Source organism: Notolepis coatsorum (assembly GCF_963971535.1).
Source record: "Notolepis coatsorum genome assembly, chromosome: 1".
NCBI lineage: Eukaryota > Metazoa > Chordata > Actinopteri > Aulopiformes > Paralepididae > Notolepis > Notolepis coatsorum.
The window spans coordinates 307465401-307537489 of record NC_140165.1 but is presented as its reverse complement, the minus strand read 5'-3'; positions in this window follow the sequence as shown (position 1 = coordinate 307537489).

Here is a 72089-nt window from a genome sequence, read left to right as displayed (position 1 = left end):
TGGGAAATTACCTGTGTGTCGGTTTGCATCACCCCGGACCAGCTTGAGGAGTCATTTTAATCAGCCACAAATTGCAGTGCACGGCGAAGCGTACATAAACCCTGGGAAACCGTTAAACCGGGGCGCTATGGGGCAGATATACCGACGGGAAGATGTCATCATCCCAGACCAGCCAATTTACTGTTTACCCCGGTGAGGCTGGCTGGGCGAGTAGAGGCAGGCAGGCAGGCGGGTGTTTTCCCGACGACACCTGGGCCAGAGGCTATGAAATGGAGATTCACCAGGTGTAGCGTGGCACATTAATTAATTTCCAGGTCTAATGAATATGGGTCTAGCCGTCCCATATGTATCCCAGCAGATGGCAAGGCTGTGTTACCTTCAAAACATCACAAATATGACTTGTTCATAATAGCAATTACACGCAAGGCCCTGTGCACCAGAGGTATCTAAGCAATAATAAACACTCTAATCATGTCAAATGTTGGAACTAAATGACTGGGCTGTGCATGAATAAAGCTTTTTTTTTACCCAATACATCAAAAACACATAATTAATTTTAGGGCTCAGTTTACTGAACTAGTTTAATTTCATTGCAAAGCTTTATTTAACCTGTTCCACACGATGTGGAAATCCGCATAAAATATATACCTAGGTAAATGGAATATTTCTCCACTTCTACAAGGGCTATTTGCATATTCTTGGTATCCAATAAGTATCCAAAGGAATTACTTATTCCTTCGTCAGTGTTATAGCTTGCAAAAGCAAGCTATAACACTGACGAAATAATAAGTAATTCCAAAACATGTTTGTTTCTGGCTGCCATTAAATACTTGAACCTGAGAGTGCTGGTCCAGCTTCACTGCTTCTTTTTTATATATTACTTCTAATCTAGAGACAATTACTAAAAAACAAGGAGCTAAACCAAACACTATTTTAACTGATAAGTGTCTCCGCTGCTGGATAACCAATACCTGGTGCCAGAGGTCACTAGTACATGGCACACCGTAGGAGGACGGTCTTTACCACCGCCTCATGCAGCTTCTTAGGGTTAGCTTGCCTAGTGCAGCTTTCAATACACAGTAGCAGGAGTTGGTTGGGCTTGACGTGCCGAGACAGCTTGTACACAACCCTCAGCCTGTCTGGCCTCACGTGGTATGAGGCTGCAATCCATCACCTGGAAGACAATAGGCGTGGGAAGAGGACTAACGAACCAACTCCAAAACCCTTCTCCAAAACCCTCCCCCAGAGATGGGGGTTGGGCTTGGGGCCAGCGACCCCATCCCGTAAAAAAAAACCTATCTACAAAAACGTTGACGAAACTTAAGAAATCCTTAAGTCTTGTGAAGGAAGCCTCTTCAGCGCCCCAAGCTAAAGAGACTATGACGGCGTGCATGGAAAACCGCAAGGAGACTGTACGCTCTGACCTCAAGGGGTCCCACCACCATAGCGACATGGAACGTGAGGACCATGTATGCTGGAGGAAAGGCAGCAGTGATTGCGGAGGAGATGAAGAGGTACGGGATATCTCTCCTTGGTTTGGGGGAAACCAGGTGGCTCCAGTCAGGGCAGGTCAAGCTGGCGAGTGGAGAGACCATACTCTACTGAGGACATCCAGATGACTCTGCACCACACACAGAGGGAGTAGCGTTCATGCTGTCCAAAGAAGCACAGAGGGCCCTTATCAGCTGGGAACCCATCAACTCACGGATCATCACAGCCAAATTCCAAACCACACACAAGAAAATAAACCTCCAAGTGGTACAATGCTACACCCCCACCAATGACACTGATGATGAAACCAAGGATCAATTCTACAACCATCTATACACCATTCTCCAGGCCAGGAAAGGAAAGGACATCATGATCTTGATGGGAGACATGAATGCTAAGATAGGGGGAAATAACAACGGCTTTGAACCAGTAATGGGTAGAGAAGGACTAGGCACCATGAATGCAAATGGGGAGAGGTTCGCAGCAGCCTGTGCAGACAACAACTTGGTCATCGGTGGGTCAGTATTCCAACACAAGAACATCCATAAAGCCACCTGGGTGTCTCCTGACCACACCACAGAAAACCAGATTGACCACATCTGCATAAGCCAAAAGTGTAGGCACTCTTTACTGGATGTCAGAGTCAGAAGAGGAGCAGACGCAGGATCTGACCACCACCTCCTTACAGCAAAGATCCAGCTGAAGTAAAAAATGCATGAAGCACAGGGAAGGAAGGGTCAAATTCAACATACAGCTTTTTCAGGATATAGGTACATCAGAACTCTACAAAGTGGCACTACACAACCGGTATCAATCGTTAGAAATAGAAACTGTAAATGAAGTGGAGGAGATATGGAAGGGTCTGAAAACCACGTGGAAAGACGCATGTGAGAAAGTGGTAGGGAGAAGGAAGACAGCCAACAAACCCTGGCTATCCAGGGATACAGACAGAAAAGTGATCGAGAGGAGGAAGAAAAAAGAGACAGTAAATAGAAGTAAAACCAGAGCCACCAAGGCGGTAGCACAGAAAGAATATGCAGCAGCAAACAAGAAAGTGAAAAGAAGTGTAAGGAGAGACAAGAAGAAATACATTGAATATTTAGCACAACAGGCAGAGGAAGCAGCGGGAAAGAACAACCTGAAGGACCTATACCTAACTACCAAAAAGCTCACAGGCAAATTCAGACACACACAGGCACACATCAAAAACCCACAGGGCGTACTCCTCACAACCAAGGAAGAACAGTTGAACAGATGGACTGAACACTTCAGAGATCTGCTCAACAGGCAGCCTCCTCAACTGGAAGCAGATATCCCACCAGCCCCAAATCTGTTGGAGATAAACTGCAACCCCCCCACCAAGACAGAAATCAGAAAAGCCATTAAGGCCTTAAGAGGAGGGAAAGCAGAGGGACCAGACGGGATCCCAGCAGAAGCTCTTAAGGCTGACATTGAAACTTCCACCAGCATGCTCCACCACATCATGCAAACCATCTGGGAGAAAGAAAATGTCCCATCTGACTGGAAAGATGGCCACATCGTGAAAATCCCCAAGAAAGGAGACATCAGGGAATGTAAAAATTACAGAGGAATAATGCTCCTTTCAACACCGGGGAAGGTGCTCAACACATCCTGCTGGAAAGGCTCCAGAAGTGGGTTGATGAGAAACTGAGGGAAAACCAGGCTGGCTTCAGGAACAACCGATCCTGTGGAGACCAAATCGCCACCCTTAGGATTATCATTGAACAGTCTATTGAATGGAACACTTCTGTCTATGTGAATTTCATAGATTTTGAGAAAGCCTTTGACAGCGTGGATAGGGAAATGCTGTGGAAACTGATGGCCCACTATGGGATCCCAGCAAAGATCATCAACATCGTAAGGAAAACCTACCAAGGGATGAGATGTCAAGTCCTCCATGAAGGATGTATATCGGAAGCTTTCGAGGTCCTGACTGGTGTGCGGCAGGGGTGCCTGCTCTCACCCTTTCTTTTCCTCCTCTGCATAGACTGGGTGATGAAAGAAACAACCAGCAACAGAAAAACCGGCATACAATGGAGCTTGACAGAGCAGCTGGAAGATCTGGATTTCGCTGATGACCTGGCACTACTGGCTCACACACATCAACAGATGCAGGAAAAATCGGGAAAACAGGAAGAAACTGCTGCTCTGCTCGGGCTCAAAATAAACTCATCCAAAACCAAAGTAATGCGTATCAACAGCAAGAACAACACACCCATAACCATGGAACAAAACCCATTAGAGGATGTAAACAGCTTCACTTACCTTGGAACCATAATTTCTGTGGAAGGGGGTACGGAAGACGATGTCCAAGCCAGGATTGGAAAGGCAAGGACATCATTCAACATGCTAAACATTATCTGGAAGGCAAAAAACCTGTCACTCAAGACCAAGCTTCAGATCTTCAACTCAAACGTAAAGACCACTCTACTATATGGCTCAGAATCCTGGAAAACCACCACCACTATACTCAACAAGCTACAGACCTTCACCAACCGGTGCCTCAGACGCCTCCTGGGAATATACTGGCCCAACACCATCTCTAACGCCAACCTGTCGGAACTCACCAAACAGGACACAATAGAAATCCAAATCCGGAGGAGGAAGTGGATAGGTCACACACTCAGAAGAAAGAAATCAATCACAAAGCGGGCACTGACATGGAACCCACAGGGCAGGAGGAAGAGAGGCAGACCGAAAACCACCTGGAGAAGAACCACAGAACAGGAGATGAAGAAAGAAGGGCTGTCCTGGCAAGATCTGGAGCGGAGGGCACAAGACCGAAGAGGATGGAGGAGCTTCGTCGATGGCCTATGTTCCTTTGGGAATTTAAAGGCCTAAGTAAGTAAGTAAGTAAGTGATAGGTCTATCTAAAGTGGTCGTCTTCGTCTTGACACGGACCCGGCGCACAAGCCCGTGCTGGTCAGCAACCGCCTCGATGACCCTGGCCAGGACCCAGTTGCGGGGTGCAGAGTCGTCGATGATCAGGACGACGTCGCCCTCAGCGAAGTTGCGTGACACACGTGTCCACTTCTGTCTCTCTTGGAGCTGAGGTAGATATTCCTGTGTCCATCGTTTCCAGAATATGTCTGCCATATACTGGACTTGTTTCCATCTCCTGCGGGAGTAGAGCTCTTCTTTCACGAAGAGGCCTGGAGGCAGGGAAGGCTTTGACTGGAGGAGCAAGAGGTGGTTGGGGGTAAGCGCTTCCAGGTCATCCAGATCACTAGAAGCCTTGGTTATCGGTTGACTGTTAATGATGGCTTCTGCCTCACACAAGACGGTGCCTTCTTCATCCAGACGCTGGTGCTGAGAATCTTCCTGACCGACCTGATCATCCGCTCCCAGACTCCGCCATGGTGAGAACCGGTAGGGGGGTTGAAAATCCATTGGATTCCCCTCTGTCGTAGAGTGTTCTCGATCTTGGAGCTATTCCATTGTTCCATAGCTCTTTTTAGCTCGCGCTCCGCTCCAACGAAGTTAGTCCCGTTGTCTGAACGGAGGATTTTCACCTGGCCTCTTCTCGCGAGGAAGCGACGGAGAGCGCCAATGAATGAGTCATGAGGACAGCCGAAACACGTCCAATCTTTCGCCGTCGACTAAAGACTCACTTCTTCAACCATTATCTGAATTAAAATAAAAAAAAAAAAAAAGAAAAAAAAAAATCTAACCCTAACTAACCATACTGTCATGCACTTGTCCTAATAAACTAACCTACACTGTAGCACTCAACACTTTGATGAACATTGTTACTCAGCTGATAGAGTTGTGCTCTTCCTGATGGCTTGTCGTACAGAACTTGTAAGTCGCTTTGGATAAAAGCGTCAGCTAAATGACTAAATGTAAATGTAATGTAATGAGTCGGTGTCCAATGACGATGCCACCTCAATGTGGACAGCACGGATAGCCAGACAGGTGAAGATGCAACCCCACCTCTTCACAACGCTTCTGCCGCATTTGACTTCGAACGGACCGAAGTAGTCTACCCCAGTGTTGGTGAAAGGGGGATCATCTGGAAGAACCCTGTCCTGGGGTAAATCCGTCATCTGTTGTTGTCCAGCAGCACCGTGTGTGTGTCGACAGGTTACACACTTGGAGAGGACTCTTCGTATGGCTGCGTGAGCTCCAGGGATCCAAAACTTGATTCGCAGCTTGGACAATACGTGGTTACGACCGCTGTGACCCACATTCTGGTGGATGTCTCGGAGTATAAGCTCCGTCACATGGAGATCCTTAGGTAGGATGGCTGGGTGTTTAGCCTATTCAGGAATCGCCGATTTGTCAAGTCTTCCACCTACTCTGAGGATTCCATCTTGCAGTACTGGCTTGAGCTTAGCGATATGACTGCTCATCTTGACGTAGTCACCTTTCCGAAGGGCGGCGATTTCTTCTGAATATTTCTGTCGCTGACTGTAACGAATGATCTCGAGCTCTGCTTCCTTTATATTCTCCACAGTGAGGTTGGTCTTCTCCAGGCTTGCCTTAAAGATCTCCATCTGTGTCTGTACCTCAGACTGTGTGAGCGAAGCATTCATCTCCTTCCTCTTGCGACACATCATCAGCAGAGTGCTTCTAAGCTTCAGCATCCAACCGGCTGCCTTCTTGAGACGGTTCCAACTGGAGTAATATTCCAGGAACTGCTGAATTGTGTCGAACTGCTCTACAGCTGCAGTAGCACTGACCACAGCGTTCTTTGACTGTGGGTCCTCCGTGGTTAGGTCCCCATGGTGTTCTGGGTTCTGAGGCCATTCCTCTTCGGGCTTGGTGAGGAATTCCGGCCCCTGTATCCAAGTCTCATTGTGCAGGAATGATTCCACATTGAGTCCTCTCGACGCGTGGTCAGCAGGATTTGTTGCAGTATTTACATACCGCCACTGTCCTACTTCTGACAGCTTCAAGATGGTCTCCACTCGATTTGCTACGAAGGTGCGAAACCTACTGGTTCTGTTTGCGATGTATTTGAGCACAGTGGTGCTGTCGGACCAGAACACAGATTTGTTTAGGTGGAGCCCCTGCTCGGATCTCAAGGTCATGTCCATGCACACTGCCATGGTAGCGGCTGCTAGCTCCATGCGCGGGATAGTGAGGGGCTTGAGCGGGGCCACTCTTGCTTTCGCCATGACGAAGGCAACATGAAGCTTGTTGTCATCACTCTTCTGTAGCAGATAGCTCACCATTCCGTAGCCTTCTTGGCTAGCATCTGCGAAGTGATGCAGCTGGTTGAATGTTGCCTCGCCGAAGCCCTTGGGCTTGAAACTCTGAGGCACTCCGAAATCCTCCAACAGATGAAGGTCCTCCATCCAGCTGGACCATTGTAGAGCGAGGTGCTCTGGGATGTCGTCATCCCATCCTAGTTTTAATCTGCAGAGCTCTTGGAGGATCCTCTTCACTGTCAAGACCACTGGAGCTAGGATCGTAGATTGAGCCAACTATAGAGAGGATGCCTCTTCTTGTGGGTGGTCTTTCTTGTAGGACAATCTTGAACTTGAAGTTGTCGCTCTCAGTACACCACCGGACTCCCAAAGCTTGCTCGACTGGGAGCATGTCCAGATCCAGATCTAACTCCCTCAGAGGTTCGGCCCTTTCCTCAGCAGGGATAGCGGACAGCACGGCTCAGCTGTTGCTCACCCACTTAGTAAGCCGGAATCCTCCTGAGGCAAGGATAGCACTTAATTTGCTGCACAGGGACACAGCCTCCTCTTCTGAACGAACTGACTTGAGGCAGTCATCAACGTAGAAGTTGTGCAGCACTCTATTAGGTCTTGGCTAATTACCGGAAGGCAACCAGAGAAACCGGAGAAGGTCAGCATCCTCGACCGGCACCCTGACTTGGTGGAACATGGCCTCCACATCTGCCATGACAGCCACCTCCTCTTGCCTGAATCTAGTGACGACACCCAGGAGAGTACTTGTTAGAACCGGCCCCTGTAGCAGCTGGTTGTTCAAGGTGGTGCCTTGGAATGATGCCCCACAGTCGAAAAACCATGCAGATCTTCGTCTTCTTTGCATGGTACACGCCATGGTGTGGCAAGTACCAAACTTTTCCATCGTGCCGGCTGAGCTCCTCACTGGGAACTTTGACTGTGTAGCCCTTTGCGATCCAGTCGTCGACGAACACTGAGTAATCAGCGTGGAACTGGGGATTTTTCGTGAACCACTTCTTTAAGTTGAGAGCTCGCTGTTCAACTACTCTTCTGTTGTTCAGCATCTTGAAGACTGCATTCCTCAGTGGTAGGGTGATGCTGTAGTGTCCCTCTGTAAGTTTCACGGACTGCAAGACCAGTTCCAGAAACTGGGTGTCGTCCCTCGACTTCTCAAGCCGGTCGTCTTGACACTCTGGGAAGTCGTTCTTGAATGGTTGACTCCAAAGTTCATATAGCGTGGCCACGGATGTGCGGTTGGACGTGACTTGTATGAGTCCACTGGTAGTTTCATGGCCATTTTCTCCTCTGAGGGGGCCATTGACGATCCAGCCCAGTCGCGTTTTCACCGCATACAGCCCTTCTTCCATGCTGGGTACCACCTGCCATGGTTCCATTGCCTTGGGTACGTCAGTCCCGATGAGAAGGCCTATCTCCACCTGGATCTTCGGTATTTGCACTTCATTGAGATGGGGCCACTTATCGACTTCCTCTTGCAGTGGGATGTTCTGTTTACGAGCAGGTATTGACTTCTGAGAGAAGGTGTTGGGTAGCTCTAGAAAGTTGTCACTATCCAAGCTACAGACTTCTAAACCAGACACCATCTGGCTGCTCACGACCTGCTCGCCTCCCATGGTCTTTAGCAGGATACTTGTCTTCCTGCCGGTGACGTTAAGCGCTGCCATTAACTTCTCTGTGCAGAAAGTGATGTTGCTGCCTGGGTCGAGGAACGTGTAGGTAGCCACCATCTTGTTGCCTTTCTTGGCTTTGATGTGGACCGGAACGATAGCCAAGATGCTTTCGACGTTGCCGGCCCCAGTAGCTCTGCAGGTCCTCGTTTCTGCATTGATGCATCCACTGGCCATAGAACTGGCTTCGCCTTCTTCTTCCCCGCCCCTGTGCTTATTTTCTTTGGGCGCATCATCCGATGTCTCCTTCTTGTGCCTTGCTTCATCATAGGCAGCTTTGTTCTTAATATGTAGAACTGTAGGGTGGGTAAGCTGGCAAACTTGGCAGCTCATCTTTTCTTGGCAGGCCTTGCTCATGTGGCCCCGTTTCAGACAGCTGAAACATAGGCCTTTACTCTTGAGAAAATCTATCTGCTCCTTGTGAAGAGACTTATTCATCTTGTTGCATTGCTCCATGGCATGCTGTTCTCCTTGGCAGAAGAGGCAAGGGTTGGAGAAGGCACAGAGTGTATCCCCCTTGGTCCTTGCTTTAGTCTTTGCCGGGTTCTGGACTGCTGTAGCAGCTGTTGTGAAGCTTCCCCGAGCGCCGCTCTTTCTGGAAGTCTTCTCATCTTTGTGAGCCTTAGCTTAACTCTTGTTTCCATCTGTGATGTTGCTGAGGAGAGGGTGTAGGGCTTCTTTGGCTTGTAGGTTGACAAAGTCGGCAAGGTCGCTGAACTTGGCGCTACGATGATCTTTCTCTAGATTAGAGCATAGGCTTTGCTTCTCCACCGCTCTCTCTGCTTGTACGGAAGCTTGGCTGTGATAGCACGCATATTTGATATGCTGTCAAGCTCCTGCATGTACTCCACGTCAGCCATAGCGTTGAGGCATCCAGTGAGATTTACGGCTTTCAGGAGTAATTTTGTCATGTGTCGAGTCGGCGGTGATTTTGGAGACTGATTTTCTTACCTTGTAGTAGTGACGTGAATATTTAGGAAAATAGCTTTAGGATCACTTCTGTAAAGAAAGACTTCACTGTGGAAGAGAAATAAACCATTTGGATATCTTTGTTTTACACTGGAGCGGCTGTGGACATTATTTCTCTTTATCAATGAACGTACTACTCACGAGTAAGCAACTTTAACCAGTAGAGTGGAACATCAGCCCTCATATTAGTAAGAAAACTCTGTTCCAAGAGGAAAAAGGAATCAACACGAACTACTGGAGCGCTGAAAGAAGGATAACAACAAAATGTCAGAGCCTAAGAAGGTTGAGATAACACAAAAGGCCTATGAGGAAAAGGTCCGTCATGCCATCAATAAGAGGAGAGCTAAGCTATGTCAGCTAACTGGTCACATGAAACAGATGAATCAATTAATGGATGAGGACGACAGTAACTTGGAAGGTGTACAGACAAGATTGGTAGAATTCAACAAGCTATATGGAGAGTTTTGTGAGCTTAATACTTCAGTCCAGGTGTTACTAAGCAAAAACATAAGCAAGACATCAGAAGAGGAGATGAAGACAGATCAGGATGGATGGTTCACGCCGAAGGCTGACACATTTTACAACTTCACAGTAAAGGCTGACACATGGATGAAAGAGGTGCATCAGCGTATAGCGGAGTCTAGGAAGCACCAAGATGAGGTTGGACCTGAAGACAGTGCATCCGTCGTCTTAAAAAAGAAAGGGTCTAGCACACCATCCACTACATTTTCCAGAACATCATCTGCAAGCGTGCGTCTGAAAGCTGAATTAGAGGGCTGAGTTGCTAGCCCAGGCTTCCGCTCTAAAACAAAAACAACAACTTGATGAACAGGAGGCTCTGCTCTTAGCTACCTCATCTAAGCTAAGAGCAGAGAGGGAGGAACAGGAGGCTCTGCTCTTAGCTACCTCATCTAAGCTAAGAGCAGAGAAAGAGGATTTACAGGTCCAGATTGCTTTACCTGCCTCAGAGGCTAAGTGCAGAGTACTGGAAGAGTATGAGGGCCAGCGATCCTCATCCAGAGTGTCCCGTAGGGATGGAATGAACTCTTACATAGAGAAAAAGAAGCCCTTCGAATCACAAGCTCACGAGCAGGCTACGCCTACTCCCCAGGCCGTAGCGATTAATAGAGAACCTGCTTACAGTAGCAGCTCCAGAGCACCTAGCGGTGCTACACAGAAAGAACAAGTCTCCGCAACAAGAGTCCACACGAGCCATCGTGGATTTCCTAGTGAAGCAACAAAACCATGCTACTCTGCCCCCTCAACAGATTCCTACATTCAAGGGAAAGCCTATGGAGTAAAGGCTATTCATCAGGGCCTTTAAATACGGAGTGGAGGACAAGACAGATAGTAACAGAGACCGGCTGTACTTCATGGAGCAGTACACGGATGGACAGCCAAGAGAGCTGATAAGTTGTCTTCACATGGAACCAGAGCGAGGCTATCGCGAGGCAAGGAGGCTCTTGAAAGAACATTTTGGAAATGGATACAAGATCTCAATGGCGTATATAGACAAGGCACTGAACTGGCCTACTATCAAGTCCGATGACGGAGAGGCGCTTCACTCCTTTGGCCTCTATCTCACTGGATGCTTCAACGCTATGGCTGATGTGGAGTACATGCAGGAGCTTGACAGCATATCAAATATGCGTGCCATCACAGCCAAGCTTCCGTACAAGCAGAGAGAGCGGTGGAGAAGCAAAGCCTATGCTCTTCTAGAGCAGGGGTTCCCAAACCTTTCAGGCCGCGACCCCCAAATAACGGTGTCAGAGAGCCGCGACCCCCACTATTATAGGAGGTAAAAAAAAAGTATTACTTTTTTTTATTTATTTTTTTTATAAATGGAAAAGTATGGTTGAAATATGCAAACGTTCAAACGCACACACTAATACGCATTGGAGGCTTTTAACCAGGGCCTGACTGGAGAAATCATTCAGGCCAGGAAATGTAGTGCAAAATATAGCCCCAGTGATTGATTGATTGATTGATTGAAAACTTGATTAACAGATTGCAGAAAGGGTACAATACAGTACAGCTCAATACACACAATTGTTAAGGGGATGCAGACCAGAGAAAGACTTTCGTCTTGTTTACATCAGGGTCCCCCATTTTCAATTCATCAGGACACTTATGACATACATGACATACAGATACAGTACTGCTACATCTATACATTTATGACATACCAGATTTGCAAATACAATACTGTTTGTGATACAAAAAGAGTCCAGAAAAGGGAGTATATACATTTGACGTAAAAACTGTACATTGGAGGTTGGGTGGGAGGGGATGGGGGGGAAACACTGTACATTGGAATATTGACAATCATACTAGGTAATTTACTGTACATTGGAGGGGGTTGGGGGCGGGGAAACACTGTACAAACAAGCAAAACTGTACATTGGAATATTGACAAAACCATACTAGGTAATTTACTGTACATTGGAGGGGGTTGGGTTAGGACATTTACATGGGCCAGTTTCGAATTGCAGTCTCCCGTAGGTGTTTTTTGAGTGGTTTTGAAAGTGGGTAGTGATTCACATTCCTTTACAGCTTTAGGTAGGGCGTTCCACATTGATGTGGCATAATTGCGAAACGTGTTTAGTCCCTTGTTTGAGCCGAATCTGGGTTTAACATGATTTGTGGAGCTCCCTCTGGTGTTGTGATCGTGGTATTCACTGACCTTTGGGAAGTATTTTGATATGTACATGGGTACCTTGGTCGTGTAGTGTATCTTGTAGACCAGGGCCATTGCAAGTTGCTGTACTCTGTCGTCTACTCTAAGCCATTCTAGGTTGTCAAAGTATGCAGGGGTGAGGTGGGTTCTAGGAGTAAGGTCAAGCAGTAGTCTGACCAGTTTGTTTTGAGATGTTTGTAATTTTGTTTTTAGCGCCTTTGAGGTGCTTTGGTACCATGAGGCCAGAGTCAGGCCACTTTTTAAGCAGGGGGTCCCCCACTAGGATTTTTTTTGTTACAAAGACTTCATTTCCTGCATTCTGGTGCAGGATTTTTTTTATGTGTACCCTTTAAATGCAAGTGTTTGTGATGGCATCACAAATTATTTTTAAAAAACAGGCTAGCATATGTATGATTAGCAACAACACTGATTTTGATGGATTTTCTGTTTTTTTGTAATGTCAGATTGAAAATAATACAATCTTTTATTCAACTTCAGCCCCAACACCACATATTCATTTTATAATTCTAACCCTTTAAATGCCAGTGTGTGTGATGGCATATATTTGCAATATATCAAATGCAAAGTAGATTTTTCTGGGGGGGATTATTACAGGCTAGCATGTGTCAATCACATGCGGCTCCCTTTGTGTGTGTGTGAGAGCAAGAGAGAGAGAGATAGTTCTCCAACTTGTGTGAGTTGCAGTGATCTCCTGGTTGTTCCCCACCTAGGTTATCTAACTATTGTGCTGCTGCAACTAGAAACACTGGCCTGGCCTGCTTCTAAGTTCAGTGGCCTGACTGCTCGTGACCCCCACTTTGGGAACCCCTGTTCTAGAGAAAGATTATGGTAGCGCCAAGTTCAGCGACCTTGCCGACTTTGTCAACCTACAAGCCAAAGAAGCCCTACACCAGGGGTCTCAAACTCAATTTACCTGGGGGCCGCTGGAGGTAGAGTCTGGGTGAGGCTGGGCCGCATCAAATATTCCACAAAAAAAGGGTTTCAAGTATTAAAAAAAAAAGTACAACTGATCCAATCTTCTCAATCTTTAGCAATAACATTTCAGAACATAAACAGTTCTTCAGAACATGAATGGTTCTTCAGAACACTTCTCAGTGGTGTCAGTGGACTCATCCACAGCTATGGAAATGCACTGTGCATTTTTTTTAATTCTATCACAAAGCTGTTTAATCAAATCACCAGCCAGTATTTCAGTTATTCTGGTTGCTGTGCTATCTGAGGGGGATTTGCTTTTGTTTGCCATCAAACATGGTCTCCATCACTTCAGTCATACATTATTTTCAAATTGCCACCCTTCACAAGAGCTACCGTTTCTTGGCATATAGTCACATTGGTTTGGTGGTCGACTTTTCTTTTACTGACCATCTTTGAAAATGCCATATTTTTCTGCTGGCTGCCTGCTGGCAAAACTAGGCTAGTAGCTACATTTATCTCACGGAGATAAAACTGGGAGCGAGTTTACTGTAGATGTGCTGTCAACTCTGCTCTGACTCAGACTGTTTAAGACCCGCCCTACTCTGCCTCTGATTCGCAGAATGTGGGTGAGGGGGGAAAACACTGACGGGACGCTGTATGTGATTGGACCAGACCCGTACACAGACACAGACAGACAGTGGCAGTGCAGCCGGACATGCACAGCACTGCTCGCAGTCAGAGGAGATAGCGAGGATGCATTTGCCTTCCACTTTACTTGATATCACTCCGGAATCACGTTTCAACCAAGTTACTTAACGGAACGTTGCTGGCATGAGCCTGCGCTATGGTAGCCTACAAGTGATATATAAAAAAGAAGCAGGGAAGCTGGACCAGCACTCTCAGGTTCAAGTATTTAATGGCAGCTTGAAACAAACATGTTTCGGAATTCTTATTCCTTTGTCAGTGTTATAGCTAGCAATGCAATTGCAGTCAAGATGGTGGTTATATACACAGGTGGTTAATGACTTGGCAGGAAATGGCATCACGGCGCAGGTGTGCCTGAGTCTATTGGTCCTCAATGACCAAAGGAAAGACCTATCAAAATAGAGTCTGTACATATATACAACATATATAAAAAACAAAAGCAAAAGCAAAAATACATTACATTACCAGAAACTTGATATGTAACATGCCCGTAGTTTCTAGGGCTAATTGAGCCCCTTTACTTATTTAAATAAATTTTCTCTATTGAGAATCATAGGATAAACATACCTCATGCTTGGAAACAACCACATGAATTAAACCAAAATAATAATATTATAGATAAAAGGTACTTAAAGGAAACAGGTTAACACGTTCTCTTCATTCATTCCTCTAGGTTCTATGCAATTAAACAGGTGGATATAATAACATTCCCGTTGCAATAGTAACTTGTGTCTGTCTCCCCCTCTCGCGGGCCTGTGGACTAACTCAAGTCCCATGTATCTGAGTTCGTTAACGGTATGTTTACACCTGGAAAAATGTCTAGCTACTGACGACTTGATATCTGAATTTCTCACAGAACACTTGTGTTCACTGATTCTTGTTTTAAAGGCTCTGGTTGTTTTCCCCACATAAGAAAAATTACACAGACATTCTAGCAGATACACCAGATTTGATGAATTACACGTGATATGCCCTTTAACGGGTATACCTTTGCCCGTTTTCGGGTGCGTGTAAAATGTATCTTTGATCATGCCTTGACACTGTACACAGGCTTGACAAGGAACATTTCCATCAGGGATATTCGAAAAAAGAAATTGTAGGTTTCCTTATGGGCAAGTCGGTTTTGACTAAAAGGTTAGATAAATTCGCTTGTCTCTTATAAAAGTAATTAGGCGAATGTTGAAATGCTGTCCCTATTAGTGGATCAGACTGTAGAATATGCCAATATTTATTGACGATGCTCTGTATGCCTCTCGTAATGGCGCTAAAAGTGGACACAAAAGATACTTCGTCTGTGTTTTCTTTTTTCTTTTTGGGGGTAAACAACGTGGCCCTATCGATCAGATTGGTTTTGTTCAGGGCTTTACGTGTCAAATCGACACTATAGCCTCTTTCATGGAAACTGCCACGTAGAACCTCTGCTTGTGCAATAAATCTATCTTCCGTGTCACAAATTCTCCTGTAACGGAGGATTTGGCTGAAAGGTAGACTATTCTTCAAGGCTGGGGTGTGGTAACTGGAATAATGTAAGAACGAGTTACGGTCTGTCTCTTTTTTGAAGACCTCTGTATGTAATGAGATACCATCAGGGGCTTTCTTGATCAAAACATCTAGGAAAGGTAGAATATGCAAATCAAACTTTAATGTAAACTTTATCGTTTCTCTACAAGTGTTCAGGTACTCAAGGAAGGCATCAAGATCAGACGATGAATCAGACCAAATAAAAAACATATCATCAATATATCGCATATAGGATTTGACAAATTTCTCAAACGGGTTATTATTAAAAATATGATCAGACTCATACTTGGACATGTACAGGTTGGCTAGGTTCACAGCGGCTGGGGAGCCCATGCTGAGGCCTCTGTTTTGCAAGTAGTATTTATCTTGGAATCTAAAATAATTCCGAGTGAGAACTAGGTCGGCTAGATTAACTAGCGCTTCTGTGGATGGGAGTAATTCCTCTCTCGAGTTTAAATAAAAACTCAGTGCGTCAAGCGCGTCAGCATGTGGAATGCTGGGGTAAAGACTGACTACATCTATGGTAACTAATAAGTCCGAAGGACTAATGCTGCAGGTCGATAGTTTGCTCAAAAAAGTAGTAGTGTCTTTTAAATAACCACGTTGAGAAGAGGCCAAATCCTTAACACTTTGAGTGCCACTCACGGCTAATCTCGGGTTTACGATTGTGACGTTGAAAGCCACGTCACGGCTTTTCTCGGATTTTTTTTTTCTTTTTTTTTAGCGATCTGAAATCATATTGCATCACGCAAGCCTACCGTTGGAGATCCAGGGGCCGCCGGCGATCAGATGTGCAAAAAGCGGGATGGGAAAAAAAAAATTTCCAGTCCACATTTTACTTCTCACCCATGCAGAACCAGAGTTCATGCTGGAGCCTCTGAGCCGCGGCGATCATGGGTTATACTGTACACACGTTGGATCAATATACTTATCGATTTTTCCTAATGGTGATCAGGAATTGGAATATACCATTTGGATACCATCTGATGTCAGGTAAGGAATCTATGTTATCAGTTTTAGGATAATCAGACTCGTTTTCATGGAGATATAAGCATTTCCACTATATGTGATATGGCTGTTTCACTGTAAAAGCCATGAGGAAATAATAGCAGCGATTATCAGCGCACGGCACGAGCGTGCGTGCGCACACATATACTATCGACCATCTAGCGTTTATTTGAAAACGATTCATAAATAGACCAACAAATGATAACGTTCTGGAATATTCCAGTAAAAGGCGATTATCATGGAATGTGTTGTTTTTTCTTCGAAACCGAGTGGTTTTCAAAATGCTATAAAAAGAAAATGAAGCTATAAAAACACAATCTGCTTTGCCAATGTTGACTGGTAAATGATTCTTTGATAAGCGATGGGCAGATTAGACACATAGCATAATTTTAAACATAGATTAGGCGATATTAACGTTACATGGGCCATGGACCGTGGCATCAACGGGGTAAAAAGGAAAACACGGCCCGGCACTGAAAGTGTTAATATGCGCGACAACAAATTGCGAGATTTTTTCTGTAGCAGAACCTATACCAGAGACGATCGGTCGACCAGGAGGGTTAACCAGATCCTTATGGATCTTAGGTAAAGTGTAAATAATAGGCGTAACCGGGTACTCTGCAAACATAAACTTAAATTCATTTTCTGTAATTACCTCTGCCAATCTAAGGCTTTTGAGGATTGTTTTAATTTCCGCAGACAATTTAAACACTGGGTCTGAATTTAAAAGGGTATATACCTCAATATCGTTCAATTGTCTATTGATCTCGGATACATACAAACTCTTATTTTGGAGCACGATTCCAGAACCTTTATCGGCTTTTCTAAAAATTAAATCATCATTCTTCATGAGTTCCTTAAGTGCTGCAGACTCTGATTCAAGTAAATTAGGGTAAAGATGGGCTTTGTGACTGGTTTCACATAATTTAAGGACATGATTTTGTACCAATCTGCATGCATGCTTCATCTGCCTCTTCTACATCTGCCTCTTCTACCTCTGCCTCTTCTACATCTGCCTCTTCTTCATCTGCCTCTTCTACCTCTGCCTCTTCTACCTCTGCCTCTTCTTCATCTGCCTCTTCTACCTCTGCCTCTTCTACCTCTGCCTCTTCTACATTTGCCTCTTCTACCTCTGCCTCTTCTACCTCTGCGTCTTCTACATTTGCCTCTTCTACCTCTGCCTCTTCTACCTCTGCCTCTTCTACCTCTGCCTCTGCCTCTTCTACCTCTGCATCTCCCTCTTCTACCGAAGCTCTGCCTCTTCTACTGCCAATCCGCCACTTTATGTAAAGTGGCAAAAACAACAACAACAACAACGACAACAATACCGACATGATTAACAACAACAGTCTGGCTTCTACCTCTGCGTCTTCTTCATCTGCCTCTTCTTCATCTGCCTCTTCTACCTCTGCCTCTTCTACATCTGCCTCTTCTTCATCTGACTCTTCTTCATCTGCCTCTTCTACATCTGCCTCTACTTCATTTGCCTGTTCTACCTCTGCCTCTACATCTGCCTCTCCTTCATCTGACTCTTCTACACCTGCCTCTACTTCATTTGCCTCTTCTACCTCTGCCTCTTCATTTGCCTCTTCTTCATCTCCCTCTTCTACTTCTGCTGCCACCTCGCCGCACTTCTCATGTCCCTCGTACCAGTGGCAGCGGAACCTCTCCAGCTTGTGCTGCAAGTGCCGGAGCTTGTTCTGCAAGTCCTCGACTACGAATTTGCCGTCCCCCGCCAGCTTGATGACGTACCTGTTGGCACTCAGGTGCAGGTAATGCTTGGCGTAGGTGTTATTGCGAACGCAGCGCCCGTTGTTCTGGCACAGGACTTTGCTGCAGTACTGGGCGGCGTGGGTGACGTTGGTGATGTACGCGCCCAGGTCTTTGCTCAGGAAGTTGTACAGTTTGGTGCATTTGCCTTTGGGTTTGGTGATACGGTTGCCTTCATAAATCACGAAGCCAGCCGCACCCAAGGCAGCACTCTCACCAATGGTGGAGACCAAGTCCTCCGTTGTAAGAAAGTTCAAGTCAGGTGGTAGTGTGTAAGCCACTCTCATACACGGGTAGGTGGGAAGGTCGTACTCCTTAGGGCTAAGGGAGGTGAGTCTCACGGACTCCAGAATCCGATGCTGGGAGAAGAGGCGGTTATTAGAGCTGCTTTTGTATTCCCACCTGAGGTACACGTTGGGGAACAGGGCCGTGCTGCTGTTCCACAGCCACCGCAGCTCGTCGGTCAACCGTTTCTGTTCCCGGGGGCAGGAGCCTTTGTATTTGCCCTTTTCGTAATTGTAGTTGTAGCAGCCGGGGTATAGGTAGTAACCCCACGAGGCGTTGGGACGAAGTTGCAGCCCCAACTGGATCGTCTTCTGCATGAACTCCTTGGCGCTCTCCTCGAAGCTCTGCTTCGCCAGCTCCTCTACCTTTGCCATCGTCGCATTGACGTAGTCTTTTTTTGTCCGATTCTTATAAATGTCCTTGTAGATCTTGAACTTAGTGCCCCAGTTGCGTAACCACTGTGGGCGCCACCTGTCATAGTCGATGACGGCCAGGCCGCGGAAGTCCTTGGAGGGGATGTTTTGGTTGATGTCCTGTCTGGCCTTGAGGAGGTGGGGCTCCAGGCTGACATTCTGGGGCACGCCCCCATTAATTGATTCTAGTGTTGGCAGGTAGAAGGGGTAGAGGCCGAACAGGTCGTGTTTGAATATGCTGACGTTCTGATCCGTGTAACTGCGCTGCGGATTGGCTCGGAGTGGGAACAGGTGGTCCAGGTTGATCGGGTGGTCGGGTCGGCAATGATCCGTTGGGGCGTTCAATGCGGCGATGAAGGGCTTACAGCCCACCAGCGGCAGCCTGGCCGGCTTACTGCCCACCAGCGGCAGTCCGAAGGCAAAAGAAGGAAAGAAGAGGAGGAGCCATAAGCAGGTAAGGGCACTATTAAGCATTGTGGGAAAACATCCAGATGGCGGGGTGAATGTGGAGCCTGAAACTGTCAAGCATGTTTTAGTTTCCACGGCTAAACGGTAGGCAAGGCATCTTGTTGCAGGTTTCAATCTATGTTGTCTAGTCTATCTGTTTAGTAGTGCTCAGCCCTGTTTGAAGATGAGCTTCTTCTTCTTCTTCTTCTTTAGAATTTCCGGCAGTGTAGACGCATCGTGGCGTATTACTGCCCTCCGCAATTCTTTTGATGAGCGCTTCTTCTTCTTCTTCTTTCTTCTTTTGAATTTCCCGCAGGCGTATTACTGCCCTCCTCAGTTCTTATACTACGCTAGTGGTGTGCCATAGTTAGGCCTCTGGTAAACCAACTTTTGATTGTTTACCCTCTTCTTCTTCTCATCTTCAAAACACACTATGTCCTTCTTCTCTGCTCCTCTTGCCTGTCCAATACTAATAAATACAATAACGCTATATCCTTCTTCTTCTTCTTCTTATTTGAATTTCCGGCAGTGTAGACGCATCGTGGCGTATTACTGCCCTCCGCAATTCTTGCTTCGCCCACACTTGAGAAAGTTTACACTCCTCTTCTTCTTCTTCTCATCTTCAAAACACATTTCTATCGTCTCTGTCTCCTTCTTCTCTGCTCCTCTTGTCATACAATCACAATACAAACATTAGATACACAGATGTTCTAGAATGTTTGATTATGACACCATACTGTGACATCACAAATGTTCTAGAATGTTCTATTATGACAAATAAGACGGTTCAATGACTTTATCTAAATACAATCAATATTCCTAATGCCGTTTCAATGTAAGGTAATAAAAATAAACATATAAACATTCATATAATACAATAACCTAAATATATAGCTTTGGCTCCTATAGTAAACAAAAGCAAGGATAACAAATCAACTTACAACTTGATCAACAATGGTTAGAGATCAAGGTTTTAATAATAAAAAAATTAAACAAAGGGGAGAATCTCAAGCTGTTGGAGTTCATTCCATGGGCTAGACTGCTAGAGGGGCATCATAGCGAAATGCAGATTTACCCTGTTCTGAGCAAACTCAATTAACCTGAATTAACCCTTTCTCCGCCGATGACGTGTTACGACGTCTTTCCTCGCCATGCTTAATCTGCCGATGACGTTTTACAACGTCTTTGAAATCAATATTTCAAAAATCTGTCATGGTATTCATATTTCACCGACGGATCATTGATGGGTGCTGCAGAGCTCCACTCAACTCTCCAACGGTTCAATATCGCCACCTGGTGGCCGATCATCAGACCGGAAGTGTGGATCGTCAAACCGGAAGTGCTTGGTGTCCCCCCTATTCCGTCCGCCACTCGCGATCGCTGCCGGGACTCCATCTTGACACACTGGATAATCGATTGGTTGCCATAACTCAATAAACAACGTTATTTGGACGTATATATATTATTATACAACCCGGAAATGGTTCATCTAGATCAACATCCCATAATAGCGAACTTTTTGATCCAGTATCATCCCCCATCGCTACGAGGAAGCTGTGGTGAGTTTCAGCGTTTTTGATTATTATTATCCATACAAACTGCTATGATCAATATATCACCCATACTACATGATTAATTTAACGTCGGTCATTGCATTATAAACGACCCCCCCCCCCCTCTGGTCACCAGCAGATGATGAGTCATGACATTTAGGACCTTGTACAATTGAAATTTTTTATCTGACATCAATTGCTAGCAAACTGCATTTGATGATGTAATATATGCATAAATGGCTATATCTCACGTTCTAGGAATTACTGCAGAAAACGATAAAAACATATATTTATACTCTAGACAGTATTTTTATATGAATGTGTGAATGAAAAAGTAAAACGTTCCTACACCCTGAACAATAGCTAATCGATGTTGAATGGGCCATAGTAATGTCAATTTAGCAATACAATTTAAAAAGTTATAGCCCTGCAAAGTAGGTGAACATCTCCATCAGTGATGCCACTAACGCGTTACTAAGTAACGCGTTATTGTAATCTGATTACTTTTCTGCGAAAATGGTAATCTAACGCGTTAATCTTTAAAAGCCAGTAATCTAATTGCAGTTACTTGTCCAAGTGGCTGTGCATTACTATTTCGTTACTATCTCATTATAAATTCATAATGCTGGCGGAATGCAGTATTTTATTTCGTTTTCAACAGTAAAAAATACGCTTAGAGCTGTTTACTTCTCTTTGGGAGTGACGTCACATGTCACGTTTTCAAAGCGTGTCTGAGCACGTAACCTCGCGTGTTGATCCATGCTGGTGGGCGCGGCTGTTATTGTTATTTTCAGCCTGACCTAAACTGCGCGCTAGCAGGGAGAAGCTCGCGCTCGTAACGCTTTCTTGCAGCACTGGAAGTTCACTAGTCTACTTAACGTTTGTTAAGCCGGGTGAAAAAAACATTCACTTTGCGGAGGAAACAAAATACTGTCTACCGCATATGGAATATACAGCAGCTGCACAGCACGACCATCGACTTCTACAGGACTCGGAGCTGCACCACCAGCCAAACAGTATGTTTCACCTTTGAGTTAAACATATTTTGCATTGCACTATTCCATGAACATGGAACACCATACTGCAGTATGTAGGTTGTCAGTAGCACACTGACAACACTGCAGTATATATATTCCCTCCCCGCCGTATATATATTTCCCTCCCACCCACCCACCCCCTCCTAATGTACAGTCCCCTCCCCATCATATGTATATACTCTGTCATGATCTAGGGGTAACAGTACTGTATATTTGAATACCGTTTATGTCACAAATGTATCAGTACTAAATACCTATATGTCCCTATGCCATAAATGTCATGTATGTTGTGTATGTCATAAATGTCTATATGAATTGAAAATGGGGGACCCTGATGGAAACAAGACAAACGTCTTTCTCTGGTCTGCATCCCCTTAACAATTGTGTGTATTGAGCCGTACTGTATTGTACCCATTCTGCAATCTGTTAAATAAAGTTTTCATTCATTCATTCATTCATTCATTCATTCATTCATTCATTCATTCATTCATTCATTCACACAATAATAAATAATAATAACGTAGAACCATATCTGAATGGGGCAGGCCTCAAAGGTAGGCTACATATCAGCCTACATGTGGTGTTATTGACCATTTATCTTTTGTGAAATCTATAGATCTATAGATAGCAAGATAGGCATACCTGCCCTATTAGTACATTTTACTCAAATTGAGTACATTTTACTAAATTTTTTTTGTCATTCTTATGTTGTGGCAGCAGCAGGGGGGACGACTTCGTAACCTAGTTACTTTCAAAGTAACTAAGTTACTCTGATAATCAAGTAATCAGTAAAGTAACTAAGATTACTTTTTAAAGGAGTAATCAGTAATCAGTAATCATATTACTTTTACTAGTAATCTGTGGCATCACTGATCTCCATAGACAAATAGAGCTGGCAGTGATCAAACATTGATGGATATAAGCAGGGCCGCCTGGGAGAAATGCGAGGCCCTGTGCGAGATTTAAAAGGTAATTTTTTTTTTTTTTTTTTTTTTAGTCAACATATTCTTAACACTTTGACTGCCGGGAGCCGTCTTTAGACGTCTTTGCTGGCCATGCTAAAGTTGCCGGGGGACGCTGTACGTCGTCTTTATATCAATATTTCAAAAATCTGCGATCGGATTCATAATGTCCCTCCGCTGGCCTGAGATACACCAGCAGGACCCACTGAGCTCTCTGGCGGTTCAGGAGCGCCATCTGGTGGCCGATCGCGCAACCGCTTAACAGGAAGCGCAGTAGAGGTTGTGCTAGATGTCCGTATTGCTTCCGGCCACTCGGGATAGGTTCCGGCACTCTAGCTCGTCACACTACATAGCGATCGATTGCCAATAACTCGATAAACAACATGATTTGGACGTATATACCATTATACAAGCTGGAGATGGACCGAGTAATAATATATCCCATAATGATAAAATTTCTACTCGACGATGATCGCCCAACGGCGCGCGGAGACTGGGGTGAGTTTCAGCGTGTAACGTTACCGTCTTCGATAATAACTGATATTATCAACATTTGACCCACATTAGATGATTGGTATAACGCTGCCCACGGAATTATAAACGCCCCCTCGCCCATCCGGTCAACATCAGATGACGTGTAGTAACTTCTAGAAGTACGTCTAGTTGGAATTTTTTATATCGCGCTGATTGCCATCAAACTGTATTTCATCATCAATATAATGCATTTGGGGCTATATATCACGTTCTGGAGAAAGCTGCAGAAAGAGATGAAAACATACTTATACATTAGACCATACTTTACTATGAATATGTGAATGAAAAAGTTTAACGTTGCTACACAATGAACAATACATATAGGACTTTGAATGGGCCCTAATAATGGCAATGTAGCAATAGAATTTAAAAAGTTATAGCCCTGCAAAGAAGGGGACTTTCTCCATAGACAAATAGCGCTGGCAATCTATGGTATATCATTAATTTAACCTTAGGCAACCAAAGTGTTAAATAATAGCGCTGCCCGAGGCTGGGCATGATACAGTCAACATATAGCAAGAGAGAGAGCGAGAGAGAGCTCCCGTTCTACAGTCAATATACAGTGTTATCGCTGCACAGTTGTGTGTGTTAGAAAGAGAGAGATAGAGAGAGAGCATGTCTGTTTGTGTGTGTGTGTTAGAGAGAGAGCATGTATATGTGTGTTAGAAAGAGAGAGAAATATTTAGAGAGAGAGCATGTCATTTTGTGTGTTAGAGAGAGATATAGAGCATGTCTGTGTGTGTTAGAGAGAGAGAGAGAGAGAGAGAGAGAGAGAGAGAGAGAGAGAGAGAGAGAGAGAGAGAGAGAGAGCATGTGTGTTTGTGTGTTAGAGAGAGAGCATGTCTGTGTGTGTGTGTGTGTTAGAGAGAGAGCATGTATGAGAGAGCTAAGCAAAGATGAGCCCCTAAAGGATATTCAACTTTTAATGGAAGAACAAAACAGAAGGAAAAGATAACTTCACAAAGGCAACATGAATATACATAGATCCAAAAGGACAAAGATCAACACTTAAATCCAAAGAGAAGAGGGTATATACCAGAGAAAACAAAGTAGCAAGGAGCCAATGGCCGACATCAGCTAAATAGGCTAACTGCAAATAGAGTAGCCAGGTACTGACACCAGGCCACACATAGCTTTGGCCAACGCTACCCAAGCTACACAAACGACCAAGACAATTCACACACAGCACATGTCGTATCTCCAAATATTGTGAAGTAACATATGTTTTGCCTGGAAAAAAACATTGTTATTAACAAAACATTCGGGAGGGGAAGGAAGGAAGAGTGGGGTAATGTCCAATGGACATCTTACCTGCACCAAGGAACGCAGGGCGAAAGGCCGCAACACAGGTCTCCACGTTGACGAAAGGCCTCTCGCTGGCGGGACAAAAAGAAGCTATGGCCGGAGCCTTGTCATGGTGCAGGCCCGACTACATCTTCTGTCAAAGATGATGTCGTAGTCAGAGTTGACGGCTAATGTCAATGGTCGTAGCACAAGCTAACAGCTAACTCTAGGCTAACTGATAGCATCAAGCTAACGTTCCCAGCCGAGTGAAAACGAGCAGCTAACGTCGTAGCTAAACAGCTAACTGGCTAACAGTTAGCTCAACCCGGCTATCGCTAACCACTAGCTAACGCAGAAGCAAGCTATGCGGCTACCACTGAAAAACTGTACAACGTGAGAAAAGCAATACAGGCCAACACTTCAGACAGCCGCTGTGTTTTCCTCTTCTCATACGAAGAGAGAAGGGAAAAAGAATGCAATACACGTCCCACTACAGAGTGGTGTTTACCATAGCGGTGCCGGCAACAAGTCCCTCGCAGACTATAGCCGACTTGAGCATGGAGATATTCTCATAATGAAACACCAAGCTCACCTCCCTCGCACCAGGTGCTGACACCAGGCCACACACCGTTAGCTACCAGCTAGCCGGCCCGTTTGGCTCCCGAGAGAGAGAGAGAGAGATATCCACGGCGGGAATAGAATAGAGTGCATTAAAAACTCACCAAACGTCCAAGAGGATGGAGACAACCGCGTGGAGTTGACGAAGTTCATCTGCCGAACGACCGTCCTCTTCATCTTGGCATAACAATGCTGCACGCGCTCTCTCTAGGTTAGCTAACGCTAGTTAGCCTTTAGCTAAGCTAGCTACTAGCCGACATCATCATGGCTATCCCGACGTTAGCACTCAATATTATAACGTAGCTAAAGCTAACTAGCTGTCCCTGCCTTTAGCCGGGATGGCTAGCCTGACTGAACTGTCTAACATGCAACAACTTTCATCTTCAGTCCATCTGCCGAATGACCGCCTTCTTCATTTTGGCTGGCATAACTAAGCATAACCTCCAAAGCTGCACGCGTGAAATAGTCAAACGCCGGCATACACATGATGTAACCCCTCCCTTAGTTGAAACCAATGTCTGCAGAGCCGCAGAGCCAGGAACATTCTACAAACGTGTCTAATGTGAAATATATAAGCATATAAGCAAAACTAGATTTTACGTCTGTGATGAAAAAGGGCCTCGCGGGAAGGGGGGCCTCGCAAAAAAAAAAAAAAATAATAATAATAATAATAAAAAATAAATATATATATATATATATATATATATATATATATATATTTTATTTTATTTTTTTGTGCGAGGCCCCCCTTCCCGCGAGGCCCTGTGCGACTGCACTGCTCGCACACCCCCTGAGGTGGCACTGGATATAAGCGTGGCAGAGAAAGGGTTTTAAGGACCAGCCAGTCACTAGAACGGATTCCATAGGTTCCAAAATTCCATTCCAATAATGATGTAGTATAAGGAGGTAGCTTCGCAGTAAGGGCCTTAAAAATTAACAAATACCAGTTGACATAATAGTCTCACGTCTCACAGGTGTGTGGCAGTGTAACCAATTGTGTGCAGCAGCACTGAGAAGCGTTGTGCAAAACCTCATGCTACAAGGCCCACTGATGAATTATTGATTTATACCGATGATATATGTTCTGAAGGTCCAGATTAAAACATAGAGTCTGCGTTTATTATTTTGTATAACTTATATATTGTTTATATATATAAGATATATATCTTCACGTCATCTGTTTACCTACCAGTATTCATCATTCGCTTATTTGTATATGTTCCACTCTTAACGCCGTAGACAGCGTGAGCGCATGCGCGGAGTTCTTGGGACATGCCTGGACATAGAGTGTGTTGTGGAGAAGACGTTTGGCAGCATTAACAGCGCGACGCAGCAACGTATCTTGACAGAGAGCTGTACAGCTAATTAGATACTACCTAATATTGTCAAGCCACTATTGGCACAGTATAGTGACTTGTGTGAGTGAAGTAACGTTGAGAGACTTATAGCTAAACCCAGCGGCGTTCTGGATTTACCTACCTATTGAAGACGACATGTGGGTTGGCTCTAAGTGTACAAGGGCTAACTAGCTAGCAACCATGCCATCGGGCTTTTTGGACTAATAGCTATCAATCCTGCCATCGGGCGCTAGGAATACAGGAACCCGGTTCGTACGAGACCTCCTCCCCAGCGACGACAGGATTACCACCCAAGTTTGTCTACAGCTCTCTGGAGTAGGAGCTCCAGAGAATTACCGTCTACACCCGCCATCTTGCTCTCCCCATGCTGCTCGCTTCTTCTCACTCTACTCCAAGCTTCAATGGTCGAGTACTCCTAGTTCAAGACTATCGTTACCTCTGACATTATTGCATTGACACTATCGTATTAAAGGAGATCGGCGCTGTGTATAACATGTATGTTTTGCTATTACTATTAAAGTGATTATTCAACTTGTATTACTGTCCCCTTGCCATTAATAGAGCGTCCGGCATTTTGTGTACCTATACTGTCTGGCTAATTAATATTCTTTCGTAGTGGTTTAATCTAACATATCAATACAGTCCGGGTTGTGTAGCCCCTTAGCTACAATTGGTCCTTTGAGCCGGAGGGTATCAGTAATAATAATATTAGTGATAATATGGCCAGTGGCGGACACTCTCCAACCAGCTCTCCCCCCTCACCGTGCCCTAGGCGCCAGCGTCAGCCCCCTCCCTACTTGGAGGGCTTCGCCGTAGATTTACCTCATAGCTTATCCCAGAGCATGCTAAGCAGGGATAACCTTAGTAGCCCAAGCATGCCCAAACTTACCGATGAGTCAACCCTGGATGTAGAGACCCAAGCTAGTTTAAGTGAAACTGACTTAGCTTACAGGGGGGGACAAGCGGGGCATGACTTGACTATACCCATAGAACACCGCGCCCCCGAGATGGACCTCGGAGCGCATGAACCCATAGAACACCGCGCCCCCGAGATGGACTTCGGAGCGCATGAAAGTAAAGAACACCGCGCCCCCGAGATGGACCTCGGAGCGCATGAAAGTAAAGAGTACCGCGCCCCCGAGATGGACCTCGGAGCGCGGGAGAAGACAGAGTACAGCGCCTCCGAGATGGACCTCGGAGCGCGTGAGAAGACCAGGTCACCGCCAAGCCCGGCCAGCTCCAAATCACCATCATCAGCGTCCTCCCCAAGCGGAGCCGATGAGAGGCTATCGCAAGTCCTGATCGCCACGATAACCGCTTCGGCGGAAAGGGATCGCCTCCAGGCGCAACGAGAGAGTGAGCGCGAACATCTCAGACTGGAAGAGAGTCGCCTCCAGGCTGACGCCACGATACATCTCAGGCTGGAAGAGAGGCGCCTCCAGGCTGAAGAAACCATGCAGCAAGACCGTCTACAAGCACAAATGATGGCGCAAGCACTCCAGAATGTGACTCCTCCACCTGGAGCTCCCGGAGATCATCACGCCAAGGGTCGAGGGCACCCTCCCCTCCCTGACAAAGCTACATGGGAACCCGCCTAAGGGAAGAACCTGCTTACGTTGCAGAACAGCTAGCCGAGCGACTACAAAGCCTGACTGAGGATGAGGGAGGACAGAGGGCCCACCCGCACTACTCCATCTCAGACCAGGAGGCACAGCGCAGCCCCGGTCTCAGTCCCGACACGATGCGTCATGAACCCCCAACACGTCCCAGTGGGGAGTTCGAGCACCAGACGGCACTGAGGAATAGTGCCTGGGAACCCAGCCCCTGGTTCCTGCCCAGCACGAACCAACGACCCAACGTACAGGGAGACTCGCCGCGGATGCCTCTCCCCCCACGTGCGTCAGTGTCACAGCCATCCATGGCACCCTACATTGGGACACCCACATTCCCAGACTTCACAAGAGAAGACCGAGCGCAGTATACCTAGCTGCGTATGTGCCTAGAGACAATCATGTCAGGAGTACAGGACGAGCCATACAAGTACGCCATTCTCCTTAAGCATCTCAAGGTAACTAGAGCTCACAACATTGCGCTGGCATACTCCAATTCACAAACTCCCTATTCTGACGCCCTGGCGGCCCTCGACGGACGTTACGGACGTACGTGGGACTATGTCATTCAGGAGATACGTGAGATCGAACGCCTCCCCCCAGCTAGAGACAACCGAGCCCTGGACGACCTATCTGTCAAAGTACAGTCCCTAGTAGGGATGCTCGGGTCCCAGAGAGAGAAGGGGGGGTACGAGCTGTACGCCAACTCCAACGTGGAGCGCATATTGGAGAAGCTCCCCCCATTCCGTCAAGAACGCTTTCGGCGGCAAAGAAACTACCGTGACCCGAATGCCCCAGAACAGTCACTGCTGGATCTTGCTGACTTCCTAGCCAGGGAGGTTAGCAGCCTAAGAATTGACACCTTTGCATGGGGTGGCTCGAACTTTAAAGAGGGACCGAGGAGGGCTAAAGACCAAAGCAGGCCCATCACAGTGATGCACCAGGCCGAGTCGGTGTCACGGCAGAAGAGTCAAAACCCCCCCGCCAAGGAGAAATGGAAGATCGCATGTCAATACTGCGACAGCGAACACTGGCTGTCACAGTGCGACGCATTCAAGAAACTGACCACCTCCGAAGTAAGTCAGTGGATTAAAGCTAACCGCCGCTGCTTCTGCTGCGCGCGCGGCCACATGGCAGCAGAATGCCGCCTTAAGAAGAGGTGTGGCAAGTGTGACGGCGCTCACCTCGAAGCACTGCACGAGAGCAACAAGCGGAACCCAGCTCCACAAAGCAACTCGAAAACAGAAGTACTCTACATCGACCCTGCGAAGAGTGGGAGCTCCAGAGTGCTCCTCAAGGTGGTACGAGTACTCCTCAGTCACGGGGACAAGGTACTCGACACCTACGCCATCCTCGATGACGGGTCGGAGAAGACACTCCTCCTCGCCTCCACCGCGACCCAGTTGGACCTGCAGGGCCCAGAGGAGACCATGACCCTCCGTACCATTCGTAGAGACTTAAAGACAATCAAAGGTGAAAACGTCTCGTTCACCATTGCAGCGATCGACCAGCCTGAGAAGCGGTACGCCATCAGCAAGGCGTTCACGAGCTACGACATAGGTTTGTTACGCTACGATTACCCCATCCCACAGCTGAGGGAAAAGTCCGACCACCTACGCCAATTGCCCATACCGCCTATCAGCGGCGCTACACCGACCCTACTCATTGGGTCCGACCACGCGGACCTCATTGCCCCTACTGAGGCGGTCCACATCGGACACAGAGGATGCCCAGCCGCGGTTAAAACCCGTCTGGGGTGGACGCTCCAGGGCCCCCTCTCCGGGCCTTCCAGCCGACCAACATCCACACGCTGCCTTTACACCAAGGCAAGCGACACAGACAACACTTTCCTACAGCACGTTGAGAGGTTATGGACACTAGATGCGCTGCCATTCAAGAACGAACGCAAGATGGTTCGGTCCAAGGAGGACAAGTATGCCATCACTCTACTAGAGCAGAAGACTACTAGGGTCGAGGTCGACGGAGTGCTAAGATACATAACCCCACTCTTGAGGCGGGAAGGGATGCCCACTCTGCATGTGCCTAAGGGAGCGACGCACCACTACCTACAGAGCACTGAGCGGCGCCTCGCCAAGGATCCCCCACAAGCAACGATCTATCGCGCCGAGATCGAGAAGCTGGTAACGGCCGGCCACATAAATAAAATCGATGACCACGAGGCAGAAGGGACGACAGAGTCCTGGTACGTGCCCCACCACAAGGTCACCCACAACGGAAAGAACTGCATTGTGTTCAATTGCAGTTATCAGATTGGACAGCAGAATCTGAAAACCTACTACTGCCAGGCCTGACACTCGGACCCTCCCTCCTCGGCGTCCTGATACGCTTTCGTCAGGACAAAATGGCCATCAGCGGCGACATCAAGGGGATGTTCCTACAAGTTTGACTGATGGAGGAAGACAAGCCTTTACTGAGGTTTCTGTGGAGAGAGAGGCTCGACGACGAACAACCCTCGATATACCAATGGGAGGTACTCCCCTTCGGCACCACCTGCAGCCCGTGCTGCGCCACGTTCGCGTTACAGAAGCACGTGGCTGAAGACCCCGGAGCTGACGATGATGTCCGACACAGCGTTGAACGAAGTTTCTACGTGGACAACTGTCTACAGAGCGTATCCACGCCAGAAGATGCAGAGAGCATCCTAATGAAGCTACGGACTTCGTTAGCCAAAGGTGGATTTGACCTCCGACAGTGGGCCAGTAGCGACCCTCAAGTTCTCCGGCACCTCCCTCCCGAGTCTAAGGCCGCTAGCAGCGAGACCTGGATGGCGTACACCCCAGGCGAAGCGCAAAAGATGACACTGGGCCTCGTCTGGCGCTTCAAGACGGACTCGCTTCACTACCGACACACACCTCTGAGGACGGATCAGGAGACGTCCACGACTAAACTGACCACTCGGCGGAGTGTGTACCAAACACTCGCCAGCCAGTACGACCCTATGGGGTGTATTCTCCCCTACACCACCCGGGCGAAGATGCTGGTGAGAGAACTGTGGGCCAAGGAGCAGGGCTGGGACGATCCCATACCCGAGCACCTAGCCACCACATGGAGAGAGTGGGAGGATGAACTTGTCTTACTCCGCGAGGTGGCCATCCCGCGGAGTTACTTCCCCCCTACCGTGCGACTGGAGACGTGTCAGATAGACTTGCACGTCTTCAGCGACGCCTCTGAAGTGGCGTACGGATTAGTGGCCTACCTGAGAGCTCGAGAAGAGGGAGGAGAAGTCCACGTAGCCTTCGTCCTGGCCCGCTCGAGGATAGCTCCCCGCAAGCAGCAGTCGATCCCGCGACTAGAGCTCTGCACAGCTCTGGTAGGCGCGCAACTTGCCAAAATGGTGCAAAGTGAACTCACCATACCGGTGCGTGATATCATCCTATGGTCAGACTCCATGACCGTGATCACCTGGATCCAGTCCGCCTCCTGTCGGTACAAGGTTTTCGTAGGAGTCCGAGTATCCGAAATCCAAGGCCTGGTAGGAGCGGAATGTTGGAGATATGTTGACACCAAGCAGAACCCAGCGGATGTCATCACACGGGGGATGTCCCTAGCCGACCTCACCCGTCCTAACTCATATAGTGATGGCCCGGAATTCCTCAAGCTCCCGGAGGAGAAGTGGCCTATCTCCACACCGCGGGAGGCGAACCAAGACGAGTCAGAAATAAAAAAGTCCATGTTCTGCGGGCTGAGTCAAGCCCCGGCTCCAACGGGCCCGGACCTAGACGACTGTCAAACTCTGGAGAGTGCCCAGAAAAGGACATTCCTATGGCACCACCCGGAGCTTCCCCCCACCACAGAACTCGATGCACCTGCATACAAGGAAGCGGAACTCCTTATGCTGCAGAGGGCGCAGAGAGACTCTTTCCCAGAGGAAATGGAGTGTCTGATAAGGGCAAAGCCAGTCCCCTCGACTCCTCACATTGGCCCCAGAAATCGACGCCCAGGGCCTCATCAGGGTGGGCGGTCGGTTGAGACAGGCCCCGGACTTGGCCGAGGATGTTAAGCATCCCATCGTCCTAAGCAGCCAACACAGGATAACAGACCTGATCATTCAGAAATACGACGAGGTGGTGTGCCACGCGGGGACCGAGCGAGTCTTTGCGGAGATCCGACGGCGCTTCTGGATACTCCAAGGGAGAGAAGCTGTACGCCGATTCCAACGAACTTGCCCGACCTGTCGTAAGTGGAGGGCACAGCCTATTATCCCGAAGATGGCAGACCTTTCTCCCTGCCGCCTCCGACTCGGCGAGCGGGCCTTCCATTCCACGGGCGTGGACTGCTTCGGCCCATTCAACGTCAAGAGAGGAAGAGGAACAGAGAAGAGGTGGGGCATCGTGTATAAATGCATGACCACCAGAGCTGTTCACATTGAGCTCCTCCAGTCGATGAGTACGGACTCGTTCCTCATGTCATTCCGGAGGTTCCAAGCGAGGAGAGGGACCCCCTCAGTGCTATTGTCAGACCAAGGGACAAACTTCCGAGGAGGAGACACGGGACTGAGAGCGAGCTTCCTGAACATGGGTGAAGAACTCAAGATCCGCCTCGCTCCTGCTCAGGTCACCTTCCAGTTCAATCCTCCGAATGCCCCCCATTTCGGGGGAACGTGGGAGAGAGAGGTCCGATCAATAAAGACTGCTATGTACACCGTACTTGGAGCCCAGACAGTGGGCGATGAAGTCCTGGCTACGGTCCTCACCGAGATTGAGGGAGTTCTGAACTCAAACCCCCTCGGCTACGTTTCAAGTAGCTGACATCGACCCCATCCCCCCAAACTACCTCTTGATGGAGCGGCTGGACCCTGCCATTCCTCAGACGGTGTACAGACAAGACGAGGTGAACGGACGGAGGATGTGGAGACACAGCCAAGTACTGGCCGACCAGTTTTGGGCCCGCTTCCTCCTACACTACTTACCCTCCCTTCAAGCCCGCCAGAAATGGGTGAAAGACAGGGACAACCTGACCGTGGGGACCGTCGTGATGATCATAGACCAGTCACTACCCCGAGCTACGTGGCCAGCCGGCCGTGTGAGCAGAGTGATCAATGGTTCGGATGGGAAGGCCAGAGCGGCAGAGGTCATCGTCCAAGGGCGGACGTATACTAGACCAGTAGCTAAGTTGATAGAGCTTCCTGCGTTCCCTGACCCCCCTGACGACGACGATAACCCATCGACCTCATAGATTACTCCCATAGCCCATTATGGAGAAATTGACTTGACCCTTAATCATAATCTGTGCCCCACATTTTTATTTGCTAATTAGGTTCGAACTAATTAGGGGGCGGCTGTTCTGAAGGTCCAGATTAAAACATAGAGTCTGCGTTTATTATTTTGTATAACTTATATATTGTTTATATATATAAGATATATATCTTCACGTCATCTGTTTAGTATTCATCATTCGCTTATTTGTATATGTTCCACTCTTAACGCCGTAGACAGCGTGAGCGCATGCGCGGAGTTCTTGGGACATGCCTGGACATAGAGTGTGTTGTGGAGAAGACGTTTGGCAGCATTAACAGCGCGACGCAGCAACGTATCTTGACAGAGAGCTGTACAGCTAATTAGATACTACCTAATATTGTCGAGCCACTATTGGCACAGTATAGTGACTTGTGTGAGTGAAGTAACGTTGAGAGACTTATAGCTAAACCCAGCGGCGTTCTGGATTTACCTACCTATTGAAGACGACATGTGGGTTGGCTCTAAGTGCACAAGGGCTAACTAGCTAGCAACCATGCCATCAGGCTTTTTGGACTAAGAGCTATCAATCCTGCGATCGGGCGCTAGGAATACAGGAACCCTGTCCGTACGAGACCTCCTCCCCAGCGATGACAGGAGTACCACCCAAGTTTGTCTACAGCTCTCTGGAGTAGGAGCTCCAGAGAATTACCGTCTACACCCGCCATCTTGCTCTCCCCATGCTGCTCGCTTCTTCTCACTCTACTCCAAGCTTCAATGGTCGAGTACTCGTAGTTCAAGACTATCGTTACCTCTGACATTATTGCATTGACACTATCGTATTAAAGGACATCTGCGCTGTGTATAACATGTATGTTTTGCTATTACTATTAAAGTGATTATTCAACTTGTATCACTGTCCCCTCGCCATTAATAGAGCGTCCGCCATTTTGTGTACCTATACTGTCTGGCTAATTAATATTCTTTCGTAGTGGTTTAATCTAACATATCAATACAGTCCGGGTTGTGTAGCCCCTTAGCTACAATATAAGTACAGTGGTATAGTGGTTAACACTGTCGCCTCACAGCCAGAAGGTCCAGAATTCGATTCCCACTTGGGGGCCAGGTTGCCAGGTACCCAGGTGGGGTATCTCCTGGGCCTTGCTGTGTGGAGTTTGTATGTTCGCTCCCTGTGCTCGCAAGGGTTTCCCCTCCAGAAAAAGAGATAAACCCAACAGAAAAACATGCAGAACAGAATGCGACAGGATGGGACAAGTGCAGAGAAGAATTTAACCGGCGAGTCCAGTTTAATCTTAATCGTTTCCCCTTTTTGTGTTTTCTGTCTGTAGGCCGAGGTGTACCGTCCCAGGTGACCGCCACTCTATTGGACTCGGTTGAAGTCTGGATCCACGAGAGTCTGGGATTCAATTGTAGTTTGTTACACCCAGGGCCGCCTCAGGGAGTGTGCGAGCAGTGCGGTCGCACAGGGCCTCGCGGGAAGGGGGGCCTCGCACACAAAAAAAAAGTTCTTTTTTTTTTTTTTTTTTTTTTTTTGCGAGTCCCCCCCTTCCCGCGAGGCCCTTTTCCATCACAGACCTAAAATCTAGTTTTGCTTATATGCTTATATATTTCACATTAGACACGTTTGTAGAATGTTCCTGGCTCTGCTGCTCTGCAGATGTATATTGGCTCTGCAGATTGTTTTCAAGAAGGGAGGGGTTAACTTACATCATGTGTACGTCGGCGTGCGTCAGCTGCGTTTTACTATTTCGAGCTAACCTAGAGAGAACGCGTGCAGCATTGTTATGCCAAGATGAAGAGGACAGATGAACTTCGTCAACTCCACGCGGTTGTCTCCATCCTCTTGGACGTTTGGTGAGTTTTTAATCCACTCTATTCTATTCCCGCCGTGGATATATCTCTCTCTCTCTCTTAATGCACTCTCTCTCTCTCTCTTAATGCACTCTATTTTCTCTCTCTTAATGCACTCTATTCTATTCCCGCCGTGGATATATCTCTATCTCTCTTAATGTACTCTCTCTCTCTCTCTTAATGCACTCTATTCTCTCTCTCTTAATGCACTCTATTCTATTCCCGCCGTGGATATCTCTCTCTCTCTCTCTCTCCAAACGGGCCGGCTAGCTAGTTAGCTGTAGCTAACGGTGTGTGGCCTGGTGTCACCGAGCACCTGGTGCGAGGGAGGTGAGCTTGGTGTTAGCTCAGTTAGCTGTTTAGCTACGACGTTAGCTGCTCGTTTTCGCTCGGCTGGGAACGTTAGCTTGATGCTATCAGTTAGCCTAGAGTTAGCTGTTAGCTTGTGCTAGTACGACCATTGACATTAGCCGTGAGAATAGCGGGGCCCTGGCACTCTCTGACTACGACATCATATTTGACAGAAGATGTAGTCGGGGCCTGCACCATGACAAGGCTCCGGCCTTCCAGCTTCTTTTTGTCCCGCCAGCGAGAGGCCTTTCGTCACGTGGAGACCTGTGTTGCGGCCTTTCGCCCTGCGTTCCTTGGTGCAGTTTGAAGATGTCATGAGTTAATGCACTCTATTCTCTCTCTCTTAATGCACTCTATTCTATTCCCGCCGTGGATATATCTCTATCTCTCTCTCTCTTAATGCACTCTCTCTCTAGGGGCTCATCTTTGCTTATCTCTCTCATACATGCTCTCTCTCTAACACACACACACGACACACAGACATGCTCTCTCTCTCTCTCTCTCTCTCTCTCTCTCGTCTCTCTCTCTCTCTCTCTCTCTCTCTCCTCTCTCTCTCCTCTCTCTCTCTCTCTCTCTCTCTCTCTCTCTCTTTCTAACACACACAGTCTGCCTATGGCGGCCTTTCTCGATGGCTAGGCTGTGCTCGCTGAGTCTGTACCTAGTCAAGGATCTTCAGTCACAGTGCTCAGGTATTCTGCCACTGTGTACTCTCTGTTTAGGGCCAAATAGCATTTCAATTTCTTTCCAATGTGTCTCTCTCTCTCTCTCTCTCTCTGTACACTGTATATTGACTGTAGAACGGGAGCTCTCTCTCGCTCTCTCTCGCTCGCTCTCTTCTCGCTCGCTCTCTCTCTTGCTATATGTTGACTGTATCATGCCCAACCTCGGGCAGCGCTATTATTTAAGAATATGTTGACTGTAAAAAAAAAATATATATATATATATATATATTTTTTTTTTTGTATTATTATTTTACCTTTGGGGGGGGGGGGGGGGGGGGGGGGGGGGCTCGCGTTTAAATCTCACACAGGGCCTCGCATTTCTCCCAGGCGGCCCTGGTTACACCATGATAGACCACCATGATAAGCCTATGTGTGCTAGGCCTGGGCCTACAGTACGATGAGACGATGTCAAGCCATTCAATCTTAGCTTTGACCATGCAGCTTGTAAGAGTTAGTCCATCATTCTGAACATTGTCGTGGAAATTTAAAATGTAAAGATTCAGAAATGTGTAGATACTCGACAATATTGTAAAACAAATCTAATGATATTTGCAAATATCAATCCAATGTGAAGTACAGAGAGAATGGGATTAGAACAACATTAAAATCTGTCTTACATCAGTTACACACACCGTACATAGACGGTAGAAAAGGGAAGGGGTTGCATAATAATCATTTATAAAAAGAAAAAATAATCCAATATTAAAAAACATCCCTGGTTATTTTATTTTATATTTAATTATTTATTTTTACATTTACATTTACATTTAGTCATTTAGCTGACGCTTTTATCCAAAGCGACTTACAAGTTCATCAGGAAGGGCACAACTGAGCAACAATGTTGAGTAACAATGTTCATCAAAGTGTTGAGTGCTACAGTGTAGGTTAGTTTATTGGGACACGTGCATGACAGTAAGGTTAGTTAGGGTTAGGTTAGCGTTAGGTTTAGGTTTAGGTTAGGGTTAGGTTCTTCTTCTTCTTTTGAATTTCCGGCAGTGTAGACGCATCGTGGCGTCTTACTGCCCTCCGCAGTTCTTTCGATCAGCTCTTCTTCTTCTTCTTCTTCTTCTTCTTTTCTTCTTCTTCTTCTTCTTCTTCTTCTTCTTCTTCTTCTTCTTCTTCTTCTTCTTCTTCTTCTTCTTCTTCTTCTTCTTCTTCTTCTTCTTCTTCTTCTTCTTCTTCTTCTTCTTCTTCTTTTTCCTGGAATCCGTCATCCCCTACATTGTCCATTGGAGTGCAGCTAATGCTGCTACTTCCTGTCTGAGCCCCCCTCTGCGAGACAATCCTTGCCCCCTGCTATCTTATTCTGGACTGCTTGGTCCCTCTCAACCCCCTCACCCAATTCCCTGACCACCTCCTCCCATTTCAGACCTTCCATTCCCAAATGTTGAACCGCTATCCTAACAATCATCTTTACCCTATCTGTTCTACCCTTAGCCTCTGCCATACCATTAACTACCCCTGCCACGAAGGCCACAATACCAAATTTCTCCTGCCTTACCCTCTCTCTATCCTCCTGCTCTACCCTCTCTGCCAAGTGCCCTTCTCCAGCCCCCTGCACCCTATCTTGACTTCCCTGTCCTACCCTGCTAGCCGCCTCAGCATACGATAACTTACCCTCCCTTCTCACTCTCTGAACCGCGATCTCCCTCTTCATCACCTCACACCCCCTAAATGCTACACTATGCTCCCCACCACAACTATAACAATTCAGCTGCACTCCCTCTCCACACTTCCCATATTCATGTTCCCTGCCACACCTAGCACACCTCTGCCCCTTCCTACACGTAATAGCTATATGACCAAACTCCTGGCACCTATAACACCTAAGAGGACTCTGAACAAATTCCCTAACCCTATACATCCTACGCCCTACAAACCACTAGGGATGTCCCGATCACATTTTTTATACTCCCGATCCGATCCCGATCATGTGATTTTGATTATCTACCGATACCGACCTTTCCCAAATCCGATAAAAAAATAATTAATGATGATATGCAATTTAAAACCAAAACTAAGGCCTCAGTATGAGTTTAAGACGTGAACATGGTCATGTTTGTTGAATAAAAAAAATAATGAATATTTTTTATTTATTTTTTTAATCCCGATTATTTTATTTATTTATTTTTTATCCCGATCTTCTGAAAATCACGTGATCGGCCCCCGACATCCCTAGTTATCACACGGCTGGCCTCTATTCTGATTATGTCTCTGGCTGAGAGGGCTGAGATAACTTATTCCCTGAGTTAAAGTTTCAACTCCTATCTATCCTATCTGGTATTTGCATGGTGTTAAGGAAAGAACACTTATCGCTGCTGTCGGGACAAAACCTCATAACTCCAAAAACCCAACTTTTCAGCAGATGAAAAAAACTAACACAGATTTGAGGGTGAATAGAGTTAGGAGGTTTAGACAGATGATCGATTTAATGCTTTCCCATTGTTTAAACGTTGTAAAACCCACACACACATATGGAGGATGATCTACGGAGTTGATTTATATAATAAAAAAAAAATTAAAAAAATGGAGTTATGAGGTTTTGTCCCGACAGCAGCGTTATGCAAATAGGCTTTTTTTTTTATTAAAACCTTTATTAAAATTGTACGTTTCTGAGGTTTCCCTAATTTTACATAAATCATACAAATACAAACCAGACACAATAAAGCAGCAATATTCACAGAAAAGTTAACACAAAAGATTAAAGCTAAAATATATTTAAAAAATATACAATGGTCAGAAATTATACGCTTAAACATTCCAAGGGAAGAGAGAACCTCCAACTTCAGATAGAGTGTGTGAGAATGGGTTTTAAGCAGAGCCCAATCGCTGAACACAGGAGAAGAGAGAATGGAGCGTTTCAGGTTGTTTAATAGTATTCCCAAGTAGGCAAGAGTTACATCCAGAAATGTACAAGAGATATGGATCAGGAATGTTCTTGGGGTAATGGGAGCAGGTGCACTCCAGTGCTACTGCGGACGGAAGACATGGGTCCGTGTCGAGAGAGGGAGCAGGAACTCCTTGGTAAGCTCCAGGGGGTCCAGACAGGGGCACACTGGCACGGAGGTCCTGGGCACAAGAGAGGAAAGTTAGAACAGGGAATAATCACACGGGGATGTCTAGCAGGTCTTCGGACTGTGGAGTTGTACCTAGGTAATGATACTAACACCACAACGACTTCTGGTCAGCGTCGTCCGGTTGAAGTAGGGTCTTCATCATCAGGGGATGAGATACAGCTGTGAGGAGTGGGGTGCCTGGCAGCGTGCGAATCAGGGGATGAGGTGCAGCTGAGTTGAGTGACAGGGGATGAAGGGGTGCTGACCATATAAGGGCGTGAGGCTTCCGTGGTGGATGGAAGGGAGGATGAAGAGGAATGTGTGGTGAATGTGAGGGGGGAAGGACGAGGAGTGAAGAACGCTCTCGCTGTGATTATGACAGAGTGGAGGACATTCCAAGAGCTAGAGGTAAAAGCTGATTTCCCAAGATCAGAACATACTGGAGGAACCCTAAGAACCATCCAGTCTTTAGATCAGAACATACTGGAGGAACCCTAAGAACCATCCAGTCTTTAGATCATAACACACTGGAGGAACCCTAAGAACATCCAGTCTTTAGATCATAACACACTGGAGGAACCCTAAGAACCATCCAGTCTTGGTTTGCAATTTGCATACCGCCCCAACAGGTCCACGGAGGACGCCATAGCCCATGTGCTGCACACAGCAGCATCACACCTGGACAAGAGGAAGGGGAACTATGTGAGATTGCTATTCATCGACTACAGCTCGGCATTCAATACCATAGTCCCCTCCAAACTCATAGCCAAGCTCAGGGACCTGGGCTTGAACTATGACCTCTGCCAGTGGGTCTTGGACTTCCTGACGGGCAGACCCCAGGTGGTGAGAGCAGGCAACTGCACCTCCTCATCCATCACCCTCAACATAGGGGCCCCCCAGGGCTGTGTTCTGAGTCCCCTCCTCTACTCCCTGTACACACACGACTGTGTGGCTCAGCGGAGTAACAACACAATCATCAAATTTGCTGATGACACAGTAGTGGTGGGCCTGATCTCTGCAAACGACGAGAGGGCCTACCTGGAAGAGGTCAAGGTCCTGGCGGGATGGTGCCAGGAAAACAGCCCCTCCCTGAACGTCAGCAAAACAAAGGAGATGATTGTGGACTTCAGGAGGTCGGGGGTCAAGGACTACAGCCCCCTCAGCATCGACGGGGCACCGGTTGAGAGAGTGAACAGCTTTAAGTACCTCGGAGCCCACATATCCGAGGACTTGACATGGACCACGCACATTAACAGTGTTGTGAAGAAGGCACGACAACGCCTCTACTTCCTCAGGCGCCTAAGGAAGTTTCAAGTCAGTCAGAAGATCCTTAAGAACTTCTACTCATGTACAATAGAGAGCATCCTGACTGGCAACATCACCTCCTGGTTTGGGAATAGCACTGCACAAGACCGAAGCAGGCTACAAAGAGTGACACGTTCAGCCGAACGCACAATTGGAGGGGGGCCACCCTCCAGAACATTTACAACAAGCGGTGCAGGGGTAAGGCTAAGATAATCATTAAGGACTCCAGCCACCCGAACAACTGCCTCTTTGAACTGCTGCGGTCAGGCAAGCGATACCGGAGTCTCAAGGCGAGCACAGAAAGACTCAGAAGAAGCTTCTATCCCCAGGCCATCAGGCTGCTTAACGAACAATAAACACTATACAACAACCACCAAATGCACACAGCACACACACCCACACGCACACACTCACTTTAAACAAACAACACAATGCAGCACCAACTCTCCACACTTTAGATCACCTAAACACACTTTATATTTATTGATAAAGGATTTGCACTAACTCGTACACCTTACTGTAAATTGTACCTAAATTGTACCTTATCCCATTTCTGCTTTGCACTATATAGTATTGTATATTAGTACACTGCATAGTATATTGTATATTATATGGTAACTCAGTTACGTCTATTCTGCATCGAACATTGTACATTATGTCTATACTGAACACTGTGACCTAATTTTTTACTTCTAATTTACATGCTATACTACAGATAAAGCCGGAAGAAGTCATGGAACCACTGTTTGGGGGCCGTTTGGGCACCGTATTAACGGTAACAATGACCAGCGGGGGCGCTCTCATACAGCTGGTGACAACTGCCCGACGCGCCGGCTTTTTGTTCATTCATTGGAGGAGCTCCGCGCTTGACAAAGCTCGAGTTCCATTCAGTTCCATTACAGCTGGTGACTTCATTCATAGGATCCTACAACGTCCTACAGTATGTCGACAGACTGCATGAATGAATGTTGCTGAATTAAAGAATGAATAAGTTAAACGTGTCAATTCAGCAGTCAAAGTGTATATATTAAAACGTGTCAAATCTAACTTCATTAGACGGCCGACGTACGGCTCTCTTGTCCATTCATTTCATCAAAAGAAAGCGTTAGTGTAATGTTTCTTGGTAACAATAAGTTTGTGTACGCAATGTTGCTGAATAAAATAATTAAACCGTTAAGACATGTCGAATTAGCAGTCAATGTGTATATTTTCATTACACCCTGATATAAATAAGACGAAAGTTTTTTTATTTTTTATCTGTCACCATGGTGCAGTGGTACCATTCCAGTTTGTGAATATTAAAGGCAACCAACTTGTGTTTGGCTTTTCTCTGATTGGCCGCGACCCCCCGCCCCCACGTGCAGGCAAGCGGCAGCCGTCCCACGTCCCAAATGAAATCCAAGGAGCAAGCGCGGCAGCGCGGGCAACCAACTTGTGTACCAACCAACTTGTGTTCAGCTGCTGTTCCAACCAACCTATTGGTAAACTAACGTATTGATGATAATATACACATTATAACTGCTGTTGTGACATGGTTATGATGTATAATTTGAATACGTTTGAAAAATAAAACGATACTTTTGTCTGATTTGTGATGTCATTTGTGGTCCGCAGATGGACAGCATGGGAGGAATAGATTATTAAAACGACATACAGTATATGTATAATAATGTATTTAGCCAAAACACGTTGGAAGAACACCATTTCATTTTATAAATGAATTATATATAAAAGGGGAAAAAACGAGATTCGAACCAGCTTTTTGCAAAGTGATAGTGTTTGCAAAACAGGAATGGTACCACTGTACCATGGTGACAGATAAAAAAAAAAAAAAAGCTTTCGTCTTGTTTACATCAGGGTGTAATGAAAATATACACATTGACTGCTAATTCGACAGGTCTTAACGGTTTAATTATTTTATTCAGCAACATTGCTGAATATGTACATGGGTACCTTAGTCGTATAGTGTATCTTGTAGACCAGGCCCATTGCAAGTTGCTGTACTCTGTCGTCTATCCTAGGTTGTCAAAGTGGGCAGGGGTGAGGTGGGTTCTGGGGGTAAGGTCAAGCAGTAGTCTGACCAGTTTGTTTTGTGAATGAATGAATTAAAACTTTATTTAACAGATTGCAGAATGGGTACAATACAGTACGGCTCAATACACACAATTGTTAAGGGGATGCAGACCTGAGAAAGACGTTTGTCTTGTTTACATAGGATAGGAAGTATGGCATTTGCCAACTATGCCCCAAAACTATGGAACACACTACCAACACACATCAGAAACGCCAGCTCTATACACATTTTTAAAGGAAAATTAAAAACGTACCTATACAGTCTAGCTTACAAATAGTTATGGCTTGGAAAAACCTGATGGATCCATGATGCTAGGATAAGCCTTGTGGACCCAACTTTTTAGATGAAGGAACGGGTACATACGCACACAATACACGACCACTGATGGATCCGTAAGGCTTGGAAAAGTCTTGTGGACCCAACTCTTTAGATGAGGGAACGGGTACATACGCACACAAGACGCGGCCACTGATGGGTCCATGGGACTTGGTAAAGCACTATGGACCCAAACTCTGGCCACTGACCACATGAGGGAACGGGTACATACGCACACAATACACGGCCACTGATGGATCCATGGGACTTGGTAAAGCACTATGGACCCAACTATGACCACTGATAAAAACGTAACTACACTAGCGTTATAAGAGCTAAACATTGCTACCTACCATACAAGTGCATTGGTTTAGTGCACTTCCGGTTGCTACTGAGCGGACATGTTTGTGCGGACCTGTTCTCCCAAACTGGTTAGCAAATGACTGTTTTTACGTTATTTTCATTTTTTACGTTACTATTATTATTATTATTATTTTTTTTAAACATTGATCTTAACTGATCACTGTGACTTTATTGCTTTTATCGTTATATATGCCTATATTTGTGTACAGCACTTTGAGCTACATGACATGTATGAAAGGTGCTTTATAAATACCTACTTACTTACTTACTTACATCAGTGTCCCCCATTTCAATTCATATAGACATTTATGACATAGACAACATACATGACATTTATGGCATAGGGACATATAGGTATTTAGTACTGATACTGTACTGATACTGATACTGTGATGTTTGTAATCTTGTTTTTAGCGCCTTTGAGGTGCTTTGGTACCATGAGGTGCAAGCATAGTCGGTACAAGAATCTAGTTTGTTCGTTGGTTGACTTTTTTTATTACATTGTGTAGCAGGGTGGATTATCCCTGCTTTGTGGGAACGGGTGTGCACGGTCACTGGGTAGCGAGACACAGTAGAACTCTGGCTAGCTGCACCTCCGTCTTTGGGTCAGGAGCGTCAACTGGAGGCTGGCAGTGGGAGTGGATGGGGCCCAGGATTTACAGACCTGGTCCGGTACTCTGGTCTTCCTCTCCCTTCCAGGGCAGTCAGCAGTACTCCCCAACACGCCCTCACTTCCCCCAATTACTCCTCTAGCACCCTCCCACACCTAGTGACTGGATTGTAAATAAATAACTTGGTTCCCACCGCAAGCAGTACCCTCCCTCAATGACCCTAGAAACCTTACAATGAAAGAGAAAGGTGCAATAGGAAGGAATTAATAGCATGTATGTTACCCACACCAAAAGGGTTAATACAGCTCAGGAATGGACACACACACAGAATTCCCATCCACTTCTTTACTGTTATTGTACTGGTCAGTTACAATGATTTAAGGATAATGACTAAATAGACCGAAGTCCCACTATAACTCCGTTTGGGAATCAACACCTCCAAAACCCGTATTTTGAACACCCGCCTCTGGGTTAGTATCAGGGGTTATATACTGCAAGGTATTTGACTCATCGCCCACGTCTGGGTCTTCACCCTGTATAATACCTTCAAAAGGCTTTAATTATACGGCCAGAATAATACCTCAAAAAGGCTTTAATTATAATGCACCAGGTCTGTAACTTCCCCAAGGGAAAGGGTTAATTGGATGGGAAGATATTATTAAACACACACATGTTATCACACTCAAAGAAAAGGAAAGAAATCAACAAGTGGGCCCACAAAATACCAAACAGAAGTCCTATCTTAATGCCGGCATATATTGTTTGGGGTTCCCCTATTGAACGGTAGTAGCAACGTTAACTTCGCCCGCAGGCTGCACCACACTGTATACTGTATAATAGCTCTGGAGCATCAATGCCCATTTGTACTCATCCAAAATGGCCGCCTCGCCGCGCCACTGTCGTCCGGAAGGCAAGATGGCGTCGAACGCTCTCGGTGAGGATACTAGCAGGCGGAGCTGGAGCAGAGAAGCAGTGCTGGCTGAGAGCGTGTGCTGGCTGAGAGCGTGTGCTGGGCGATGACAACCTCTGTTGAACGGGGCGAACTCCCGTGTGCTGCAGGCAGCCAGGTGCAGATCTGGTTGCAGGTAGCCGGGGCAGACTGGTTGCAGGCAGCCGGAGCAGACTGGTTGTAGGTCCACGCACGTATCTGGGCTTGCACTCTATACGCCACACTGCTACTGTAACCCGACTACTATGAACTCAGATATAGCCGTTAGCCGCACGCTACTTATACCGCCACACTACTACTGTAACCCGACTACTATGAACGTTCGTGCTTTGTCCTGTACCGTTTGCTCACACACTATCGCTGGTACTTCTAGGATAACACGTCAACTAGCAAGTACTTCTTATCACCCGTCGCTATCCCACGGGGCTCTTCCACATCACTCCTTCAACGGGGCTCTTCCGGAGCACACGCCTGTTGCGACTGTTCATGGTCAAGTTCACTGCCGAAAAGGCTCGCCTTCTGCTTTCCGCCTCCATATAATTCCTCCCATCTCTCTCCGACACTCTCTGCCTGCCACCGCCCCCTGCTGGTCCCGCCTACTAGTCACACAGGGGAAGGATGGTGAATATGTTCTAGCGATACTGTGTATAATCCATATTCCAGCCGATAGAAGGAAGAGAAGCTCACATCATTGTTCGTGAGAATATCAATGATGTCTTTGTGCACAAAAGGGGAGATAAAAAGCAAGTCAGCACGTCTGAATAATAGGCAATATTTTCAGGCTGCTACATTTCCCCCCACTTTGAACTTGCTAAGTCCTCTGCAAGTTAACAACAAAACACCAACCAACGCATGCATGAAAACGGTCCTGAGACCAACAGTTTCCCGCACACTTTCATGAGTTGGACACACTGTTCAACAAACACACTCTTGAGCACGTAGTCCTGGCGATACCGAACGGGTAGCCGACCTCTAGTGCTCCACGGGCCGGGTTTAGTTCGACTCCCCCCCCCCGTCCGACTCCATGTCAGATCCTTCAGTGCCGGTTGGCGGGTCATGGACCACGCCCTCGACCTCGGGGCCCATCGGTTGGCCGCCAGCGGCACCCTCTTCGCCCCTCGTCTTTGCCGTCTTCTCCCGAGGGGTCCGACTCCACCTCTCCTCCCTCGTCCGGCGCGTCTTCAGCGACGACCCGAGGGGCCCGGGTGGGTTACACACCCTGGGACCCGGTTCCCGAGGACGATAGCCAGCGGGCTCCGCGTCTGTCCCAGACGAGCTCCGTGAGTGCGTAGGAGCCCTCCGGCGGGCCTGCGCAGGCCCGTCCCGATCGGAAGTTATGGAGGAGCAGGGCTTGAGCTGGTCCCGATGTACAGTCCTCTCCGGGCCCCCTTCTTCGGGCCGGACAACGAACACCAGCGTCCCCTCGTGGCTCGGGGTAACCACCGGGTAGGGCGTAGGTTCCCCCCTGGACTTTCGGTCGTGGATCCGCTTTGCTGTGGCTCCCGCGGCCTCCGCAGCAGCCTTCCGTCGTTCCTTCCCCATAGGTACAGCCTCTGGTTCTGACCGCATCGGGATGTGCAGCCTGGCACCAGCGCTTCCGTCCGGCCGTCCGCAGTGGTATCGAATCCTACGAATACTACGGCACGCTACCACACCTCCCCCCTCAGACCATGGTCTGGCGGTCTCCAGGTCGGACGGCCCGCCTGCTGCTGTGTGGGTGGCGCCCTGTACTGGTGGGAGAGGAACCTCGCCGCCCGGTGCTTCCGCCGGGCGTGATTCTCCCATCGCGCGTGGGCACTCGCGGCCGATATGGCCGGGCTGTTGACAGGTGTAGCAGATCAGTCTCCCATCCTCGCTCCGGCGGGGTAGTCTGCGCGGGGTAGAGGGCACGTCTCCCCTCCGTCGGCTTCCGGCGAAGCCTCTCTGGGGCGTGTCTCGCCCCTGTTGGAACGCCTGGAAGAGCTGCTCCATGCGCGCGCCCAACTGCTCTTGGCCGGCAAAGAGCTGTCGGATGGACTCCTGGAGAGCGGCTATGTCCAGAGGTGGCTCGCACCTCTTCACGGCGATGCCGTGTATCACGTCCCGGGCGGCACCCCTCGCGGGGGGCAGGACCACCTCCTCTTCGGACCAGTCGGTCGCCGCCTTCAGTAACTGGGGAAACGGCCGCGTCCCGTCCACCCTCAGGTACTTCCGCATTTCTCGCCTCAGGGTCTCGTCTCGGAGGCCCCCCACAAACTGTTCCGGCAGCAGGGCGGCGCCGTCGGTGACCTGGTTGGGGGCCCGACGTCGTAGGCGACGAATCCTTTCTAGCAGGTCGTAGGCGAATTGTCTCACAGTCTCCCCGGCGGCCTGCCTCCGGTCGTAAAACTCCCCCAGGCGGACACTGACAGGGACCCTGTCTCCCTAGGTCTCTTCGAGGAGCGCGAACAAGGCTTCTGGGTCGGGGGCGGTTCCCTCTGTCAGGAGGCGCACCATCTGCTTCGCCTCGCCTTTGAGGTGGAGCTGTACGACCTCTGCTTGTTCCTCCGCTGGTACTATACTGGCACGGAGATGGGTCCTCATCGCCTGGATCCAGTCTTCCACAGGCGGTTCCCCTCTCTCTTTTACCCTCCAAATTCGCTGCACTTCCGCTCTCGTTGGACGTACACCACCGGGAGGGGCGCTGGAGGGAGCTGTTGGTTCATGGCCTGTGCCAAGGCAAGCGACTCTTGGCGCCTGGCCTGCTCCAGTTGTTCGTGCTGGTGGTCCAGGACGCTCGCCTGGTCTTGGAGTTGACCCTTTAGGAACTCCACCGCGGCGGTCAAGGTCTGCACCGTCTCGGCTTCCCCTCCTTCCTCTTTGAGCGGGGGCGGTGGGTCATCTCGTTGCTCCACCCGGGACGGCCCGGCTCTGACCTCCGGCTTCGGGGTGTCAGCCTCTTCCATCTTAGGTCTCTTGGTCGTCACGTACAAGGGAGTGGAGTAGGATGTTGATCCTGTTCGTGACGCCAAATGTAGCAGGGTGGATTATCCCTGCTTCGTGGGAACGGGTGTGCACGGTCACTGGGTAGCGAGACACAGTAGAACTCTGGCTAGCTGCACCTCCGTCTTTGGGTCAGGAGCGTCAACTGGAGGCTGGCAGTGGGAGTGGATGGGGCCCAGGATTTACAGACCTGGTCCGGTACTCTGGTCTTCCTCTCCCTTCCAGGGCAGTCAGCAGTACTCCCCAACACGCCCTCACTTCCCCCAATTACTCCTCTAGCACCCTCCCACACCTAGTGACTGGATTGTAAATAAATAACTTGGTTCCCCCCACAAGCAGTACCCTCCCTCAATGACCCTAGAAACCTTACAATGAAAGAGAAAGGTGCAATAGGAAGGAATTAATAGCATGTATGTTACCCACACCAAAAGGGTTAATACAGCTCAGGAATGGACACACACACAGAATTCCCATCCACTTCTTTACTGTTATTGTACTGGTCAGTTACAATGATTTAAGGATAATGACTAAATAGACCGAAGTCCCACTATAACTCCGTTTGGGAATCAACACCTCCAAAACCCGTATTTTGTACACCCGCCTCTGGGTTAGTATCAGGGGTTATATACTGCAAGGTATTTGACTCATCGCCCACGTCTGGGTCTTCACCCTGTATAATACCTTCAAAAGGCTTTAATTATACAGCCAGAATAATACCTTAAAAAGGCTTTAATTATAATGCACCAGGTCTGTAACTTCCCCAAGGGAAAGGGTTAATTGGATGGGAAGATATTATTAAACACACACATGTTATCACACTCAAAGAAAAGGAAAGAAATCAACAAGTGGGCCCACAAAATACCAAACAGAAGTCCTATCTTAATGCCGGCATATATTGCTTGGGGTTCCCCTATTGAACGGTAGTAGCAACGTTAACTTCGCCCGCAGGCTGCACCACACTGTATACTGTATAATAGCTCTGGAGCATCAATGCCCATTTGTACTCATCCAAAATGGCCGCCTCGCCGCGTCACTGTCGTCCGGAAGGAAAGGTGGCGTCGAACGCTCTCGGTGAGGATACTAGCAGGCGGAGCTGGAGCAGAGAGGCAGTGCTGGCTGAGAGCGTGTGCTGGGCGATGACGACCTCTGTTGAACGGGGCGAACTCCCGTGTGCTGCAGGCAGCCAGGTGCAGATCTGGTCGCAGGTAGCCGGGGCAGACTGGTTGCAGGCAGCCGGAGCAGACTGGTTGTAGGTCCACGCGCGTATATGGGCTTGCACTCTATACCGCCACACTGCTACTGTAACCCGACTACTATGAACTCAGATATAGCCGTTAGCCGCACGCTACTTATACCGCCACACTACTACTGTAACCCGACTACTATGAACGTTAGTGCTTTGTTCTGTACCGTTTGCTCACACACTATCTGGTACTCTCCGACACTCTCTGCCTGCCACCGCCCCCTGCTGGTCCCGCCTACTAGTCACACAGGGGAAGGATGGTGAATATGGTCTAGCGATACTGTGTATAATCCATATTCCAGCCGATAGAAGGAAGAGATGCTCACATCATTGTTCGTGAGAATATATGTGAGAGAGATAAAAAGCAAGTCAGCACGTCTGAATAATAGGCAATATTTTCAGGCTGCTACAATTGGATGCCATTTTGTCACAGGAAAGATTTGCCTCTAGGTGTTCTTTGAGGCATCTCTACATTTCGTAGCTCCATTTCTTCAGACCCCTCTCTGATTGGCCCACGCCTGTTTCTACACTGGTTAAGCTTAGGCACTCTTTCAAAGTTGGTTAAGGTTAGAGTTTGTCTTAGAGCGTGACGGCAAGTTCTTTCGACGGTTAAGCTTAGGCACTCTTTCGAAGTTGGTTAAGGTTAGAGTTTGTCTTAGAGCATGGCGATAGAACACCAGGTAGTTTGCAGACTGTTCGACGCGGAAATGGGCAAAGACACAGCTCGTCACGCGATTGGGCAACAGTGGCCAATCAGAGAGGGGTCTGCAGAAATGGAGCTACGAAATGTAGAGACGCTTCTTTGAGAGTGGTTTTGATGCCATTAACAAACGTGTTGAGTATTTTTACATGAACTTGTATGGCTTTATTGTTTTAAAATCCCAATATTGTTGTGGGTCTGCTTTGATTTAATTTTATTTTATTGATGGATTAAAAACACACAACAAGGATCCAAAGGATAACATGAGAGAGTAAAACCCTTATTTCCGTCATGGTCCCAGGGCTGTTAGGCCATTACAAAAACACGACAATAACACAAAACACATACATTTAAAACATTAGAAGACTAACCTATACAGTAGCTAAAATGTTATACCCCACAATAACTAAAAACTGATTGGAAACCCATTAAAACTATAGGGGGCTATTCCTCTATTCTGTCCATGAGCCATTTCCTGACGCTTCTCTTGAAGCTGTGGAGGCTCAAGCTCTGCTTGATGGGGATAGGCAGCTTGTTCCAATCCTGGGCTCCAGAGAAAGTAAGGGCACTGGCCCCTGTTACAAAACAAGGTTAACCTTTCACTACCACACAACAAATGGTTAACCCTTTCACAACCACACTACAGAAGGTTAACCCTTTCAAACAGTTAACAGTCTGTAGTGGTGTGGTAGTGAAAGGTCTTCGGTTCAAATAACAAACTCAGCAAGACCGACGGCTTCTCAGTTACAGTGGGTGACAATATTGTCACAAGGAAAGAAGATATTACCTACCTGGGTTCCATCCTAGAGGCTAATCTTTCATGTGACAAAATGGCATCCAATGTAATAAAAAAAGTCAACCAACGAACTCGATTCTTGTACCGGATCTCCTCACTGGTAAACAAGAATACCCTGAAGACTCTGGCAGGAGCACTCATTCAAGGGTACTACGACTATGCTTGCACCTCATGGTACCAAAGCACCTCAAAGGCGCTAAAAACAAAATTAAAAACACCTACCGGAGACTGATATTCGAAACTGGCCCCTGTAAATGTCCAAACACAACTCCCTCCAATGTACAGTAAATTACCAAGTATGGTCTTGTCAATATTCCAATGTACAGTTTTGCTTGTACAGTTGTACAGTGTCCCCCACCCACCCCTCCTACCCAACCCCCCCCCACTCCTACCCAACCTCCCCCCCCCCCACCCAACCACCTCCAATGTACAGTCCCCCCCACCTACCCAACCTCCTCCAATGTACAGTTTCTACGTCAAATGTATATACTCTTTTTTCTGGACTCTTTTCGTATCACAAACAGTACTGTATTTGCAAATCTGGTATGTCATAAATGTATAGATGTAGCAGTACTGTCTATCTGTATGTCATGTATGTCATATATGTTACGATGAATTGAAAATGGGGGACCCTGATGTAAACAAGACGAAAGTCTTTCTCTGGTCTGCATCCCCTTAACAATTGTATGTATTGCGCTGTACTGTACTGTACCCATTCTGCAATCTGTTAATACAGTTTTCAATCAATCAATCAACCTTCTGTAGTGTGGTAGTGAAAGGTTAACCTTCTGTAGTGTGGTAGTGAAAGGTTAACCTTCTGTAGTGTGGTAGTGAAAGGTTAACCTTCTGTAGTGTGGTAGTGAAAAGTTAGCCTTCTGTAGTGTGGTAGTGAAAGTGTTGTGAAGGGCCAGATTAAACCGAATATATATATTTATTTATATATATATATTTAATTGTATTTGTATATTCTCTAATATTCCCTGATATCCCTTGTATATTCCTTGTACAATATGCATTGAATATCCATTCTAGCCTACTGAACATCCCATAATAGTCTCCATTCTACTATTGGTCGAGACCTTGGTGCCAGGCTGCTATACCCCTCAGACCCAGTTCAAACGTACCGCTCGACATGTACGAACAAGTCCTAGTTCCGCGTAGGAATTTGGCTACCGCACCACTAATGGGACTATTTGTTCATAGTGCGTATATATACTGCGCTACTAAAGTAGGACTTTCTTTTCAGTCCAGTTTCTTACCCTCCAATAGAGTCACAGACGTAAAGCCTCCCCGCGATGCCACGTGTGGGAGTAAGGCCAAGTTCGGCCTACCATCGGTATTGAGACATCGTGTATATTAATATTTGAATAGTCATATTTGGCACTATATCGTCGAGTTGGACGTAGTCTATTAAGCTAATAATAGTCTGTTAATATATAGTGCTTCGTGCGGTGAGAATACTACCGTAGTCAGTACCCCATCGTTTCGGGCAGAGAACTGGCTGCTTACCCAGGGTGGTTGACCCTATGTGAAGCTGCACCCGAGGAGCCCCAGAGTCGACGAGCGAGTGGACCTGTATACCGGATTATTCTACCGACGACAGCCCGCCTTCCCAGGCACGGATTATGCTTTGGATACTTTGATTATTCTATGGATAAAGACCCCCGACACTACCGTGTGTTGGAACCCCCCCCCCTGGAGAGGACGCAAGGTGAGGAGACGCTCTGCAAGACGAGGTCTCTCCACATCTCTCCCCCGTGGACCGGAGAGAGCCGGCCCACAAAGAGTCCACCTGCTTTCATCTGTGGTCCAAGGATCGCCGGCGCATTGAACGGCACTACAGTGGGTTCACCTGGGATACCCTTGGCCGGACGAGGCAGCTGGATTCTACCCCCCCCCCCCCCTCCTACTCCTGTCGGCTTACAAGCGACCGGATTAACCCCCTCTAGTGTATCCAGCCTATAATCATTAAAGTATCATTGCTGTTATTCCTTAACTATTCCAGGTCGTATATTTACCACCTGCGCCTTCAGAGATTGGACATTATCTATTGATATACCGACGAATACTCCTTGCCATAAAAGTGCATACTATTTCAATTCATAAATGTAATTAAGTGATTAAGTGCTTATTCTACACACCATCGCTGTGTAGGAAATAAAGACCTGTTTCTAATTCGTACATTTGTGTTGGATCCGTTTCATCTACGTGAGAGTGTTCATGATAATATATTTATGCCGTGTACTGGGTGGCCGAATATTAAGTACAAAGGTAGTGGTAGTAAGTATCATATCTAGTAATACAGTCAGGGAATTGTACCCCTCAGTTACAATTGGTCCTTCGAGCCGGATGGTAATTAGTGTAATATTAATATAGTGTTATTAATATTGAAATGGCCTATGATGAACACTCCACGAAACGATCCTCCTAACCAACGCCCGCAGCGCGAACGACGGCTCCCTCAGTACTTAGAGGCTTACGCTGTCAGTCAACAACCTAGTCTTCTACTAACAGTAAACGCGGTAAAACTAGAAAGTAAAAGTATGTCTAACCCCAACGCCCAGACTACCCCGACCATAGAGGCCCCTACGGGCTCTAATGTAACTGACCAAGTTCACGGTGGGGACCAGTGGGAACCAGACATGACTTCACACCCCGCCAGTACTGAAGAAGTAGTCCCCGATGAGTCCCGGGAGGAATACAACGCTACCGAGAGAGAACTCGGCACGGAAGAAGACGGGGAGAGCACCGTGGAGATAGAGCTCCAAGGCTCCGCAAGGAGTACCCCGAGGGAAGGCTCCCCTATACAACCGCCTTCTCCCAGCGAGGCAGAGAGGACCCTACAGCAGGCATTCCTCGTCAGCCTGAAAGCCTCTACTGAACGCGATAGACTCCAGGGTGAACGCGATCGATTGCAGCTACAGCAACGGAGCGAAGAAGAGCACATACGCCTGGAAATAAGACGCATTCAGATGGAAGAGAATGTGGCCCGAGACCGAGCAGACAGCCAGCGAGCAGCTGCTGGTGCTCTACGGGACGCAGAGCGCGACAGACAGCAAGCGCAACTAATAGAACAGCTGATCAGACGGACAACACCCTCTCCCTCCGCCAGAGGCTCCAGGAACTCGTCTAGACACACCTCCAGGGCGGCATCCCCTAGCCGAGTAAACAACCCTGAACTTGACCAACAGACGAGGTCTATACCCCCCACAGACCACCTCCCCCCACCGGTCCAAGCGAGACCTAGCAACCGGGAAGGAGCAGCATATCCTGTGGAGAGGCTAAACCAGAGACTACAAGCACTGGATGACCTAACTGAAGACGAAGAGGAAGAGGAGGAGAACCACGCCCGAAGACAGCACAGTACTCTACCGGACCAGGAGGTCCGGTACAGCCCAGGCTATACTCCCGCGGAGCTGCGCTACAGACCCCCGACTCTATACACGGGTGAGCACGACGCACGACCCGCACCGAGGAACAGCACCTGGACAAGCGGGCCATGGTACACTGCCGGTACCAGCCCATACCAAGGAGCGGGAGGAGACTCGCCTAGGAGGCCTCTCCCCCAACGCTCGCCGATGTATCCACAGTCAGCGTCATACATTGGCACGCCTATGGTACCCGACTTCACCCAAGAGAACCGGGCCCAGTATACAGAACTCCGCATGTGTCTGGAGACCATGTTGGTGGATGTATTGGATGAACGCCACAAATACGCCATCCTACTGCAGCACTTAAAGGTGCCCCGCGCACATAATATAGCGCTCGCCTACGCGACTTCCATCACCCCATACACAGCAGCGCTGGTAGCATTGGACCAGAGGTATGGGCGCATATGGGATTACGTGATCCAGGAGATCCGACACATCGACCGCTTACCCCCAGCAATAGACAATCGAGCACTGGACGACCTGTCCATCAGAGTGCAGTCCCTGGTAGGGATGTTGGGAGCGCAAAGAGAGAAGGGGAAGTATGAACTTTACGCCAACTCAAATGTGGAAAGGATTCTGGAGAAGCTGCCGCCCGCTCGTCAGGAGCGCTTTAGGCGGCAGAGGGACCACAGAGACCCGAATGGCCCCGAACCGAACCTCCTCGATCTAGCAGACTTCCTGGCGAGAGAAGTCAGCAGCCTACGGCTAGATACATTCGGACGGAGCACCCCTGGCTCCAGAGAAGGAACCAGACGACTAAATGATGGAAGAAGATCGGTGACTGTGATGCACCAATCGGAGTCAGTACCGAGCAGCAGGAGCCACAGTACCCCCTCCAGAACGGAGAAGTGGAAGATAGTGTGCCCCTACTGTGAGAAAGAACACTGGCTAGCGCAATGTGACTCCTTCCCCAAGCTGAACGCGGAGGAAGCAGGTCAATGGATAAAGTCCAACAAGCGCTGTTTTCGCTGTGCGCGCTCACACATGGCAGCCGAATGCCGCTTAAAGAAAAGGTGCACCAAGTGCGATGGAGCCCATCTGGACATACTTTACGACAGTAACAGACGGCGCCCTTCACCTGCACCATCCAGCCGCAAAGCGAGCGTCATGTACATCGATCCCGCCAGCAGCAGTGGAGCCCGAGTACTCCTAAAAGTAGTGCGTGTGACACTAAGCTACCAGAATAAAGTCCTGGACACTTACGCCGTCCTCGATGACGGGTCAGAGAAGACCCTGCTGCTCGCCTCCGCTGCGGCCCAGCTAGGGCTGCGGGGAAGCGAAACCCAAATGACAATTCGGACAATAAGACGAGATTTGAAGACGATAAAGGGCGAGAATGTCTCATTCTCTATCGCAGCAAGCGGCCAGCCTGAGCGACGGTACCAGATTGCAGACGCTTTCACCAGCCAAGAAATAGGACTGTCGCGGTACACATACCCCGTCGCCAAGCTGATGGAGAAATATGCACATCTGCGCAAGTTACCGATCCCGCTCATAGACAATGCTATGCCGACCCTGTTGATAGGCTCCGACCATGCAGACCTCATTGTCCCGATAGACCGGGTTCATACCGGACCCCGAGGCTGCCCTGCAGCAGTCGAGACCCGTTTGGGATGGACTCTCCAAGGCCCGCTCGCCAAATCTCTCAACCGAAGTACAGCCACTAGATGTCTCCACTCCCGAGTCACAGAGGGAGAAACCGCACTCCTGCAACACGTAGAGCGGCTATGGAGCTTGGAACAAATGCCCTTTAAGAACGGAAAGAAAGACATTCGCTCTAAAGATGACATTTACGCAATTCACCTCCTCGAGACAGGGACCAAGAGAGTCCCGGTCAACGGCGTGTTGAGATACGCCACGCCACTCCTGCGGCGAGAAGGAATGCCTACTTTCCACGCCAAGACAGACGCCATAGAACGGTACCTGCTGAACACGGAGCGGCGCTTAGCCAAGAACCCCGCCCAAGAGAGTGTATACCGCGCTGAGATTGAGAAGCTCATCACAGCGGGACACGTCACAAAGATGGACATTAAAGAGGCTGACCAGACCACTGAATCGTGGTACGTGCCCCACCACAAGGTCCATCACAACGGTAAAGACCGCATAGTATTTAACTGCAGCTACCAGATCGGATCCCAAAATCTGAATAAAGAGTTACTGCCCGGTCCCACACTCGGCCCCTCCCTACTCGGCGTTCTACTCCGCTTCCGCCAGGAAAAGGTGGCCATCAGCGGGGACATTAAAGGAATGTTCCTGCAGGTGAGATTAGTAGAGGCGGACAAGCCCCTGTTACGGTTCCTATGGAGAGAGAAGCCAGGAGATGAGCACCCAGCCATCTACCAATGGGAAGTCCTCCCCTTCGGAACGACGTGCAGCCCCTGCTGTGCGACATTTGCACTACAGAAACATGTAGCAGAGGACCCAGCAGCGGACGAAGAGGTCCGACACAGCGTAAAGAACAGCTTCTACGTAGACAACTGTCTACAAAGCCTTTCAACCCAGGAAGAAGCCGAGGCTCTCCTGATTAAACTCCGCGCCTCATTGATCAAAGGCGGCTTTGATCTCAGGCAGTGGGCCAGCAGCGATCCGCAAGTACTGCGCAGCCTCTCCTCCGAGGACAAGGCAGCCAGCAGCGAGACCTGGTTGGCTACAATCCCGGGAGAAGCCCAGGAGATGACCCTGGGATTGGTGTGGCGATTCAAAACAGATTCGCTTCACTACAGACACAAGCCCCTGACTACGGAGCAGGGAAGGCCGGCGGCGGCGCCGACCACCAGACGGAGTGTGTACACAACACTTGCCCGACAATATGACCCGCTAGGATGTATTCTACCGTACACCACCAGGGCAAAAATGATTGTACGAGCATTGTGGGACAAGGACCAGGGCTGGGACGACCCCATTCCCGCACACCTTGCATCCACCTGGAGAGAGTGGGAGATGGAGCTCCACTCACTCCCAGGCGTTAATATGCGCCGAAGCTACTTCCCACCCACGGTGAGGCCAGAGACATGTAAAATGGACTTACACGTCTTCAGTGACGCCTCAGAGGTCGCATACGGATCAGTAGCCTACTTGCGGGCCCAAGACCAGGGGGGAGAGATCTACACAGCATTTGTCCTCGCCCGCTCGAGAATAGCCCCACGCAAGCAACAATCTATCCCACGTCTAGAGCTCTGCGCAGCCCTAGCCGGAGCGCACCTAGCCACGCTCATCCAACGTGAGCTCACCATACCGGTGTCTAGAACAATCCTGTGGTCAGATTCCACGACGGTACTCGCCTGGATCAAATCGGACTCATGCAAGTACAAAGTCTTCGTGGGAATCAGAGTCACCGAGATTCAAGACTTAACCGAAGAATTAACCGGAGAAACAGAGTGGCGCTACGTTGATACAAAACAGAACCCAGCTGACGTCATCACCCGGGGGATGCCCCTGGATGACCTCACCCGTCGCAATGTCTACAGTGACGGCCCCGCATTCCTAAGACTCCCGGAAGGACAGTGGCCCATGCCTATCCCGAGGGAAGCAAGTCCAGAGGAGGTGGAAATTAAGAAGTCTGTGTTCTGTGGATTGAGCACCGTAGCCTCCACCGACCCTAACATAAACGATTGCACGTCCATAGAGAGTGCACAACAAAGAACATTCCTGCGGTACCACCCGGAGTGCAAGTCCCCCGCTGATATGTCAGCAGCTAACTACGAGGAAGCAGAATTGCTTCTACTGCAGCGAGCCCAGAGAGACTCGTTCCCGGATGAATTGGCCTGTCTACAGGGAGGAAAGCCCGTCCCTTCCGACAGCAGATTAATTCACCTGGCCCCCGAGAGCGACGCTCATACCCTCATCAGAGTGGGTGGTCGCCTACGCAGAGCCCCCAATCTACCGGATGACATTAAATACCCGATCGTATTGAACAGCCGACACAAGGTCACAGAGCTGATTATAAAGAAATACGATGAGGATGTACATCACGCAGGAGCAGAAAGAGTCTTCGCGGAAATCAGACGTCGTTACTGGATCCTACAAGGAAGAGAGGCGGTACGACGCTTCCAACGAACATGTCTAGACTGCCGCAAGTGGCGCGCGCAGCCCAGCATACCAAGGATGGCTGACCTTCCTCCATGTCGCCTCCGAATCGGTGACAAGCCATTCCACTCAACGGGTATGGACTGCTTTGGCCCGCTGCACATAAAGAAAGGAAGAGGAACCGAGAAGCGGTGGGGTATTGTATTCAAATGCATGACCACCAGAGCGATACACATCGAGCTTCTCCCGACCATGAGCACAGACTCATTCCTTATGGCCTTCCGTAGATTCATATCACGGAAAGGAAGACCGTCTACCCTATTGTCCGATCATGGGACAAACTTCAAAGGCGGCGAAAGAGAGCTGAGAGAGAGCTTCCAAGCTATGGGCCCAGAACTTAAGACCCACCTCGCTCCAGCACAGGTTGATTTCCAATTCAACCCCCCAAACGCACCCCACTTCGGTGGCACTTGGGAACGAGAAGTGCGCTCCATAAAGACAGCCCTGTACGCAGTACTTGGGGCCCAGACTGTGGCGGAAGAAGTCCTAATGACAGTCCTCACGGAGATTGAGGGAGTACTTAACTCGAAGCCCCTCGGATATGTCTCCAGTGATGTGGCGGATATCGACCCAGTTACCCCCAACACACTCCTGATGGGGCGGCTAGATCCTGCATTACCCCAGACAATGTACCGGCCTGAAGAAGCAAACGGCCGACGAATGTGGAGGTACAGCCAGGTATTAGCCGACAAGTTTTGGAACAGTTTCCTACTGCACTACCTACCGTCTCTACAGACCCGCCAGAAGTGGGTAAAGGAGAGAGACAATTTGACAGAAGGAACAGTCGTCATGATTATTGATCAATCACTGCCCAGAGCTATGTGGCCGGCTGGCCGCGTAAGCAAAGTGATCACCGGTGCCGACGGCAAGGTCCGAGCAGCTGAAGTGCTCGTCCAGGGTCGCACTTACACCCGTCCCGTGGCAAGGCTCATATAACTGCCTCGACTCCCAGACACAATCGATGATGACCATGACCCTACAACCCTATGACTTTGTGAAGTTGACTGACCCCTACAGCAAACCCTTATGTGTAAATAGACAACGCGATTAATCTGTCTCCGTTTAACTGATTAGGTCTGGGACCTATTCAGGGGGTGGCTGTTGTGAAGGGCCAGATTAAACCGAATATATATATTTATTTATATATATATATTTAATTGTATTTGTATATTCTCTAATATTCCCTGATATCCCTTGTATATTCCTTGTACAATATGCATTGAATATCCATTCTAGCCTACTGAACATCCCATAATAGTCTCCATTCTACTATTGGTCGAGACCTTGGTGCCAGGCTGCTATACCCCTCAAACCCAGTTCAAACGTACCGCTCGACATGTACGAACAAGTCCTAGTTCCGCGTAGGAATTTGGCTACCGCACCACTAATGGGACTATTTGTTCATAGTGCGTATATATACTGCGCTACTAAAGTAGGACTTTCTTTTCAGTCCAGTTTCTTACCCTCCAATAGAGTCACAGACGTAAAGCCTCCCCGCGATGCCACGTGTGGGAGTAAGGCCAAGTTCGGCCTACCATCGGTATTGAGACATCGTGTATATTAATATTTGAATAGTCATATTTGGCACTATATCGTCGAGTTGGACGTAGTCTATTAAGCTAATAATAGTCTGTTAATATATAGTGCTTCGTGCGGTGAGAATACTACCGTAGTCAGTACCCCATCGTTTCGGGCAGAGAACTGGCTGCTTACCCAGGGTGGTTGACCCTATGTGAAGCTGCACCCGAGGAGCCCCAGAGTCGACGAGCGAGTGGACCTGTATACCGGATTATTCTACCGACGACAGCCCGCCTTCCCAGGCACGGATTATGCTTTGGATACTTTGATTATTCTATGGATAAAGACCCCCGACACTACCGTGTGTTGGAACCCCCCCCCCCTGGAGAGGACGCAAGGTGAGGAGACGCTCTGCAAGACGAGGTCTCTCCACATCTCTCCCCCGTGGACCGGAGAGAGCCGGCCCACAAAGAGTCCACCTGCTTTCATCTGTGGTCCAAGGATCGCCGGCGCATTGAACGGCACTACAGTGGGTTCACCTGGGATACCCTTGGCCGGACGAGGCAGCTGGATTCTACCCCCCCCCCCCTCCTACTCCTGTCGGCTTACAAGCGACCGGATTAACCCCCTCTAGTGTATCCAGCCTATAATCATTAAAGTATCATTGCTGTTATTCCTTAACTATTCCAGGTCGTATATTTACCACCTGCGCCTTCAGAGATTGGACATTATCTATTGATATACCGACGAATACTCCTTGCCATAAAAGTGCATACTATTTCAATTCATAAATGTAATTAAGTGATTAAGTGCTTATTCTACACACCATCGCTGTGTAGGAAATAAAGACCTGTTTCTAATTCGTACATTTGTGTTGGATCCGTTTCATCTACGTGAGAGTGTTCATGATAATATATTTATGCCGTGTACTGGGTGGCCGAATATTAAGTACAAAGGTAGTGGTAGTAAGTATCATATCTAGTAATACAGTCAGGGAATTGTACCCCTCAGTTACAGAAAGGGTTAACCTTCTTTAGTGTGGTAGTGAACGGTTTAACCTTCTGTAGTGTGGTAGTGAAAGGGTTCACCATCTGTAGTGTGGTAGTGAAAGGTTAACCTTCTGTAGTGTCGCCACCTATTGCTGCATACACCCCCCCCCCCCCCCCCTGCATTTACATGTAAATGTGGGGGGGGGTTGTATGCGAATGCTGGGCAACACGGCCGTATGGTGAAGGCTGAGAAGTGGCTAGATCGCTCTTCTGCTTCCAAAGAAGAGCTCTCCTTCTGCCGTGAACAACTATAATGATTAAACAGATTGTAGAATGGGTACAATACAGTACGGCTCAATACACACAATTGTTAAGGGGATGCAGACCAGAGAAAGACGTTTGTCTTGTTCACATCAGGGTCCCCCATTTTACATTTAACCAATCAGTATCATAACATTTTAGTTTATAACTGTAAAGTGTCACAGCCAACTAGTGACACTGGGTAGTATGACATCCTGATCTTATATATGATTATGGGGAATGTCTGTAGATTCTTCCTGGACAATGGAATCAATGGAATCAATACAATAGGTTTATTGTATATATTTGTTTTAAATCTAGGCATATGTTACTATAGGTGTCTAGATGTGATATGCCTTCTGGCTGGTAAACGCCCAGTCAGAAAGGAATTGAGTAGAAACACGTTATGTTTAAACACATGTTAAGTGCCACAAGTCAACGAGTGACACTGTATAGTGTTCTTGTGTTTGTTGTGTATGATTGGAGCTATGTATGTGACCTGTATATTCTTTATACACTTTAAAACTATGTTACAGTTAATGTGCAGTCGGAATGGAGGCAGAAGTGCAGTCTCTGTTAGAGGGGGGGGGGGGGATGTGCTTCCCTCTATCTGTGGCCTTGAGTTAAGAGCAGGCCCGAGCTGAGAGCAAGTCGGCACAGTTTAACCCTGTCCTGTCTGCATAGAATAAAACCAATGATAGGTACAAGTATGTGCATATATATGTATACTATATATATATGTACTGTATTATACATGTATGTGTATCTGTATATATCTGTAGTATGTGTTGGGCTATGTACTATATAGCCAGCAGTCTCCCTCGTCTGCATCCCCTTGAGTTGGGGTGAGTGAGAACGAAGGGGGCCCCTTCGGAATGCCGGGAGGTGATGGCCTTGGAAACATCTCTGAGCAGGGTGCTTTCCACAGCAGGTTGTCACACCCTGCGTAGAGTAGACAATGATAGGTACAAGTATGTGCATATATATGTGTACACTGTATACTATATATATATATGTACTGTATTATACATGTATGTGTATCTGTATATATCTGTAGTATGTGTTGGGCTATGTACTATATACTCATGCTAGAAGTGTGAATTGCTTTCACTTCAATACTGTTTGGCCACTAAGGAATGTAAAAACAACCTTGGGGCCTCTGGCCTCTGCTAGTAACAGATAGGTATTTTCCAACACAAGGTAATCTGTTACTTCTCCAGTAGATGTAATGACTAGAAGGGGAGGAGTCCATCCTTTCTATGTAGTGTACGTTGGTTGGCTAGTGAAATGACATCACAGTGACACCACTGTTTTTAGACCAATAGAAATATGATGCAGGATCAATATAAAAATGACTGTTCCTCCTTCGAGAAGCCAGATTTGAGATTTTGAAGACTTGCTTGCAGACAGCAGGCACAAGCCGTGTCAGATGAGATGTTTTTGTTTTATACTTCTTTTAACTGAGTTGGACATTTCCAATGAAGTCTCTTCTGTAACTTGCTTTTTCTAAATAAAACAGCTTTTTATAATATATCTTTTTGTATCCATTCTTCTGACCAGACGGACGGGTAAGCATTGAAATGTTTTTGCATTGTAACTTTACCCATTGCTTAGTAATGTTCCTGATTTATGATGTAAAACCTTAGAAGTGTGTCTTTAACCAGTCGGCAACAACACAGTCCCGTAATGCAGGGGTTCCCAAACTTTTCAGGCCAGGGCCCAGAAAATAAGGCGTCAGAGAGCCGCGGCCCAATGCACATCGTCAGGCTTTTTTTTCTTTTTTTTTTGCCAGGCGACCGATTTTTTAAGCCAAATAGCACTTCAATCCTATTAAGTTAGTTCAAGTTAGTTATTCATTTATATGTGCTATTTATGAGAGGGCTAACTTGTTGCAAAATAATAATGATAATAATAATAGCCTCATTAAAATACTATTGTTGCTTCGGTTGTTTTCAGCGTTTTATGTGCATAATCTGTTATTTAGTTTGAAATGTTCGTTGAAATAAGTAGATTTTTCGTTTTTGTTTATTTATTAAGTTAATATAAAACCATATAGTCACATTTTTTAATACAATAGAATAGAAATTTAGAATACAACTAGAAACACTGTCCTGGCCTGCTTCTAAGTTCAGTGGCCTGACAAAAAAAAATTAAAATTAAAAAATAAAAAATAAAAAAATAAAAAATAAAAATAAATATTTTTTTTTATTGTTTTTTTATTTTTTTTAAATCATCTCGCGGCCCACCCGTGGCTGTTCGCGGCCCACCTTTGGGTCGCGACCCCGACTTTGGGAACCACTGCCGTAATGTTCCTGATTTATGATGTAAAAACCCTAGGAGTGGGCTTTTATCCACACAGAGACCTAGAGAGAGATATATATATATATAGATTTAGAAGTGGGTTCTGTATAATGGGATTATCAAGTAAAGCCATACAGTGATAATACGTGTAACGGATAAGGGAAATGGACCTCATCTGAATAAAGAGAATCCTTCCCAGTGCAAATAAAATAAAAGATTCCGCAACCCCAATCACTCGACCTAAGGTCGATGACTGGGTGGGGTCGGAACGGTGCATTCGCTATCTCTTGTCGGTCAGTGAGTAACAACAACATTTTGTAGACTCATTTGGTTCTGCATGTCAACCACTTCGCAGGATGCTGTTTGATGTCAAGATGAGCAGACCAATGAGTTATGAAGTTATCGATCTGACCTAAGACCTAGCGTGGGCACTTATCATGGCGTCCCTGGCGTTGGGCATTTATACTAACTGAATAGGTGCTAACGGCCGAAGAAAAAAAATCACGCTTCACTAGAGAGCTCTGGGGGGAGTTACAAGTGCAACATAATTTCGTGCTTTGCCCACAGGAATGCAGGCTAACTAGCCACAAACGAGCTAAATGCTAACTGGATGGCTACCTAGCCCGAGGCTACGCGACGCTAGCTAAAACGGCGCGCTCACTGGAATGCAGGCTAACTAGCCACGAACGAGCTAAATGCTAACTGGATGGCTACCTAGCCCGAGGCTACGTGACGCTAGCTAAAACGGCGCGTTCACTGGAATGCAGGCTAACTAGCCACAAGCTAACTGAATGCTAACTGGATGGCTACCTAGCCCGAGGCTACGTGACGCTAGCTAAAACGGCGCGTTCACTGGAATTCAGGCTAACTAGCCACAAACGAGCTAAATGCTAACTGGATGGCTACCTAGCCCGAGGCTACGTGACGCTAGCTAAAACGGCGCGCTCACTGGAATGCAGGCTAACTAGCCACGAACGAGCTAAATGCTAACTGGATGGCTACCTAGCCCGAGGCTACGTGACGCTAGCTAAAACGGCACGTTCACTGGAATGCAGGCTAACTAGCCACAAACGAGCTAAATGCTAACTGGATGGCTACCTAGCCCGAAGCTACGTGACGCTAGCTAAAACGGCGCGTTCACTGGAATGCAGGCTAACTAGCCACAAACGAGCTAAATGCTAACTGGATGGCTACCTAGCCCGAGGCTACGTGACGCTAGCTAAAACGGCGCGTTCACTGGAATGCAGGCTAACTAGTCACAAGCTAACTGAATGCTAACTGGATGGCTACCTAGCCCGAGGCTACGTGAGCTAGCTAAAACGGCGCTCACTGGAATGCAGGCTAACTAGCCAAGAGCTAACTAGCTCACCACAGGCTAACTAGCCAAGAGCTAACTAGCTCCCCACAGGTTAACTAGCCAAGAGCTAACTAGCTCCCCACAGGCTAACAAGCCAAGAGTGAATTGACGGCTAACAAGCCAGAGCTAACTGGAGATGAGCTGGAACTAGCCAGACGGAAGCTAACTAGCTCACCATCGGCTAACGAGCCAGTGCTAACACCCATGAGCTGGCCCTAGCCAGACGAGAGCTAACTAGCTCACCATGGGCTAACGAGCCAGTGCTAACACAAATGAACTGGCCCTAGCCAGACAGGAGCTCCCAACAGGCTAACAAGCCAGGAGTGAATTGATGGCTAACTAGCCAAGAGCTAACTAGCTCACCACAGGCTAACAAAGCCAGGAGCTAACAGCAGGCTAAATAGCCGGAGCTAGCAACCAACGCTAGCTCAAGAGAAGCTAGCACAAGAGAAGCTAGCACAGCAGACGCTAGCTCAGAAGAAGATGGCGCAGAAGGAGTTAGCTCAAGAGAAGCTAGCACAACAGATGCTAGCACATCAGACGCTAGCTCAAGAGGAGCTAGCACAACAGATGCTAGCACATCTGATGCTAGCTCAAGAGAAGCTAGCACAACAGATGCTAGCACGGAAGACGCTAGCACAGCAGATGCTAGTGCAAGAGACGCTAGCTCAGGAGGAGCTGGCGCAGCTGATGCTAGCTCAAGAGAAGCTAGCACAAGAAATGCTAGCACGGAAGACGCTAGCACAACAGATGCTAGAGACGCTAGCTCAGGAGGAGCTGGCGTACAGAAACCGGACAGTCTGTCCCTCGGGAACACCAAGGGGAGCAGTGAGTCACTCAGACCAGAGGGCTCAAATTACGTGGCCACGGTCAGGACAAGGAAGGATATATGAGGAAACAGGCCGAACACTGCCTGCTCCCACTTCCATGTATATGGATAAGAGGGCTCCGCCCTCAATGAGAGCCCCCTCTGGACACGAAATGGGAGAATATACACTCAGGGGACACCTCCCGACACTGGGGGGATCAACCACACCAGGGCGAGATCACTCCCTGCAGTGCATAAGCCCAGGACCACGTGTTCACGAGGAAGTGAGGCAAGCGAGAGCAACCTATATATCTCCCCGTGGTGAACACTCAGGGGTGAGAGTGACATCTACAAGGTCTCACAGACAATCACCAGACATAACAGTCACTAACTACCCAGTCTGGACCGATAACTCTGATACACCATGGTCAATCCTCACCTTCACTGGACCGTCATTGACGAACTATGGTAGATGGGAAACAAGCATGGTAACGGCAGGAGGCTCTTACTACCGGAACCTGAGGAAACAGGTAATGGAAAAAAGGACCAAAGAGCGCCTGAAACCAGGCAAGGCAGTAATCACAGAGTGTGATTATGAGGTGTTTCACACGGAGAAAATTGTCCATGTGACACTAAGCCAAGACCAATACAAGGAGATAAAGTCCTCACACATAAACTGGGACAGACTGGTGTCCCGTATAAAGGAACTACTGCAGAAAAGGGAAATCTATGCTGGCCATGGTACTAAGGACATGCCCTACCGACTAGCCATAAACCTGATGTGGGGCAGGTCTCGAGGATATGGCCAAAGAGGCATATGGTTGGGGAAAGCCATAATCAGCGCGATCTCAAGCCTACGGAGTGCAGAGCACACGGAGATCCGTCTCATGGTGGAACCTAGGGACCATGAGGCAATAACCCTGGCCGTGGATAGAGCCGGGGAGGGTGAGGAAGACGAGGACGATGAGCCTGCATTGGTACCTCTCACTCCCCCTCCGAACCCTAAGGGGTCGGGACCCGTACCCAGGAAAGAAAGGTCCAACTCCCAGAACTCCTCCCGAGCAGCGGAGAGAGGGAGATCATCCACACCCAGGAGACCGACAGTACAGTTCGAACCTGAAAAGGCGGAACCTGCGCGATCTCAGGCCAGGAGTATCCATAGACTTCTAGGCCGTCCCCCGGAGTCAGGGGACGACCCAGCAAGTAGCAAACAGGAGTATACTGATCTAGATCAGGACTCAGGAATGGAGGGAGACCGGGATAGGTCAAGCTCTAGAGCATCCTCCAGGTCTTCATCTCGATCAAGATCTAGGGAGAGAGTTCGGTACCCGAGGGGCGAACCACCTTGACCTCGAAACAAGAGAGCGAAACCGGTCAAACTGAGACCTATAGGCAAGGGGCCTACTCTGAAAGGCACCACCTTTCAGTCACCCTCGGGCTTGACCTGGAGCTCAGGATTGGAGGACGTCTCCGAAGAGAGTGAAGGAGACTTGGAAGGAATGGAAACAGGGGATATTATGCCAGCATATCCCGTGAGATGGGGAACGGCTCAGGCCTTAGCCCGGTCACCCGTGGCAGAAAAAGTGTTGTCTCACCCTGGGGTAACAGAACCATACGAGCATGCACACTTACATGCAGGCTATGACATACTACGTGAACAGGTGTACAAGCTAGATAGGGCCATGGCTGAAATAGCCAGGAGAGAAAGAAACTGGTTGAACGAGGCCCCGCCCATAAGCCCAATCCGAGCCCTGAGACACAGCACAGAGGAACACCGACCGGAAGTGAGCCCTCACTCCATACTAGCCCAATCTCCCGGAGACATTTACCGACCGAGAGGAAAGAGTTCACATACAGGCAGGAGTCTGCATGACAGCACCCAATATGGAGAAAGCAACAAAGCACAAGAATTGTTAAGCAAAACCCAAGTGCTCAAAAAACTAGCCCCAGAAATGCTTCGAGGGGAGACCCAGGGTCACCTCTCTATGATGACCCGGAGGCCGCTCGCATTTTGAGACACCTCAAAGGACTGGAGATCCCCGAAGGGGCTTCAATGGCCCAAATGATGGAAATGGAAGTAAGAATCCCCGGTCAAGATCCGGGGGAAAATATGGTGGAGAAACGAATCCCACAGGTGCGAGACGGGAGCTTGTCTCTCACTGTTGCAGCAGAATCAGTCATACGTGGAACACCTAGGCAAAGATCAGGCTTACTGCTTGAAAAGCTATTCATAGGTGTACCAGGGGGTAACCGTCTTGCAGCCAAATGCGCAGCATGGTCCCAAGACCAGTTACGGACGGAATGCATGCTGTATGACCAAGTCAAAATGCTTTCTCAACACAAATAATGTAAAGATGTCCGTCTTTTCTCTAAACCAGAGTAAAGAGGACGAAAGAATTTGTAATCTATTTCATGCAAAGGGGATTTCCTGACAACTACCATCTGGTAGGTTAGCACCTGTACCAACCATATCAGCTGCGTGAGATGTACACTCACCAGCGCCTATGGATAAAAATTGAGACTCTGCAAACTCTCATCAAGCTTAGCACCTTGACGCGGGGGGACAGAGCAAGCATCAGGGTCTCTATATCCGACGGGCCTATCAGATTTGTGGGGACTCGGAAGCTTCAGCATACAGGACGCTGTAGTGCTTGGGCGGCCGAGTCACTGGTTTATAGGTCTGTCAAAACGGATTGGAGGTTCTGGGGCTTAGAACATCCGTGAGTTGGGCTTTATACTAATTGAATAGGTATCAAAAGCCGAAAGAATATGAACTGAAATAACTGCGGTCAGGTGCCTCTGGAGTAAAATTTATTACAGATTTGAGTTAAAACCTTACTCAAGATTGATCTTATCAGCAAGCAATCCTCTCCAACCAAGACTCCTCTTAAGTGCTCGAGATCTGGAACAATGAGTGACGTAGAGGTCTGCAAAGCGCAGCAGACAGCCTAAGAGGTAAAAAATCTATCAGGAACAAGAGAGGGTTCATAAGAAACCACTTGAAGTGGCGTTTACTCGCGACTAACAGGGCTAGGGAGCCCTAAAGTCACTTGAACTTGAAGTAACTAAATGCTTACTTAAAGTCAGAACTTAAGTAGAAAAAACTCTACTTTGTGAATAGCAGGCTGAAATAGCCATTGCGAATAGGAGCGAATAGCAGGCTAACTAGCCATTGCTAACAGGACGAGGCTACTCACATGATCAGACAGGTATATGATAACCTTGGACATGCCGGAAGTAAGAGGATGTTGGTATACCTGAGAACTAACAACATTCTCATACCTAAAGCCAAACAAAGAGCGATAACAGTCCGGAAGGCCTGTGAACAATGTGCGCTGGTAAAGGTGCGCTGGTAAAGGGACAAAACCTGAACCAGTGCCACATTCTTAGACGAGGGGGGCTGTCCCCCGGAGTCAGTGGACGACGCAGCGAATGGCAAGAAGGAATATACTGTCCCAGGTCAGAACTCGGAAATGGAGGAAGACCGGGATAGGTCAAGCTCCAGAGCATCCTCAAGGTCCTCACCTAGACCTCCCAGACCTCCTAGACCTCCCAGACCTCCCAGACCTCCTAGACCTCCCAGACCTCCTAGACCTCCTGGACCTCCTAGACCGGACAGAGAGACATCGGCCTGGACCCAGGTTACAGGGCGACGAGAGCCCTGAATGGACCTGAAAGAGAGAAAAGAAATGAGTCCTCTGTGGACTGTATCTGTGATGTCCTGCGAGGCCTAAGGACAGGGTCACACGACCAGGCCAACCACACTTCAATAGAGGACTGCTGCTACAATTCTCGGGGACCCGTGGGGTCGCCCGAGAAGTGACAATTCAACCTACCTCAAACTATGTGAGAGACCCAAGAGGTCAGAGGGGGTGACCCCAAGATGACCAAGATGACCACAAGATAACCACCAGGTGTTGTCTTCAGGTGCGGTGGCCGGGAACAACAGATGCAAGTCTTCCCGCCGGCTACCAGGGTAACAAGGTACCAAGATGGCAGAGGGGGTGTGGAGAGTCACATCAACGTGACCCCGCAGTCGCCATCTCGTCCCCCAGTACAGACGCTATTAAGACAATGGAAAATGACCGACCAGGATGACAGAGGGGGTGTAAAGTGTCACAGCCAACTAGTGACACTGGGTAGTATGACATCCTGATCTTATATATGATTATGGGGAATGTCTGTAGATTCTTCCTGGACAATGGAATCAATGGAATCAATACAATAGGTTTATTGTATATATTTGTTTTAAATCTAGGCATATGTTACTATAGGTGTCTAGATGTGATATACCTTCTGGCTGGTAAACGCCCAGTCAGAAAGGAATTGAGTAGAAACACGTTATGTGTAAACACATGTTAAGTGCCACAAGTCAACGAGTGACACTTTGTATAGTGTTCTTGTGTTTGTTGTGTATGATTGGAGCTATGTATATGACCTGTATATTCTTTATACACTTTAAAACTATGTTACAGTTAATGTGCAGTCGGAATGGAGGCAGAAGTGCAGTCTCTGTTAGAGGGGGGGATGTGCTTCCCTCTATCTGTGGCCTTGAGTTAAGAGCAGGCCCGAGCTGAGAGCAAGTCGGTACAGTTTAACCCTGTCCTGTCTGCATAGAATAAAACCAATGATAGGTACAAGTATGTGCATATATATGTGTACACTGTATACTATATATAAATGTACTGTATTATACATGTATGTGTATCTGTATATATCTGTAGTATGTGTTGGGCTATGTACTATATAGCCAGCAGTCTCCCTCGTCTGCATCCCCTTGAGTTGGGGTGAGTGAGAACGAAGGGGGCCCCTTCGGAATGCCGGGAGGTGATGGCCTTGGAAACATCTCTGAGCAGGGTGCTTTCCACAGCAGGTTGTCACACCCTGCGTAGAGTAGACAATGATAGGTACAAGTATGTGCATATATATGTGTACACTGTATACTATATATATATGTACTGTATTATACATGTATGTGTATCTGTATATATCTGTAGTATGTGTTGGGCTATGTACTTGTTACATCCCAATGTATATATTCCCCAGTGTGTGTCTCCATGTGTGTGTGTTCTCCATTTTGTTTCCTCCCTCCAGCCATTGTTCCCTTCACCATTGGTCCCTGCCAGGCCTGCCCTCACATTATAGCAACACAGCACCGATTGGTGGATGGTTTTCCAGACTCCAACACTCAATCAACACCACCCAATCATGGATCACCCCACACCTGTTAAAACATGGCTTCTCACTTCAGTCTTTCTCTCTCTCTGGCATGAGGCTAGGCCTAGTGTGATTTTGTAACCTGTAACTTTGACAACATTGCATTTCGTTTATTGACCTTTGAGACTTAGTGGAAATTTCCTTGTGTGTGTATGGCCACAGAGAGAGCATTGTTAGTTATAGTTTGTTTGTGTATATATTCTGCCTTTGTTTTATGTATTATTAATGTGTTTTCTCTCTTTCTCAGGAAGCACAGATGGGGTGAGCTGCCATTTCCTTTGGATATTGTTTTCTCCTGTTTTGGTTAGGTAAGAGTAGTTTAGGTAATGTAATTTCTTTTACCATAGATTAGATTGGGTTTATTTGGAGTATAGTGGTGTTTGTTTGTTGTTTTGGCCTGGGCTCACCCTTGAGCTACATGTGCTTCCTTTGCATCTTTCAATAAATATCATTGTTGTTTACAAACGTGGTCCATCTTTTCTGTCAACCAACTGTTATGTTACAGCCCTTTACCCTTAGACTCACAGGGGTCGTAACATAAATGGGGGCTCGTCCGGGATCTTGTAACCCGTGTTCAATTGTTGGTTGATGGATTTGGTGAACTGTGTTTGTTTACACTTGTATAGTTATTAATTAATTTGTGTGTAAAAATGGCATTTGTGTAAAAAAAATAAAAATGGCAGTTAGTACTTTTGATCTGGGGAAATTCTTGAGCAATCCTACTTGGGAAGCGCTGGATAGCTGCCGCAAGGCAGACTTAGTGGAGATTGCCACACATTTTCAACTCTCGGTTCAACAAAAACATCTTAAGCGGGATATCAGGTGTCTTGTGGTAGATAAGCTGTTGGAGCAGGGGACGCTTGTTTTACCTGTGGTCTCTGATGAACATGCAAGTCCTCCTGGTGAACCTACGGAAGCACAGCCTTCTGTATCTGAGGAGCAAGCTCATGGTGAAAGTGCTGAGAAGGCAGGTGTGAAAGTCACATTGCCACATTTTCACTTGGCCTCTCCTGTGTCATCTGGGTCTCGAGAAGGGGCCCAGGTCAAGGTTAGAATAGCCCGTCTCCAGATGGAGGCTCAGGAGAAGGCACAAGCACGTGAGGCGGAGTATCGGCTTCGTAAAATGGAGCTTGAGGCGGAAAATGAAAGGGCTGTTAACATCCGTAGGTTGGAGCTTGAGGTGGAAAAAGAGCTCAGACTGCGGGAGTTGGAGCTGGGAGACCAAAGGAGTGGATCCAACTCTGCTACACTGACTCCTCCACAAGGCCCGGGTATGTCCTCCTCCACAGCTTATTCATCACACACTTTTGATATAAGTAAACACATTGCTTTGGTGCCTCCGTTCCGAGAGACAGAAGTTGATACTTATTTTAATGTGTTTGAGCGTATTGCTGCTTCATTGCGCTGGCCAAGAGAGGTCTGGCCTTTGTTGCTTCTATGCAAATTGACTGGTAAAGCCCAAGAGGTTTGTTCAACACTTTCCCTAGAAGATAGTTTACTGTATGATACTGTGAAGGCTGCCATCCTTCGTGCATATGAGC